This window comes from Salvelinus fontinalis, chromosome 23 (assembly GCF_029448725.1).
Source record: "Salvelinus fontinalis isolate EN_2023a chromosome 23, ASM2944872v1, whole genome shotgun sequence".
Classification (NCBI taxonomy): Eukaryota; Metazoa; Chordata; class Actinopteri; order Salmoniformes; family Salmonidae; genus Salvelinus; species Salvelinus fontinalis.
The window spans coordinates 37,672,362-37,731,905 of NC_074687.1; the positions used below are offsets into that span (position 1 = coordinate 37,672,362).

At 40.2% G+C, this 59,544-nt stretch overlaps 1 protein-coding gene across 7 annotated transcripts; it reads left to right on the top strand.

Moving 5' to 3' along the window:
• The first annotated feature begins 16,307 nt into the window (after positions 1-16,307).
• Positions 16,308-32,256, top strand: LOC129821252 (endoplasmic reticulum junction formation protein lunapark-A-like). 7 transcript variants are annotated; one of them, XM_055878698.1, is made up of 13 exons: positions 16,308-16,395; positions 17,393-17,487; positions 19,847-19,888; positions 20,547-20,734; positions 20,839-20,897; positions 21,133-21,173; positions 23,433-23,513; positions 23,649-23,700; positions 23,793-24,002; positions 26,376-26,481; positions 26,664-26,749; positions 27,081-27,275; positions 31,220-32,256. In XM_055878698.1, exons 2-13 carry the CDS (start codon positions 17,461-17,463, stop codon positions 31,387-31,389), a joined length of 1,257 nt encoding a protein of 418 aa, XP_055734673.1. In that variant the 5' UTR covers positions 16,308-16,395; positions 17,393-17,460; the 3' UTR covers positions 31,390-32,256. The 7 variants fall into 7 exon arrangements, with proteins under 7 accessions (XP_055734673.1, XP_055734672.1, XP_055734668.1 ...); XM_055878697.1 differs by having other exon boundaries at positions 16,311-16,395; positions 17,390-17,487; XM_055878693.1 differs by having other exon boundaries at positions 16,326-16,444; positions 17,390-17,487.
• The last annotated feature ends 27,288 nt before the right edge of the window (positions 32,257-59,544 follow it).

Consider the following 59,544-nt stretch of genomic DNA (forward strand, 5'->3'; position numbering starts at 1 on the left):
TCAGTTTAGTCTACATAATAAATAAAACAATACATCACACAATACATTTTTCACCCTACAAATGTACATTACTCCACAATTACACATTTACAATATACAATTTACAATATTACAACAATACAATATTACAATGTGTGGGTGTGTGTAGAGAGTGTGTTGTAGAGTGTTTGTGCGTGTGTGTGTGTGTGTGTCTGTGTGTGTGACTGTGTGTCTATTTGTAGTCTGTGTTGTGTCGTGAGGTGTTGTTTCATCTGGTTTTGAAATGTGATTTTACTGCTTGCTTGAGTTACCTGATGTGGAATAGAGTTCCATGTAGTCATGGCTCTATGTAGTACTGTGCGTTTCCCAGCCTCTGTTCTCGACTTAGGGACTGTGAAGAGACCCTTGGTGGCATGTCTTGAGGGGGATGTATGGGCATCTGAGCTGTGTGTTAGCTGTTGGAACAGACAGTTCGGTGCTTTCAACACGTCAACACCTCTCACAAAGACAAGTAGTGATGCATTCAATCTCTCCTCTACTTTGAGCCAGGACATGCATGTTCTTGATATTATCCCTCCATGTACATTTAAGGGCCAGCCGCGCTGCTCTGTTCTGGGCCAACTTTAATTTTCCTATGTCCTTCTTTGCAGCACTTGACCTTATAACTGGGCAGAAGTCCAGGTGTGATAAACCTAGCATCTGTATAACTTGTTTGGTTGATTGTGATGTCAAAAAAGCAGAGCAGTGCTTTATCACAGACAGACCTCTCCCCATCTTAGCTACCGTTGCATCAATATGTTTTGACCATGTCAGTTTACAATCTAGGGTTACACCAAGTCTCCTCAACTTGTTCAATTGCCACATTATTCATTAATAGATTAAGATGAGGTTTAAGGTTTAGAAAATCTCAAAACACAATGCTTTTAGTTTTTTTACATTTATATTTAGGAGAAGCTTATTGCTAACCACCCATTCTAAAACTGACTGCAGCTGTTGAGGGTTGCATGGATTTCACTCGCTGTGGTAGCTGACGTGTATATGTTGAGTCATCAGCGTACATAGACACACAGGCTTTACATAAGGCCAATACTAGATCATTAGTAAAAATAGAAAACAGTAAAGGACCAAGACAGCTGTCTTGAGGTATACCACACTCTCCCTGGTATCTGTTAGAGAGGTAGCTCTCAATTCACAATATGGCAGAGGATGTAAAGCCCTAAAGCGTGAAACACACCAAGAATCTGACTGCCGATAGACTGCCAATAGGTACTTATCACAGTAGGAGGCCGATCCTTCTCTTGCTAGAACAAATACGTTCCTGCTGTGTACCGACCTGGCACTGACGTTATTACTTGTAGTAGCCTACAAGTTGACTTTGAGCCAATCAGAGAGCACCAACCTCCATGCGGGGGAGCCGACAGGAGGGACAAGAAAAATAAAAAATAGGGCACTTTTTCCAGTCTAATCCACCCTTACCATCAGAATTGTTCTAACTAAAACAATAAAGCTGCATAATACATGTTTTTTTCTACAACAAGTCTTTACATCTTTTACGTCTAGCTAAGCAGTTTTGTGCTTGAAGAAGGATTTGTTGTTAGGTTTGATAATGTGCACTAGCTTATTTAGTTTGGTAGCTAGCTACCTAATGTTAGCTTGCTAACTGAGCAAGACAGTCACACACACTTCATATGAAATGAATGGGGTGGTAGCTAAGTGCTGTACAATGCACACAACACTAAATGCTTTACCAAACTATCTATCTGGCCACTGTAGCTTGTAACATTATCATTAAATTACAATGGATTAATTTCCATGAAGCAGCTGCCTGTTGCTGACTGCCGAGAGTCAATGCACTGTCTTTACTTTACCTAGCAAGCACAACAGATAGCTAGCTAGCGACTGATGCTAACCATTTAGCTAACATTAACCAGCTAGCTAAATATTTATCTATGGGCTGTATGCTATTACGGAGAGTGGATTAAATAGTTTCTTTGTTATCTTGCTAGCTAGCTATCTAGCTATTCCATCTGGCTAGTATCAACAAGGGCTTTCTACGACAATAGCAACAATAGCGCAGTTAGCTAACATTGACTAGACCCCTGAAACTCAACTCTGGACCTCGAAGCCAGTTCCACTACGATTTTTACATTGTTCCCCTCTAATCAGGGACTGATTTAGACCTGGGACACCAGTTGGGTGCAATTAGTTATCAGGTAGAACAGAAAACCAGCAGGCTCTGGACCTCGTAGGGCAAGAGTTGAATACCCCTGGACTAGATCATAAAGCAACACCCACGGACATGCATTGCCAAACAACGCTACTGCCACCTTCTGGTTTGGAGTATTTTAACAAGGCTGAGTGGCTGATGACCTCAAGGTATTTGCTGTGTGAACACAAAAGAGATTGACTGCCAGCACTCTGTTCAGAGGTGCTAAGTACTGTTGGCAGGCAAACACTTGACAATCCTACCGGTGTGTCTGAGCTATAACACACAAGCTTTTTCAGCAGCAGATTATGATCGGTAATGTCTAACAAAACACCTCCCACAATCTTCTTCTTATCAATTTCTTTCAGCCAATCATCAGTAAGTATTGCTAGTGCCTTACATGTTGAGTGCCTTTCCCTATAAGCATGCCAACTCTTGTCTTTGGGGGCCCTACGCGAGATTTGGTTGGGGGGCCTCCCCACCAAGCGGACAATATTTTTTTGTGGACCCCTTTTTGCCTTGGAGAGAAAAATGTATGTTTTAAAATAAATAACCTACCATTCTACACATTGCCATGTGGCGTAGTCGAGAAAATGTTGCAGTTTTTAAGTAAGTTTTCTGTAGTTCTACACATTTTGCCATTGAGTGGAGAGAAACATTTGCAATTTTATAACAAATGTCATGCAATTTTACAAATTTTACCATGGGGCGGAGAGAAAAATTAGCCATTTTATAAAACTTTTTTTTGCTCATTTTGCCATTGGACAGAGATACATTTTGAGAGCTTCAAAGCTAATTTCCTGCAATTCAACACATTTTGCCATGGGGTGGAGAGAAATGTTTGCCGTTTTAAAGCTAATTTCCTGCAGTTTTACACATTTTGCCATAACTTATGTCATGTTTAATTATATCTGAGTGAGAGTGACAAACAAAATCAATGGAGGACCTCTGGAGTTCAGGGCCCATGGGCACCTGTCCTGCGTGCCCAGTCGGTATTCGGACATGATTACTACAAGTTTAGATAACTTAGACTTACCAATCAAATGATTTTTTGCTGACATGGCTAATTGAGTGACTGTCAGTGACTGACAAAACAAGAGAGAAACTGCTGATGCACAACCAAATATCGAGCCCCCCAAAAAATATATACAGTATACTGTATATATTCAGTGAGCATCAAAAGTATTGAGACAGTGACACATGTTTGGATGTTTTGGCTCTGCACTCCAGCACTTTGGATTTTAAATGATACAATGACCAAAAAGTTAGACTGTCAGCTTTAATTTGTGCGTATTTTCATCCATATTGGTTGAAACGTTTAGAAATTACAGCACTTTTTGTACATAAGCCCCCCCCCCCCCATTTTAGTATTTTGACAAATTCACTTATATATGTATTAAAGTGTCTAAAGTTTAGTATTTGGTCCCATATTCTTAGCACACAATGATTTCATCAGGCTAGTGATTCTATAAACTTCTTGGATGCATTTACTTTTTTACCATTCACAGAAATGAATGGTAAATAATGTATTGTGTCATTTTGGAGTAACTTTTATTGTAAATAAGAACAGAATAGGTTTCTAAACACTTCTACATTCATGTGGATACTACCATGATTACTGCTAATCCTGAACGAATCGTGAATAATGATGAGTGAGAAAGTTACAGACGCACAAGTATCATACCCCGCAAATAATGCTAACCTCCCCTGGTATTGTAATGGTGAGAGATTAGCATGTCTGAGGGTATGATATTTGTGCATCTGTAACTTTCTTAACCATTATTATTCATAATTCATTCAGGATTATCCGTAATCATGGTAGCATCCACATTAATATAGAAGTGTTTAGAAACATATTCTATTCTTATCTACAATAAAAGTGACTCCAAAATGACTCAATACATTATTTACCACTGCTTATGTCGCTTATGCCTGGAGCCAACCCTGACCGTAAGCATGTTGAAAGTCTGTTGTTAACTTGTTTACTGTGAAATGGCATTGTATCGGGGCGAATACCATTTTTTTTCAAAAGTTTAAGGTTAAAACAGTTGAGGGTTATCAGTTAAAGGTTGGTAGCATGCTGATTTGAACCAGCTAAAGGTGCTTTGCTATTCTTGGGTAGCGGAATGCCATACTCAGTGATTTTCCATCCAAGTTGTTGTCAGTACAGGTGGTTTGTCATTATTGATACAGTATACAGCAATACTTTTTTCACCTCTTCCACGCTCACTTTACAGAATTCCAAATTACATTGCTTGTCTTTCATTATTTGGTCAGTTATGCATGGATTTGAAGGTTCAGAGTTTGTTGTTGGCATGTCATGCCTAAACTTGCTAATCTTGCCAATGAAAAAAGCATTAAAGTAGTTGGCAATATCAGTGGGTTTTGTGATGAATGCGCCATCTGATTCAATGAAAGATGGAGCTGAGTTCGCCCTTTTGCTTGGGCCGGGCCAATACCAGTATTGCGATACTTGTTAGTATGTTGGCAAGGAAACAAGACAGAAAGCGGATCTCACTTCTTTAGGAAAACAGCTGTAATGTTGGAAAAAAACATCATTATGTTGTCATCCAGAGTCACATGTATTTATTTTCCAAGCTATAGCATACAATATTTTACATACAGCAGGTTTTTAAGGACCAAAGAGATTGCATTGTGTTTTTGGTTTTGCCATGGAAAAAAATATTGTGAGACTGGTATTGTCCCGGCCCTACTTTTGACCCATAATTTTATTTAAGCTACTTTAGTGTACATTTGACCATGTGTTTTAGGTTATTGTCCTGCTGAAAGATGAATTCATCTCCCAGTGTCTGGTGGAAAGCCGACTGAAACAGATTTTCCTCTAGGATTTTGCCTGTGCTTAGCCTCATTCCGTTTATTTCTATCCTGAAAAACTCCCCATTCCTTAACGATTACAAGCATACCCATAACTTGATGCAGCCACCCCATGCTTGAAAATGTGGAGAGTGGTACTCAGTAATGTGTTGTATTGTATTGACCCCAAACATAACACTTTGTATTCAGGACACAGTTAATTGCTTTGCCACATTTTTTTGCAGTATTACTTTAGTGTCTTTTTGCAAACAGGAATAATGTTCTGGAATATTTTTACTCTGTACAGGCTTCCTTATATTCAATCTGTCAATTAGGTTAGTATTGTGGAGTAACTACAATGTTTTTGATCCATCTTCAGTTTTCTCCTATCACAGCCATTAAGCTTTGTAACTGTTTTAAAATCACCATTGGCCTCAAGGTGAAATCCCTGAGCGGTTTCCTTACTCTCCGGCAACTGAGTTAGGAAGGATGCATGTATCTTTGTAGTGACTGGATGTATTGATACACCATCCAAAGTGGTGTAGCAATATATCCAATACATCCAACTACAAATACCTAGGTGTCTGACTAGACTGTAAACTCTCCTTCAAGACTCATATTAAACATCTCCAATCCAAAATTAAATCTAGAATCAGCTTCCTATTTCGCAACAAAGCCTCCTTCACTCACGTAGCCAAACATACCCTCATAAAACTGACTATCCTACCGATCCTCATCTTCGGCGATGTCATTTACAAAATAGCCTCCAACACTTTACTCAGCAAACTGGATGCAGTCTATCACAGTGCCATCCGTTTTGTCACCAAAGCCCCATATACCACCCACCACTGCGACCTTTATGCTCTCGTCACCTGGGCCTCGCTACATATTCGTCGCCAGACCCGCTGGCTCCAGGTCATCTATAAGTCTTTGCTAGGTAAAGCTCCGCCTTATCTCAGCTCACTGTTCACCATAACAACACCCACCCGTAGCACGCGCTCCAGCAGGTATATTTCGCTGGTCATCCCAAAGCCAACACCTCCTTTGGCCGCTTTTTCTTAACGAATTGCAAAAATCGCTGAAGTTGTAGACATATCTCCCTCATTAACTTTAAGCATCAGCTATCTGAGCAGCTTACCTATTTCTACAGCTGTACACAACCCATCTGTAAATAGCCCATCTAATCTACCTACCTCATCCCCATATTGTTTTTATTAACTTTTTTGCTCTTTTGCACACCAGTATTTCTACTTGCACATCATCATCTGCACATCTATCACTCCGGTGTTCATTTGCTAAATTGTAATTACTTTACTATGGCCTATTTATTGCCTTACCTTCTCACGCCATTTGCACACACTGTATATATACTTTTTCAATTGTGTTATTGACTGTACTTTTGTTTATTCCATGTGTAACTCTGTGTTGTTGTTGTGTCGCACTGCTTTGCTTTATCTTGGCCAGGTCGCAGTTGTAAATGAGAACTTGTTCTCAACTGGCCTACCTGGTTAAATAAAGGTGAAATTAAAAATTAAAAAATTAAAAGTGTAATTAATAACTTCTCCATGTTCAAAGGGATATTCAATGTCTGTTTTTTTTACCCATCTACCAATAGTTTCCATTCTTTGCGAGGTATTGGAAAATCTCCCTGGTCTTTGTGGTTGAATCTGTGTCCTTACAGATGATTATATGTGTGGAGTATAAAGATGAGGTAGTCATTAAAAAATCATGTTAAACACCATTATTTTACACAGAGTGAGTCCATGCAACTTATCATGGGATTTGTTAACTAAATCTTTGTTCCTGAACTTATTTATGTTTTTCATTACAAAAGGATTGAATATTTATTGACTCAAGACATTTCATCTTTTAATTTGTAATTAAATTGTAAAAAAAATGTAAAACATAATTCCACTTTTACATTATGGGGTATAGTGTGTAGGCCAGTGTGATTTTTTTTTATTTTTTATGAATTTAAAATTCAGGCTGTAACACAACAAAATTTGGAAAAAGTCAAAGGGTGTGAATACTTTCTGAAGGCACTGTATATCAGTGCATGCGTAACAACCTAACCATCACAAAACTTCTATTTGATCAAATAAGCCTCACATAGCGAATTAGCAATTACATTTCTTGTTGACCAAATTCTACACACTCACATTGACCTACATATAAAGATTCCTCACTTCGTGGGCTTGTTTTCGTGGACATATATTGGGCGGAGTTAAACCTCTCACTTTGCCTCTTCCGTTCTGGTCAAGAGATTTGGGCCAGTAACCGAAAGGTCGCTGGTTCGAATCCCCAATCCGACTAGGTGAAAAATCTGTCATTGTGTCCTTGGGCAAGGCACTTAACCCTAATTGCTCCTGTAAGTCCCTCTGGATGAGAGCGTCTACTCGTTAACGGTAATCAGGCCTACCACTGTTGTGTCATCAGCAAACTTAATGATGGTGTTGGAGTCATGCTTGGCCACGTAGTCATGGGTGAACAGGGAGTACAGGAGGGGACTAAGCATGCACCCCTGAGGGGCCCCAGTGCTGAGGATCAGCATGGTAGATGTGTTGTTGCCTATCCAGGGCGGACCATCTGGAGGTCAAGGATCCAATTGCAGAGGGAGGTGTTTAGTCCCAGGGTCCTTAGCTTCGGCATGAGCTTTGTGGGCAGTATGGTGTTGAACGCTGAGCTGTAGTCAATGAACAGCATTCTCACATAGGTGTTAATTTTGTCCAGGTGGGAAAGGGCAGTGTTGAGTGTGATTGAGATTGCGTAATCTGTGGATCTGTTGGGGGGGTATGCGAATTGGAGTGGGTCTAGGGTTTTCGGGATAATGGTGTCGATGTGAGCCATGACCAGCCTTTCAAAGCACTTCATGGCTACTGGCGTGAGTGCTACGGGGCGGTAGTCATTTAGGCAGGTTGCCTTCACTTTCTTGGGCACAAGGGACTATGGTGGTCTGCTTGAAACGTGTAGGTATTACAGACTCGGTCAGGGAGATGTTTAAAATGTCAGTGAAGACACTTGCCAGTTGGTCAGCGCATGCTCTGAGTACACGTCCTGGTAATCTGTCTGGTTCTACAGCCTTGTGAATGTTGACATGTTTAAACGTCTTGCTCATATCAGCTAGGGACTACGTGATCACACAGTCGTCCGGAATAGCTGGTGCTCTCATGCATGTTTCAGTGTTGCTTGCCTCAAAGCGAGCATAAAAGGCATTTAGCTCCTCTGGTATGCTTGTGTCACTGGACAGCTCACAGCTGGATTTCCCTTTGTACAAGTTATTGGTGGTTGAAAATTCCTTGTGCCAAACAGTAGGCTACCCATCTTATAATGCCTATCAGCCAGCTGGAAAAGAGAAATGGTCAGTTGTTATTAGCTTCTATAGCCACAAAGTCATAAACCCCGCCCATTTCTACAATTTCTGTTCTTAAAATGTGGTTTCAAACCTAACCTTAAACACACTACTAACCTTATGTCTAACACTATGCTAACATAGTGTTAGACATAAGGTTAGTAGTGTGTTTAATAGAAACACTATGCCGTTTCTCCTCAAAAACATAAGTGGGAACTCTGCTGAGGCGTCTTTCTACGTCTGCTGTGTTCGATTAGCCTAACCCTAACCCTAACCTTAAATTATGACCAAAAAGTACATTTTGGTAGCCAATTTTGACTTTGTGGCTGTGGAATCTGACTTTGTGGCTATTAATGCAAGTGGAACCCGTAACGGTCTGTCAAGGCGATATTTTTAATAGCTAGCCTAATGCATTTCACATTGTGTTGAGCTGCTGAGAATACCTCCTGAAGGCCAGAAGAAGCATCAGTCATTTCCCAGGAAAGACAGTAGACGATAAAGGGGAACTGCACCCGTTGATTTGGCCTTTTTTTTCTTCTTGTTCCTCAAGAAATGTGGCCATGACAGAAGCCAAACGGGAGTTGGCTTAGGGGTGTGGTTTGATGTGGGTGTTTCTTGGGTGTGTCCTTGCCACCACCAAGACACACCCATCTGTCAGAACCTTGCCCACAGCTGTTCTCCCCCACTCAATCACAACAAACAAACATACTGCAGGTTGAGTTCAATAACTACACCATATGTTGAGATGACGGAGGAAGCTTTGAATAGGTCTGTATCCTACAGAGTAATATGAGAAGAATGCGATTGCTGAATTTATGTAGATATTCTAAACTAAGTGTTTTGATAACTTTCTAAATGTAGTGTGAGTGTTGCAACTGAGGGCAGACAATTTTTACACGCTAAGCGCTTCAGCACTCGGCAGTCCTGTTCTGTGTGCTTGTGTGGCCTACCACTTTGCAGCTGAGACATTATTCTTCCTAGACCTTTCCACTTCACAATAACAGCACTTAGTTGACCGGGGCAGCTGTAGCAGGATAGAAATTTGACTAACTGACTTGTTGGAAAGGTGGCATCCTATGACGGTGCCACGTTGAAAGTCACTGAGCTCTTCAGTATGGGCCATTCTACTGCCAATGTTTTTCTATGGAAATTTCATAGGTGTGTGCTCGATTTTCTACACCTGTCAGCAACATTGTAGCTGAAATAGCCATTTGAAGTATCCACATACTTTTCGATAACTTTCAAAATGTAGTGCCAGGTCCACGTAGAATAAACAACTCTTTACATAATACCATACTGTAGAAGCAGTGTTCTGCTACTATAACAATGTGCATCTTTCATTGTCATTCCCAGCCGATACAGATACTGTGCCTGTCGACATTTTGTCTGGTGGTAATGGGGCTACCTTGTCAAACATGTCAGAGTGGTCATATACCTTCCTGTGTGGTGTCACATATACAACAGGAGTTCCCTGGTTCTGATGTAGAATACACAGGGTTTCTCCCTCCCAATATTGACAGATACCATTCAATTAAATAATAAAAGACAACACAAGTAAAAGTTGTGTCTAGTAACATTTTAAAGCCGAGTGCCAGGTCTCTCTGCATTCAGAGACATCAATATCAAGCCCATCTGTTAGTCTGGACTTCATCACATCCTCTTGCAAGTCTCCAAGTGCTGGCTCAATAGATGCATCTGTAAAAACATACGCAGTCACTGTTCTATTACCAATGCCAGTTAGGGATAGGTGATATCTGACACACAAACATACAACACTAGTCAAAAGTTTGGACACACGTACTCATTCAAGGGTTTTTCTTTATTTTTACATTGTAGAATAATAGTGAAGACATCAAAACTATAAAATAGCACATATGGAATCATGTAGTAACCAAAAAAGTGTTAAACAAATCAAAATATATTTTAGATTTTCTTAAAGTAGCCACCCTTTGCCTTGATGACAGCTTTGCACACTCTTGGCACTCTCAACCAGCCTCATGACCTGGAATGCATTTAAATTAACAGGAGGGCCTTGTTAAAAGTTAATTTGTGGAATTTCTTTCCTTTTTAATGCGTTTGAGCCAATCAGCTGTGTTGTGACAAGGTAGGGGTGGTATACAGAAGAAAGCCTTATTTGGTGAAAGACCAACTCCATATTATAGCAAGAACAGCTCAATAAGCAAAGAGAAATGACAGTCCATCATTACTTTCAGACATGGTCAGTCAATCCGGAAAATGTCAAGAACTTTTAAAGTTTCTTCAAGTGCAGTTGCAAAACCATCAAGCGCTATGATGAAACTTGCTCTCACGAGGACCGCCACAGGAAAGGAAGACCCAGAGTTACCTTTGCCGCAGAGGATAAGTTCATCAGTGTTAACTGCACCTCAGATTGCAGCCCAAATAAATGCTTCACAGAGTTCAAGTAACAGACACATCTCAACATTAACTGTTCAGAGGAGACTGCGTCAATCAGGCCTTCATGGTCGAATTTCTGCAAAGAAACCACTACTAAAGGACGCAAATAAGAAGAGACTTGCCTGGGCCAAGAAACACCAGCAATGGACATTAGATCGGTGAAAATCTGTCCTTTGGTCTGGAGTCTGAATTTGAGATTTTTGGTTCCAACCGTCGTGTCTTTGTGAGACGCAGATAAGGTGAATGGATGATCTCCGCATGTGTGGTTCCCACCGTGAAGCATGGAGGAGGAGGTATGATGGTGTGGGGGTGCTTTGCTGGTGACACTATCTGTGATTTATTTAGAATTCAAGGCACACTTAACCAGCATGGCTACTTCAGCATTCTGCAGCAATACGCCATCCCATCTGGTTTGGGCTTAGTGGGACTATCATTTGTTTTTCAACAGGGAAATGACCCAGCACACCTCCAGACTGTGTAAGGGCTATGTGACCAAGAAGGAGAGTGATGGAGTGCTGCATCAGATGACCTGGCCTCCACAATCACCCGACCTGAACCCAATTGAGATGGTTTGGGATGAGTTGGACCGCAGAGTGACGGAAAATCAGCCAACAAGTCCTCAGCATATGTAGAAACTCCTTCAAGACTGTTGGGATAGCATTTCAGGTGAAGCTGGTTGAGAGAATGCCAAGAGTGTGTAAAGCTGTCATCAAGGCAAAGAGTGACTAATTTGAAGAATCTAAAATATATTTTGATTTGTTTAACACTTTTCTGGTTACTACATGATTCCATATGTGTTATTACATAGTTTTGATGTCTTCACTATTATTCTACAATGTAGAAAATAGTAAAAATAAAGAAAAACCCTTGAATGAGTAGGTGTGTCCAAACTTTTGAGTAGTACTGTGTACTATGTTGAAGTTAGAACAAGTCAGACTAAACCTACCTAATTCTAGTTTCCCCATCGACAACCGTTGGTGAGCAGGCAACAGGTGAGGCTGGAGGTAAGGTCTTTGCCAGCACCCCATTAATGGGCATGGCAGCATAGATCAGCCCCTGGCCCCTCATCAAAGACACTGGTCGTTCAAACACACACACAGAGCACTGACTACATTATCAATGGGGTTTATGATTTGCATGGTGGAACCAACCTGATCACTGCATTCACCTTTCTATTTCACTTCAGATATCATGATATGAAAATAGAATGGTAAACGCAGCGATAAGGCTGGTTCCACCAGGCTAGGTTATGAAGTCATGAGGTTTATGAATTTAGAAAAAAATCAAAACTGTTTTGTCCTTTGACCAGGTCAAATGTCACCATCCTGATTCAGGTGTCCTCCCTAGGAATGCTCACAGCAAGGGTATGTCTGGGTGATGCTGATGCTGAGGGTCACCTTGCTGGTCTTCTCTATGTTGCATGTTCGGCAGCAAACTGGACATCTCTCGAACAACTGCAGCAGGCGTTCCTCATCTAATGAGGTGGTGTTGACTGGGAGGGCCTGTTACAGAGTGATAAAATAGACATCCAAGTGTCAAATTGCATTTTCTTATTAAGAAAGGACAATGCTTTTTGATAATGCACTTCACAACCAAAATGAATCTATAACTTGTATCTGCTTGGTTGGGTAATTAACCTACTAGTTTACAGTGGCGACGTGTCATTCGGAGCCCCACCTGTTTAGCAAAAAATATGTTTTTTCCCCTTGCTTTGCATGTTATTTTGGCATGAATACATGTCACATATCAGTTTGCAAACATTGTAAAAAAAAAAAAAAAAACAGCGAGTTAATAAAGCTGCATACAAACATGGTCTCTTTTTGCTTTCTTGAGTAAGGCAGCTCAGTGCTTTCTGTGCTAGTGGGGCAGTCAGCGGAAAATACAGAGCGTAGGGGTTGGTAATGTTCTCTAGTTGCGCCGTGATTGGCTCAGTGTTCTGTCACTCATGGGGACACTACGTCACCTCAAAATCTACAGGTAGAGCTCGAAAATTCAAGCCCCTTGAGTGCTGCAATAGACTTACATTAGAAGTGCCCATCCAAGGTGGCTCAAGGCCAATGGCCACAGATACAATTGTTAAATCACATTATATCTACTGTAGCTTTGATTGGACTGATCATGTCAACATAATACTTTCAAAATCTTAGCTAGCAAGCAGTCATCATGCATCAAGTCAGCAATCTACTGGCAAATCCTTTTCAATCCTTGTCATATGAAGAGAAATTATAGATAAAACGTATCGGCGCTCATCGGCCATAAAATGTTCAAGTTGGAAATTGCAAATTCAACAATGAATGCTAAGGCGTCACTGCAGCACCGGGTTCGATCCCAGGCTGTGTCACAGACGGCTGTGACCGGCAGACCCATGAGGCGGCGCACAATTGGCCCAGCGTCGTCCGGGTTAAGGGAGAGTTTGGCCGGCCAGGATGTCCTTGCCTCATCGTGCTCTAATGTCTACTTGTGGCGGGCCGGGTGCCTGCAAGCTGACTTCGGTCATCAGTTTGACAGTGTTTCCTACAACACATTGGTCCGGCTGGCTTCCGGGTTAAGCGAGCAGTGTGTCAAGAAGCAGTATGGCTTGGCTCTCGACCGTCGCCGAGTCCGATGAGACACGATCGTAACTAAAAATTGGATATCACGAAAAAGGGGGTAACGCCATGGGCCAGTAAAGTTTGAATACATTGGCCATGCAGTCAATCCAGCATGTCTTCTGCCGTGTTCAATACAACTGGAAACTTGGAAATTTCAGACAGTGAGTTCAAGAAAACTGGGATAAAACTTGCTTCGACTGGGAAAATAATTTTGAACGGTCATCCAACTTGGAATATCGGGCCTCTTTCTAGAGCCATCAAGAAGGACCGCCGCGCCACCTTCCTGTTCAAGTGAGCACAACCAGGTGAGTCAAATGTCTTGTATACTGCTGCATAAATTATGAAATATGCCAGTGGGATATGCATAAGCCAAGAAAGTAATACTAAGTGTACAGTGGGAAAGTATTCAGACCCCTTGACTTTTATCACATTTTGTTACAGCCTTATTCTAAAATTGATTAAATAGTTTTTTCCCCTTCATCAATCTACTGTACACACGATACCTTACAACGAAAAAGCATAAACTGGTTTTGAATTTTTTGCAAATGTATTTAAAAATAAAAACAGAAATAGCACATTTACTTAAGTATTCAGACCCTTTACTCAGTACTTTGTTGAAGCACCTTTGGCAGCGATTCCAGCCTTGAGTCTTCTCAGGTATGACGCTACAAGCTTGGCACACCTGTATTTTTGGAGTTCCTCTAATTCTTCTCTGCAGATCCTCTCAAGCTCTGTCAGGTTGGATGGGGAGCTTTGCAGCACAGCTATTTTCAGGTCTCTCCAGAGATGTTTGATCGGGTTCAAGCCGGAGCTCTGGCTGGGCCACTCAAAGACATTCAGACACTTTTCTCGAAGCCACTCCTGCGTTGTTTTGGCTGTGTGCTTAGGGTCGTTGTCCTATTGGAAGGGGAACCTTTAACCCAGTCAGAGGTCCTGAGTGCTCTGGAGCAGATTTTCATCAAGGATCTCTGTACTTTGCTCCGTTCAGCTTTCACTCAATCCTGACTAGTCTCCCAGTCCCTGCCACTGAAAAACATCTCCACAGCATGATGCTGCCACCACCATGCTACACCGAAGGGATGGTGCCAGGTTGTCTCCACACGTGAAGCTTGGCATTCAGGCCAAAGTGTTCAATCTTGGTTTCATCAGACCAGAGTATCTATTTTCTTATGGTCTGAGAGTCCTTCAGGTGCCGTTTGGAAAAATCCAAGCTGGCTGCCATGTGTCTTTTACTGAGGAGTGGCATCTGTCTGGCCACACTACCATAAAGGTCTGATTGATGGAGTGCTGCAGAGATGTTTGTCCTTCTGGAAGGTTCTCCCACCTCCACAGAGGAACTCTGGATCTCTGTCAAAGGGACCATTGGGTTCTTGGTCACCTCCCTTACCAAGTCCCTTCTCCCCTGATTGGTCAGTTTAGCCGGGCGGACAGCTGTAGGAAGAGCCTTGGTGGTTCGAAACTTCTTCCATTTAAGAATGAAGGAGGCCACTGTGTTCTTGGGGACCTTCAATGCTGCAGAGATGTTTTTGTACTCTTCCTCAGATCTGTGCCTCGACACAATCCTGTATCTGCGCTGTACGGACAATTCCTTTGACCTCATGGCTTGGTTTTTGCTCTGACATGCACTGTCAACTGTGGGACCTCATATAGACAGATGTGTGCCTTTCCAAAGCATGTCCAATCAATTGAATTTACCACAGGTGGACTCCAATCAAGTTGTAGAAACATCTCAAGGATGATCAGTGGAAACAGGATGCACCTGAGCTCAATTTCGAGTCTCATAGCAAAGGGTCTGAATATTATGTAAATAAGGTATTCCTGTTTATTCTTTTTAATACATTTGCAAAACATTTTAAAAATTGTTTTTGCTTTGTCATTATGGGGAATTGTGTGTAGATTGATGAGGAAATGTTTTTATTTAATCCATTTTAGAATAAGGCTGGAACGTAACAAAATGTGGAAAAGGTCAAGGGGTCTGAATGCTTTCCTTAGGCACTGTATCTCCAGTGCTTGATTTATGGCTTCACATATGACTGCCATACACACCACTCAGTGCTAGAGGCATCACTACAGAAGCCCTGGTTCAAATCCAGGCTGTATTACAACCAGCCGTGATTTGGGAGTCCCACTGGGCAGTACGCAATTGGTCTAGCGTCTTACGGGTTTGGCCGGTGTAGGCCATCATTGTAAATAAGAATTTGTTCTTAACTGACTTGCCAAGTTAAATAAAACCAAAAAAATGCACTATTCTGATTTTCTCTGTTGCCCACATCTTCAATATTTAAATAATAATGTTCCAGTGTCTTAATGATGGAGGATAATTTTATATCCAGTTATTAAGTAAACGTTTTTTTAAGTGATTGAAGAGAAAAGTATTAAAAGAGGGGAAGTGAAGTGGGCGGAGTGCTGATTTGCACGTGGAGCTTGGCAAAAGGGGGCATGATTTGTTGACATAATTGTAATCCAAACCCAACCTTCATTTACTGATTGTGATGCAGTGAGGTTCCAAAAACCGTTTTAGAAGACACTGACTGACTTAGTAACCAAAATGATCCTATTTACACGTTGTAGTAAATTTTGACACTACAATAAGTGTGTATGACTCATATCGATGCCACAAAGACCATTTTCAAAGGGGTACCTTGCTTTTTAGGGTCAGTCGCTCTTTAACTATTCAAATGTGTCTTGCATTTGTATGGGCTGATTGTTTAGAAATGGAGGTATGGGGTAGCCAAATTTGACCACCTCGCGTGAGTAACTTTGTGTCCAATTACTTTGCACTTAGTAAAACAACATGCTCATATGGCAACACGTTACAGTTTGGAGGAGCCATTACGAGTTTGCTAAAAAAAATCACTGACACGAAGTCCCCTGTCACGTGGTGAAGCCAGCATGGCCAACGTTACAGCGTATGCGGTATTATGTGAACTCACATAAACCGACCCTGGATCTGCGGTTAGGGACACGTTTGCGTGGCTTCTGACGTCAGAAGTGGGTCGCTTATGTTCTTCCGCCCCTAATATATAAGCAACAATATAGAGGTAATTTTGTTTCAGTCACAGATGAACTTCGGACATAAATACTGTCCAGGTAAATTGCTTCAGAATTAGTTGTAAACGCCAGTGCTAGCAGAAAAAAGTGTGTTCCTTGATATTGAATCGCGTTTTCGATCAAGTGTCTAGTTGAAATAGCGACTGCTAGTTTAAAGTTGCATGAAGCTAAAGTTGCTAGCTAGAACAACGATGGTTAGAACGCTGCAACTTGACACACTTTTGAGTTAGTCAATTTAGTAACTAACTAGCTAGTTTCCCCCTTCTCTGCAAGAAGGTCGAATTGGCTAGCGAGTTATGTCGCTTGATGTTGAACACTTCTGCCCATGAGCCAAGCCCTAGTTAGCTAACTAAATTAGCTTGTGTATACTAACTAGTACTTAGCTAACTCCAGCGCAGTGTGCCGTCTAGCTATTTCATGCACACATTTGGTTGACTATGTCACAGTGTGCATTTTGTTTTTCTGGGCAATGTGAACGGTACCGTCAACCAATTTTAAGAAATGCATCATAAATTAAACGAGGTAATGTGTTAGCGTCACAGCATCTCGTTGTGGTCGAGCGAAGTTTCCAAATTTAGAGCGGTGCTGTAGTTAGCTTATTCGAGGCTTAGCTAGAGTCTATACATTCCAAACTTGTTCTGTTATTGTGCCTTTGGACACGCATCAAACTGTTGCTTGCTCGCTTCAAAACATACGCTACACTCTTGATGAATCCTGGACAGGTAAACACATGCGTCATGGGACCCACTTTGGGATAAGCTAGCCAATGTATGTAATTTAGCCAATATGTCAATCAAGAATAATGCTTTCAAAAGTTGATAACGTTATGGATCTTGAGTCCCACACAAGTGAATTCACAGTGTCAGTAAATTGGACACACACATGCATTATCATCAGCTACCTTCCTTGCACAATAATTGATTACTTATATTTTGTTTTGATAGCTAATCTCAGTCTACATTCCTAACAGTACATTTTTGTCAGCAGGTGAATACCACTGGGGGACTTCAAAAATCAGAGGGCTCTAAAAAGACTGACTCCATTTGGTCCTCAACATGGGGGTTGTAATATCCCGGTTTAGGGTACGTATTGCATAACCTGTGTTTTCCTCTCAAGGATATGTATCACAGTAGGTTAGTGGCACCTTAATTGGGGAGGCTGGGCTTGTGGTAATGGCTGGAGTGGAAAAGGTGGAATTGTATCAAATACAACAAGTACATGGCTTCAATGTGTTTGATTCCATTCGCTCTGTTCCAGCCATTGTGAGCCGTCCTCTCCTCATCAGCCTTCACTGATGTATAGATTGAATACGCATTCAATTATTATTTTTTTTTTAGGCTCTCGGTTTACTGTTTAGAGTTAGAATAGTAGAATACACAAGGTGAAATTTTGAAATTTGGTTGTGCATCAGCAGTTTTTTGCTTATGTTGGTCATTCAATTACCCATGTCAGCTAAAAAGATGTAGATTGGGAGGTTAGTTTAGCCAGTTATCTAAACTTGTAGTAATCATGGCCTTATACTGACCGTGCATTTGCCCAGGGGCCCTGACCTCCAGGGTACCCCATTGATTTATTTATTTTTGTCTGTCTCTCTGATAACATATTAAAGAAACAATTCCTATAATTTACAGTGTTACATACCACTAATATGTGAGGACAATATCTTTTGTAAACAATTGTTTAATTTTGTCGTTATACGGTTGGTAGCAATGTGAAAATTGTTGTGGAATTCTCTTGCAGCTGAAGTTTACTACAAAATCGGCAATGCTCTCTATGGGCTAGCTAGCTAGGTACGTAGCCACATGCAGTAATATCAAAGTCAATATCCGCACGTGAAGTAGCTAGTTAGCTGTAAATCGTCTAAAACTGCACTGTCAATTTAGGAGTCTATATTCTCACCATGTTCAAACTGCATTATGACATGGGCCAGTATTGAAATCTGACATGTATGATAGACGTTTTTGCGATCTTAAAGTCCTACTCCTGTTTACTTCCAGTGTAGTGAGCACAACCTTATCATAATGCTACGTCTTACCGGCCCAACTGCTGCCTGATTTAAACGGCAATAGCTCAGATACACACATGAAATGACCCAGGGAAGCGGTAGTTCATCGCCCAGAGATGCACAGTCTTTACTTTAGCATGGTATAAGTCATGGCAAAATTTGTGGAATTGAAGGAAATTAGATGTAAAACTGCGCTTTATTATATTTTTTTGCTTTAAAACTTTCTCTACGCCCTATGAAAAAATGTGTGTAATTGCAGGAAATGTACTTGAAATCAAAAAACTATCCTGGGGGGAGAGCAACCAAATTTCACTTAGGGGTTGGTCCTAGGTACTAGTATTATGCATTTAGTTAAGAGTGAAATAGTTTACCTGCACAAATGAGTTAGTTGCACAAATCAGTTGACTGCATGTTTGGGTATGGCTGTGGGGTATGCAGACCCGTGAGCCAAGCAGGCCCTCGTGAGTTCAAAATGTGTGGTCCCCCACCCCCATCAAAGTTGCCCATCCCTGCTATAGAATGTATGGCGTAACTTGTTTGACATTTAAATAGTGCGGCGTTAAAGTGCTCTGCAATGCTCACAAACACACTGAAGATCTTTCATTGGATGTTAAGTCGTGAAAGGGATTAGTTGACTCGGTCTGTCTACATTGCTTGGCAGTGTATATGTCTGAAATAACTTTGTAATTTTCTTCTAGTATAGAGGAGAATGTGTGGGTGATACTCATTGGCCGATATGTAATTCAAGTCCAGTGATCGTTCACTTGTTGGAGCTCTGTTTAGTGCAATATGTTCATGCATGGGACAGGAAAGATATAAAAACCTCTGCTTTCACATGTTATGGTTTTGCTATTTAGCACTTCCTAAAAACAAATGCTGTTTTAAGGGGTAATGGACAATAGCATTGTTATCATATCAAAATGATAATGGTAAATGTAATGATGATACTATAGGCCTATATACGGTTTAGCAGACAATTTTATCCAAAGTGACGTACAGCAGCGAGTGCATTTATTTGTATTAGTGGCCCCAGCTATGTCCTGTAATGAACAGTATATTTTATACCTCAAGTGGAAATGCAAGTGGTTTTGAATGAAAGGTTTGTTCATCACAAGTTTATTTAATAAAAAAAAAATACTACAATGACTCAATAGTTCTCTTGCATTTCTCCAAGAGAAGCAACAATCTGCACATATCTAGATTAATGGACAGTACTATTTTTCAGAAGTTGTGTTCTGAATGGGAACATTTGGTGGGAACATGCAGTACTTTGAACTTACGCAAACTGGAAGACAATGTAGGGACCCTCAAAATTCCAGAAAATAAGCCTATGCTTCAATGGTCATAACCTATGGATGGTACCCTGCTTTTGTAAAACTGAACTCAATGCAAGTCTTCAATCTCTAATTGTATCTTATTTATTTTTCTTTGAACAGACTAAGCCATCAACTGTAGAGGTTTTGGAAGGAATTGATAAGGTATGTGTTTCTGCTTTTTGAAAAAATATTTTTAGCCTCTACACTCCCTCAAGATGGCGTTGATCAAGAGTATTTTGGGAACTTGCTCTAGACTAGAGATTGACCTTGTTACATTATACAGACCCTGTCTCGCTCGAGGTTTAGACCACTGGAACCAATGTCCAGTAGAGTGACAGACACACATGGTTCCTAGCACCAGCGGAGGATAGGTCGCTACGCTGTCCACCAACTGATATTTTTGGGGGTGAGGTTAATCAACACCGAGAACCAAAGGTGTTTCCTTTCCGTCTAAATATAAAGGAAAGATAAGTTGGTAATGCAGTCTGATTTAAGCCTGCGTTGAATACATAGGCTTTTGTCAAGATCACAAGAGGAAGGATGGAAAAGTCCTATGTTTCCAAATGTTACGCCACAGTCCAGGTTCCAACACTTCTATTGTATTGATGTTTGGCTTTATGCTGGTTGTTTATGTATTCATCATACACACGAGGTACAGTATTGACATACTTGTAGCCATAGGGTTATGTTGGATAACTAAAAGTTCTGATATTAGTATTATAATTTGGGAATACTAAGCTTCTTTTGTCAGTTTATAGTGAGAGAGCTGGGCTATATTCAATGTGTTTTTTTTGAGGAGCATGATCATTGTTTTTTACAGGATATCCAGGCTTGTGAGGAATGTCAAGAACTGTATCAAAAACAGTTGAAGTTATGGGTGTGGAGACTGCTTCAGTACTCATCTCTTCTTTACCTGATGGCTAGCATAATTGTGTATCTTTGGTACCTCCCTGAACAGATGATTGGAAAGGTCATATTGGTCCTTCCTTTTGTAGTATTTCCACTATTGTAAGTATAGCCATTTAAAAACATTTCTAAAGAAATTGATTGCTATTACTACTAATAGTTTGTTACTGAACCTGCAATTGAGGTTCTAATTGTTCTTTCAACAGTGTATGGCTCCTTCGAAAGGGGCTGCGCACTCTTTTTAAAAGAAGAACAGAAAAAAACAGTATGTGCTTTGAACTTTATTTACCTCTGCCTCATCATTATGACACCGCTGCTAATCTCTTATCTATACGTGGTCTTTTTTTTTTTTTTTTTTTTTACTGCATTGTTGGTTAGGGGCTCGTAAGTAAGCATTTCACTAAGGTCTGCTACATCTGTATTTGGCGCATGTTTCTAATACAATTTTATTTGACATTCTGCTTTTGGTATAATCACTCAAATGTCATTTTTTGTTTCAGATGAAAAATTGGAGGACCTCAAATCACAAAAACGAAAAATGGTAAATTCACTTTTTCTCAGGGTTGCTTTTTATTGGGTGAACATCGTCTAGACTGCAATTCGATTCCACCATAGCTGATCCCTTATCTTGAAAAGGGTGAAAAACAATGTGGATCCCCTAATAATTTGTGAAGGTGTCATATGAAAGAGCTGAGATGTCTGCACTTCAAAAAAACCTTATCCATTTTTACATCCTGTAACTTATTTTATGTGGGCTTAATCTGGCATTTTCCTCTATATTGAGATGAACACTTACAGGGTGTCGTACCTAAGTTTTGCAGGAGTCTACATGTGGCGCCTTGCTATTATTGAGCTTTTATAGCACTGCTTAAATAATTGCTACACCTAATAAATAATCTAAAATCAATGCAGGTAGCCATTAATTTGCATAAAGACTTTACTTGGTTAAGCACTCTGCTAAAAGGAAAGTGCTAGAAGGAAATAAATCTGAGAAATTGCTTGTCATCTCATGACTAATAACTTTCAATAATTATGGCTGATGGATTTTCACACTCCATTATTGAAGTAGTGCGTGTAATTCTTATTTTTCGTAAACAATTAGCAATATTTGGTATTTCCCTGACATGAAGTTGCTCAAACACCTGGCTGCTCTATTGGTTGCCGAGCTCAGGAGCGTCGTGCAGCATTGCAAAATGTTTATGCAGTACATAAAACGTTGGTTGTTTGCATTAACTTTGGTGTAGTATCGCAAACTGACAGGGCTATTTTACCATTAAAGATTCCAGCTTTAAAGGCCCAAAGCAGTCAAAATTAATTTCTGTGTTTTATATCAGATTGTACAGCTGATGAAACTAAGACTGAAAGTGTTAACATTTTTATCAGTGTTATTTCCTGATTGTATTTTCAACAAGCAACTATCTACACAGGACCTTCTAATTAGCAGTTTTTTGTTGGCGGGAGTTTCTGCTTTCCATGGTGACATCACCATGCAGTAAATTGGTTAATAGAACAATTTTTTATTTTTTTATTTAACTAGGCAAGTCAGTTAAACAAATTCTTATTTGCAATGATGGCCTAGGAAGTGGGTTAACTGTGTTGTTCAGGGGTAGAACGACAGATTTTTATCTTGTCAGACCCCCGAATTTGCTACACTCTTTCATTCCTGGTGTCGCAACCTCGAATGAGCTATATCCTTGGCCCAATGCTCTAACCACTAGGTTACCTGCCGCCCCACTATACCAAGAGTTACAAACCTCTCTGCCTACAGCTAGTTTTTTGTTTTCCCCCTCCCCACTCAAACCAGTCCCAGACAGCCCTAACAAAATTCTTTCTTGAGCAATAGTTTTGCTAAAAAGCTATTTTTCCCCTTAAAAAAAAAAGGAAATATATCCCAATAAGGTACTAAATTTCTACCCAGAAATTATTTGATATTGATGTAAAAAAAAATGTTTTTGCTGCATTGGGCCTTTTTTAAAGGATGTAGGCTTACTACTGCCACTTTCATTTTCAAAACCTTCAACATTGCAGTGATAGATTGTTGGTCTGGCTGCCATTTTGACTTCTGTAGGTAGCTCATTTTGTGGAGTTTCATAAGACTGGAGAAGAAACATCTAGTTGAGAATATCAACATACTTCAAACACCAACGCATCATATTGATATGTTTAACATTTTTCCAGGCATTGTAAAGACTTGGGCCTGCATCCACAAAGCTTCTCAGAGTAGGAGTGCTGATCTAGCATCAGTTTTGTCTTTTAGATCATAATGAATAAGATTTGTATGAACAGATCTTAGATCAGCACGCCTACTCTGAGACGCTTTGTGTTTATGGGCCCTGATCTGTACAGATGCATGACAGGATAGATGTGGGTCGTAGGACCCACCTGTTTTTAAAGCAGTTCATTATTTCAAGAAATCAATTAGTGTGTTCACTTGCTCTTATTAATTTGATTAATGATGATATGGAAGGTATGACATTAGTCATCATTGATGTCTTCATTACTTATTGGATTTGAACAGAATTAAATGTATGGAATGGTGATGTGTCATAACATCATTAGTCAATTAACAGATCAAACATAAGCGTCTTGAATAGAAACCTGCGTAGTCAAAGGAGTTAACTGGAACACCAATCCTTGATTCAATACTCCAATGCTTGCCTGAAGACGAATACTATGATGTTTGACAGATTATTATTATTTTTTTAAATAACCCAAACAGGTGTAACAAATCAACCTGACTTTCAATTTGTGCTGTATTTGCCCTTTTACATTGAAAATATGAACTGTTTCTGTCCAACAGCTTCTAGAGGTGATGGAGACTGAAACGTATAAAAACGCAAAAATTATTTTGGAGAGATTTGATCCTGATTCAAAGACAAAGGTGAGTATTCCATCTTCCTCTGAGCCCACTAATTCTTTGAATACCCCCCCCCCCCCCAATGCTCTTAACCGCTAGTCTACCTGCCGCTATAATTAACCTTGAAAGTATCCTTCAAATCTTGTTTCCAATTTGAAGGTGCCAGAATCTATTCCAAGTGGAACACCTATGACTCCAAAACCTGGCCAAGGTAATATAGTTGGCTAGATATATTAAGGCCTTTCATGTGCTTGCGTTGCAGACCACTGATAAACATAATCCCTGCATTGTTTCCTCCATTAGAACTCCGTCAGCGGCATGTCACTCCTCGGCCCCCGGTGGCGGTGACTCCTGCTGCAGCACGTCCTCTTCTGGCACCAGGGGCCACCCATGCAGGACCGCCCCTCCACTCAGCTCCTGGAGGACCCCCAGAGAGAATACTGTCTGCTGAGGCTGCTCAGCAGAGCTTGATGAAGAGGCCCATGACCCCTGGCACACCTGTTCCAGGAGTGGGTGAGTTAGCTGCACACGGGGACCACATCATAATGTGGTCGATTTTAAGGTGATTTACCCATCCCTGTCTCACCAGTTCTTCAGGGATGGGACTTTTTTTTCTTTAAAACAGTACACGTATGACAGTTTGTTTTACAAATGGTAGTTATGACCAATTAAGTGTAGTATTTGAATCCATTATGGTAGGGTTTGCCGTAAAACAAACTGAAGGTCAAGCTTGCTCCAGAGAAGAGGCGATAATGGTTAACAAAGTCAATAGGTATGAAATTGTACCTAGATTTTAGGGCCATTTTCAACATCAAATTTGTTCCAATTAAATTAGTTTTGAATGTATTTTCATTAAGATTTCTCACAACCAAGGGTGATTCCAAAATAAACTGGACACTAGCCAGGTTTCTATCAAACCTTTTTATGCGAGTGAAGTACATGTAGGATTAAAAGAAGTCATGACAGGCCTGAAGGAAACAGAAGGCTTGTCGTTAAACTTTCCAAATATAGACAAAACAAAATATGCTAGACAAGGTGGTGTCTTTTTGTCTGTAAAATGAATTATGTAGTAAATGGTGGTGGAAACGCCTTAATGCGCATATATTGATCTAATATTATATGGAAGTAAACTTGGAGTCACGCGATGATATGTTGTGTGGTATTGACACTACAACTCTGGAAAGCTTTTTCTTTATTAGGCTACGGATGAAATTATACTGAACAAAAATATAAACGCAACAAGTGAAGTGTTGGTTTCATGAGCTGAAATAAATGATCATAGAAATGTTCTATACACAAAAAGCTAATTTCTCTCAAATTGGGCACAAAATTGTTTACATCCCTATTAGTGAGACTTCCCATTGCCAAGATAATCCAACCACCTGACAGGTGTGTCATATCAAGAAGCTGATAAACTGCATGATCATTACACAGGTGTACCTTGTGCTGAGGACAGAAGGCCACTCTAAAATGTGCAGTTTTGTCACACAACACAATGCCACATTTTTTAAGCTGCGTGCAATTGGCATGCTGACTGCAAGAATGTCCGCCAGAGCTCTTGCCAGAGAATTTAATGTTAGTCTTTTTACCATAAGCTGCATACAATGTCGTTTTAGAGAATTTGGCAGTACGTCCAACCAGCCTCACAACTGCAGACCACGTGTAACCAAGCCAGCCCAGGACATCCACATCCGGCATCTTCACATGCGGGATTGTCTGAGACCAGCCAACCGGACAGCTGATGAAACTGAGGAGTATTTCTGTCTGTAATAAAGCTTTTGTGGGGGGGGAAACTAATTCTGTTTGGCTATGCCCTCCCAGGCCCACCCATGGTTGCGCTCCTGCCCAGTCAAGTGAAATCTGCTGTTGGCTAGAGCACATGCGCGAAAACCAGCATGGGCTCATTCGCTTTCCAACACATTTGTTGTGACAACCAGTAGTAGAGTTGAAAATACGATTTGAAACCATTTAACTTGTATTTTTTTATTAGGTACATAGGAATTTAACCGCAGAAGTAATTTTTATGTGCACTACATCAACACGCACAACCATTTATCCACAACAAGTCAGTTTGATGGGTCATCTCGTGGGAAAACGCCTATGTAGTTTTTATGCAGATTTTACAATCTTTTACAACATTAAAATCTGTCGCCCATTGGATGGAAACCTAGCTACTGTCAGTTTATGTTAAGTGTATATTTACTCTTATGTAAACATGCGGTCTGGCCTTGGACACTTCATAGGAAATGCGAAAGAGGGCAAACCGTTAAAGACTGTTTGCGTTCCCAGAGAAAGCAACATGGTGTAATTGCCATGTGGAATGCCAACTGAGGTATACAAGAGCCAAGATCACTTTAACTATGATTAATTAGGTAGGCCGGCATTTGTTCTCTGGGCATTGGTACTGAAATCTTACTAAATGCCTTTCTAATGCCAGGTAAAATTGCGTTTGGCATGGGCACACCATGCAAATGTTTCATATGGCTCGAAACTCAGGCACTTTTGTGGAAAATTGAAAGTGAAAAGCAATTTGATAGAAAGAGTCACCACAGAGTTTCCATATGTTGGTAAATGAATAAGCAGCAGGAAGCTGAGACTTTGCCAAGTCTCCCAGAAATGACCAGTCATCTTCCTATGATTGCTCTTGATGTTAGATTATATTAATTACTGCTCAGCAACACAGCAGGGATTCTCGTTCAAGTGCTTTGCAAGTGAGATCCATTTCCAAGTCATTATTAAAACCTGTCTGTATCAACCGTTTATCATGGTCCTCTGCCGCTAACTGTAGCTTTGTCTGTTTTCTTCTCCTCTGGCACAGTGTGACGATTTGTGTTTTGAGACCACAGACTTTGTGCAGCTAATGTGCATGTGTGTCTGCCATAACAGGAATGCACCCTCCAGGCCCACCCTTGGCCAGACCTGTTCTCCCCCGGGATAGAGGCACCATGGACAGGGTCATTGAGTACTTTGTTGGCGATGGCCCTCAGAATAGGTAAAATGTAGCTTCCGCTTGAGTGTCACCCAAATATTTGCTTTTGGAAATCAAATATGTATTTGTGACCATGTAGCGCTATAGGAATGTACAGTTAAATGTATTTCTTGTGACAATTGCTACATTTTTTAAACCAGCAAAATTATCTTTATTAATTTCATTGCATGTATGCGTTCTAACAGATTTTCTCCCTCCAGATATGCCCTCATATGCCAGCAGTGTCTCACCCATAACGGCATGGCATTAAAAGAGGAATTTGAATATGTTGGTAAGATTTGGAGAAACACGACTCTGTCAGTCTCCATCAAACACTGCGCCTTCATTTGCCCTCTAGCATTTGGCAGTGCCGTATATCATCAAGCTCTTAAAAGCCTCTGCCACTACCAGCCTCTGTAAGCAAAAAGAGCCCATCTAGATTGACTATGCAAACGAGTGTAACCCATCGATCTGATGAGTTTATGCGTCTTTGACTCAATTCTTCTTGGAATATCATTGGTTTCATTTTCATTATACATGAATCTGTGTCTACTTGGAAATGTATGACTATCATTCAGTTGACAGTGTGCTTTGGGCATGGTGGTTTATGTGTCTCGTTTCAGCCTTCAGATGTGCATATTGTTATGTCCTGAATCCTGCGAGAAAGACCAGACCCCAAGCCCCCCGACTCTCTGAGGTCACTGCTGAGGCAAAGACTCCCTCACACGCACCCATACCAACATCGCCAGCACCCGTAGAACCAGCACCCGTAGAACCAGCACCTGCCCCTGAAGCTGATGAGAGTCCCACTACTGCAGGTATGTCTCTGCGCAACCTCATAATTTTTGTTCCCAAATATAGATGTTCACACGGCTACTTGGTTCAACAAGATACTTCTGCATATATAGTGTGTGGACACCACTTAAAATGAGTGAATTTGGCTATTTCAGCCACACGGGTGTTTAAAGTTTAGCGCACAGCCATGCAATTGCCGTAGACGAACGTTGACCGTAGAATGACCTTAATGAAGAGCTCAGTGACTTTCAACGTGGCACCGTCATAGGATGCACCTTACCAACAAGTAAATTTCTGTCCTGTGGAGCTGCCCCGGTTAACTGGAAGTGCTGTTATTGTGAAGTGGAAACATCCAGGAGCAACCACGGCTCCGCTGCGAAGTGGTAGGCCACACAAGCTCACAGAACGGGACCGGCGAGTGCTGAAGCTCGTAAAAATCGTCTGTCCTCGGTTGCAACACTCAATATCGAGTTTCAAACTGCCTCTTGAAGCAGCGTCAGCTGTTCGTCGGCAGCTTCATGAAATGGCTTTCCATGGGCCGAGCAACTGCACACAAGTCTAAGATCACCATACCCAATGCCAAGCATCGGCTGGAGTGGTGTAAAGCTCGCCTCCATTGGACTCTGGAGCAGTGGAAATGCCTTCTCTGGAGTGATTAATCACGCATTCCCATCTGGCAGTCAGACGGACATATCTGCGTTTGGCGGATGCCTGTTGAACGTTACCTGTCCCAATGCATAGTGCCAACTAAAGTTTGGTGGTGGACTAATGGTCTCGGGTTGTTTTTCATGGTTCGGGTTAGGCCCATTGGTTCCAGTGACGGGAAATCTTAACGCTACAGCATACAATGACATTCTAGGCGATTTTGTGCTTCTAACTTTGTGGCAACAGTTTGGGGTAGGCCCTTGCCTGTTTCAGCATGACAATGCTCCCATGCACAAACAAGGTCCATACATAAATGGTTTGTCGATCGGTGTGGAAGAACTTGACTGTCCGCCAGCCACTGATTTAAATAAATCTACCACCCACTCAGATTTTTTTAGTAGCCCAAAAATAATTATATTCACACAAATTACACCAACAAAACACAAGCGGATGAGCATGCGTTGCAATGTTTCTGAAACGTATAACTAGGCAGGCGTAATGTGGTATATTGTTTAATTACATTTAACCAAAATATCAGATGAGACACAAATGTTCACCTGCCCCTTTAACATCTTCGGTGCCCACCCCACCCCCACGGGACAGTTGAACTAATGTGATTAGCATGAGGTTGTAAGTAACAAGAACATTTCCCAGGACACAGACATATCTGATATGGGCAGAAAGCTTTAACAAGAATTTATCTAACTGCTCTGTTCATTTTACAGTAGCTATTACAATGAAATAATACCATGCTAATGTTTGAAGAGTGCACGGTTTTGTACTTAAATGTATCAATAAACCAATTAGGCACATTTTGGGCAGATTTGATACAATTTGAACAGCAATGTTTCATTGGATCAGTCTAAAACTATGCACATACACTGCTGCCATTTAGTGCCCAAAATCCAAATTGTGCCTAAACTGGAATAATACATTGTGGCTTTTCTCTTGCATTTCAAAGATGATGTAACCAAAAAAAAACATTTCTTTGTATTATCTTTTATCAGATCTAATGTGTTATAGTCTCCTACATTAATTTCACATTTCCATAAACCATTTGAAAGGAAACACTTGAAGTATCAAGAATATGCATATCCTTGCTTCAAGTCCTGAGCTACAGGCAGTTAGATTTGGGTTTGTCATTTTAGGCAAAACATTTTTTAAAAGGTCTGATCCTTAATTAACCTGTTTGGGGTGCAAGCCCGACCTCGGACCGAAAATGACAACAGCTGCAGAGCGCGAAATTCAAAATCTATTTTTTAAAAATATTTAACTTTTACACATTAACAAGTCCAATACAGCATTTGAAAGATAAACATCTTGTCAATCCAGCCAACATGTCCGATTTTTTAAATGTTTTACAGAGAAAACACCACATATATTTATGTTAGCTCACCACCAAATACAAAAGTGGACAGACACGTATGAATTATGATTATGAAGTATGAATTATGATTGAAGTAGCATGCACAACCAACCGAAATAAACTAAAACCAACCTAAAGAGCCCAGAAAAAACGACCTCAGATGACAGTCATATAACATGTTACACAATAAATCTATGTTTTGTTCATAAAAAGTGCATATTTTAGCTATAAATCTGTTTTACATTGATGCTACCCAAAAATGCTAATACATAGCTACAGTCTGAATCCAGCCGGGAGTAGCCAGAGAAAATACATACACCAACGTCGGCTACTAATTACACCTCATAAAACATTTCAGAAAAACATATGGTGGATAACTAATGAAAGACAGATATCTTGTGAATACAGACAACATTTCCGATTTTTGAAGTGTTTTACAGCGAAAACACAATATATCGTTATATTAGCTAACATCATAAGCTAGCATAAGGCAGCATTGATTCTAGTCAAGCGCTAGCCTAGCATAGTTAGCAGCGTTAGCATTCAACAGTTCGACATATATATGAAAAAGCATCCCAAATTGGGTCTTATCTTTCTTGGTACTCCATCAGAATGTTGTAACGGGGTCCAATGTCCAGTAGAGTCTTTAGTTGGGTTCCAGAACGAATTATTTCCCTCTTTGGTTAGCTAGCACGGTAGCATTGCTGCGCCAGAAAGCGTTTCTTCAAAAAATTCTTCCGTCGTTTCACATCTAAAGTCCAGAATAAATTGCAATAATATAATTAAAGTATATTGAAAAAACCTACTTTAGGATGATTTTGTGACATGTAGCAAATAATATCGTAGTCAGGCATCATATTCAACGTTACCTACCTTGTTCCAGAAGCCGAGATCAAATTATCCTTCGCGCCCGGATTTTTATTTTAACTGCGCAGCTCTCACAAGAAGTTCTGTTATTCAGTCCAGGGACGAGATATTCGACTCCTTTCAATTCTCACTTCCGCATTACAGTCTGACGTACGCCTCTGACGTGTCCCTATGGTCCCAAGTCAAATGGCCTTTTATAGAGAAGGTCTTAAAGAGACACATCGCATTTTGGGAAACTCAATTCGGCTGGGAAAATGGCTGTAAAAATATTTCTGTTCGACTTAGAGAAACAATTCAAACCTTTTTAGAAACTACAGACTGTTATCTATCCAACAGTAGTAAATATATGCATATTGGAAAATAAAAAGTTTCTTAGGAGGCCGTTTGAAAATGTGCACACATTTTCCAGTTTTTTCAATATTCAGCGTGCAGCCCAAACAGGTTAAGAGGGCGAGAGGTTACTGTGGAAACGATACTCGTCATGCTTGTGCCTGTGAGCTTGAGTCCAACTAGAAGCCGCTTTGTCTTCTCTTCCCAAACAGTTGATACTCAGACATTGAAAAACAACCTAGCTTATAAATAACCAAGAAACAGAAGGACAAATTCTCACTTCAGTAGACTTTTGTTTAAAGTAAATTAGACCAACTTTTACACCTGTGCGCAGCGCTACTAAAAATGTGTTTCGCTCGTCACGTGCGCACAGCCCCCAGCCAGTTAGTGTTGTAGTGGGATAGGCAATAGTAGGATTTGTAGTAGTTTCACTTTGTGGTTTAACATACCGGCTATGAAACAAAATGGCAGAAATACTTAAACCGCTACAGTGGGAAAAAATGATAATTTTGCTAAAATGTGATCATACTTGACTTTTTTTATTTTTAAATTTCATTCACAAATGCAAGTGAAATGGTGACACGAGCCCTGACCACCCACCAACGTGGCTGGTGAAATAGACATCTTACCCGCCAATGCTAAAGTCCACCCACATTTGGCGGGTGGCCAGTGTTCATTTTAGGCCCTGATTGGCAGAATGTCTTAATTGTCTTCATTGCTTACTTTCTTAAATGCCTGTGAATTGATCCTCAATTTTAGTTGCTGAGAAGCAGCCTACTCCCCCAGCTGAAGAGGAGATCCAGGAGTTGATGACAATGACCACAGATACTGCCCCAGAAACAGAAGTGGCAGGAACTTCACAATCTCTGCAACTCACCCCAGTGAAGTCAGATGGGGAGCTGGATGTATCAGACATGGAGGTTGAATAGAATGTCATTTCAACACATTCATTAATGCTAGAGCTATATTCTTCTTTTTTTGGGGGGGGGGGTGTTCTTTCTGTTTTTAAAGTAAACTTAATAATGGTTAGACTAATGCTGTGAGGTAGAATGGCAGAATAACAGGCAAAGGGTTTGGTATTAACTTAAAGGTATTTTCTTGTCAGTTGTCATGATACCAATATGAATTTAATGATTGGAATAAAAATGAACAGCCAACACTTGAGATTTTACGTCATGTCCACGGTACTTTCATGAACTGTACTTTCACTTCTATACATTAAGCAACAGCACACTTAGTTCAGCTAAGAGTTTAGCGATGACGCACATATATAGTGTGTTCTACATAAGCAATTTCCCACATTACTACTGTATTGTATTTGTGACTCGTCTATATCCATCTTGTCTACAGGCATGCAAGATGATGATGATGATAACGAGCCAAAATCTAGCTAAGCAGTTTGAGTTGCTGCACATGTGTAGAATGAGGGTTTCTTTTTTTTTTAAAGTAATTTGCTACATTGTTTTAGTAGTTTGTCTTTTGACTGAATGTCTTACAATGTCTACAGAAGTGCAAAAAATGTCCTATCTGGTGTGATATTAAATAATTTTAGGAGGCAGATATTTATAGATACTATGGTGTACGTTAGTGCCTTTTTAACAGTATTGACTAGGTTTTGGGTAGTCCTAGTACAATGGGACTAACCACATGTTTACACGGTAATAGTAGTCATAGTAGTACTTATTTATTGCTTATGAGGAGAAATGAAGATGTATTGCTGTCGTCTGCACCCGAGTGCCTTGATGCGTTTTATGTTTCCACTTTGAAATGAATAAAGACTTGAGTCATTGTCTGCATGCGTTTGAAAATGCCAGTTTCATGTGACCATGCTATTGGAGTTCAAGTTTTAATCTCCATTCTCTCAGGCTCCCAGAGTTCATTGTTGAGAAGGATGTACTGCTGATTTCTGAAGCACCCATTCCAAAAGGTACACTATATTTACGAAAGTATGTGGACTCCCCTTCAAATTAGTGGATTCGGCTATTTCAGCTGCACCTGTTGGTGACAGGTGTATAAAATCAAGCACATGGCCATGCAATCTCCATAGTCAAAACATTGGCGGTAGAATGGCCTTACTGAAGCGCTCAGGGACTTTCAACGTGGCACCGTCATTGGATGCCACCGATCCAACAAGTCAGTTAGTCAAATTTCTGGATATCAATCAGAGGTAAGAATATGTTGAAGGCTAGCTGTACTGGGTGCTGATGACTGAACTGCTCACTTTTGTGTCTGTGTCTGCAGGTATACAGACGAGGCATACAAAGGTAGTTCAATTGGTATTTTTTGCAGATCACATTTACCATGCTCCTCCCTTACCTCTTCAATAAATATCCCATAGGCCTCTACATTATGGACAAGGTATGTGTATGAAAACCATTATCATTTTTTTTTTAAATTCACATTTACCACAACCAAGGTATGAATTCTGTCGTGTGCATGTTTTGTTATTCATCTGTATAATAATCCCCCCCCCCCCCTATGCCTCTGATAAATATAACAGGTAACCTGTTCGATCACCATGCACTACAAAATCATTCTGGCTATGGATACGGAGAACATCAACACGCCAGAGAAAATACCCATTGGACTTGGGGCTCTGCCGGTAGTTTACCTCATATTTAGATTTTTTTTAATTCTGCTTTGCCACTAAAATCACAAGCACTGACAACTAAAGTATTGTGTTATTCATATTAATAATAATAACGGGAGGGGGTTAGTTAAAAAGTGAACCCCAAAAGGTTCTGCAAGGATCTGTTAAAAGGGGTTCTTTGAATAACTTTTAAAGGGTTCTTCAAAGCACTTAGAGGGGTTCCCCCACAGTTTCAATTTGAAGAACCCCTAAAGGATACTCTAGGAATCTTTTTTTATAGTGTACATATACAATGCATTTGGAAAGTTTTCAGACCCCTTCACTTTTTCCACATTTTGTTAGCGTTACAGCATTATTCTAAACTGGATTTAATTATTTTTTTCATCAATGTACACACAGTACCCCATAATGGCAAAGCAAAAACAGGTTTTTATAAATGTTTGCAAATGTAGTACAAATAAAAACTGAAATACCTTATTTATGTAAGTATTCAGACCCTTTGCTATGAGACTCGAAATTTAGATCAGGTGCATCCTGTTCCTTGATATCTATAACTTGATTGGAGTCCACCTTTTGGTAAATTCAATTGATTGGACATGATATGGAAAGGCACACAACTGTCTATATAAGGTCCCACAGTTGACAGTGCATGTCAGAGCAAAAACCAAGCCTCGAGGTGGAAGGAATTGTCCGTAGAGCTCCGAGACAGGTTTGTTTCGAGGCACAAATCTGGGGAAGGGTACCAAAACATTTCTGCAGCTTTTAAGGTCCAAGAACACAGTGCCCTCCATCATTCTTAATTGGAAGAAGTTTGGAACCACCAAGATTCTTAGAGCTGGCCGCCTGGCCAAACTGAGCAATCGGGGGAGAAGCGCCTTGATCAGGGAGGTGACCAAGAACCCGATGGTCACTCTGACAGAGCTCCAGAGTTCCTCTGTGGAGATGAGAGAACCTTCCAGAAGGACAACCATTTAGGCCTTTATGGTAGAGTGGCCAGACAGATGCCACTTCTCGGTAAAAGGCACATGACAGCCTGCTCAGTTTAAAAAAAATCTCAATGTTAGTTCAGTTCTGGGTAACAATTAAGTACCTTACTGTGATTTTTTTCAATTAAAAAGGTCAAAAATAAAGAAAAATATCTTAGCCAAGAGCAAATTTCTCAAGCATGAATTTTCCTAGGACTCTGAGTAGTCTGAGTGGGGAGGGGGAAAACTGAAAACTAGCTGTTATTGGCAGAAAGGGTTCGAACTCTTATTGGTCAATGAACTTATTTATCGTCTGGTGATTTCACCATGCAAGACAAAACTCCATCCCACCTAAACAGGCTGACATCTTTGGCAGTCTTTTCAAACAGCCCTTACATTAAAAGGGCATCATAATTTTCACAATTTCACAGTATTATTCCAACCTCATAGTGTGGAAATGTATATAAAACACAGAAAAATCATATTTTTGGCTGCACTGGACCTTTAAAGTAAAATAACTTTTTTTGTGATGCAGTTCATGAAACAGTAGACCTAAACCTACATAAGGAACAAACAATTGCCAGGACAAAAGGAAATGGTGTGGCTACTCAACCCGCAGAAGAAAAATAAATGGTTGAAAAAATGCCGCTTTAACATACACTACCAAAACACAAAAGTAATCAGATCAGAGGGGTATTTCAGAAAGTGGGGTCAATTAGTTAACTAGATAAATTTACTGTTAAACGACACTGTAAGCTTATGGGGCATTCACAAGCTCGTCGGAAGTGGGAAACTTTCCAGTAAGGGAGTTGTAAGTCCGACATCATTGTGTTCAATTGCTTTTGAAGTTGGAACAATTCTTAAACAAGATTTTAGCTAGATGAGCTAGCTAACGTTGCTAATTACCTAACTTGCTTATCATTGACAATATGTTCAAACTAGATACATTTCTCTCATTGATAAGTTTGTAATTATCAAAAAATTATTTGTTTGCCACTTCAAGTGAAACATTAAAGTCTTCGTTACACGTGAACGCCCCATTAGCACAAGAGTTCCGTGTGTTTTGATTTTGGCATACTACACCGGAAGCAGCAAAGCCGGGAAGAAATCAAAAGCCACCATAATCAGTTGAGAATGCTTCAGAAGTGCGAGAAATACTTGAAATAGACTTGAAAAGTGAAGCAACAGCTCTTGCAGGGACAGACTTTTGGGGGTCCATTTCAAAATGCTTTTGAGGGGTCCAGCAAAATTGAAATTTTCCTTCATACATTAGCTGCTATAATTATTATTATCCCACCTAACAAATAACTATTTTGTATAAGTATTTCATTTTAAGCACTTTTGGCAATAGAAAGATGTTGAATCATTGGTTAACATACTTAAAAGGTCAGTGAGTCATCGAACCCACAAATGTTGATGCTCCAGATACTCAACTAGTCTAAGGAAGGCTAGTTTTATTACTTCCTTAATCAGCACAACAATTTTCAGCTATGCTAACATAATTGCAAAATGGTTTTCTAATGCTCAATTCGCCTTTTAAAATGATAAACTTTGATTAGCTAACACAACGTGCCATTGGAACACAGGAGTGATGGTTGCTGATAATGGGCCTCTGTACGCCTATGTAGATATTCCATTAAAAATCAGCCGTTTCCAGCTACAATAGTTATTTACAACATTAACAATGTCTACACTGTATTTCTGATCAATTTTATGTTATTTCAATGGACAAAACATGTGCTTTTCATTCAAAAACAAGGACATTTCTAAGTGACCCCAATTTTTTGAACGGTAGTGCATATTGTATGTATGCTGTATATTTAAAACTTACTTGATATCTTTGAAAAAAAGGTTTTCGATCAAGAATTGACTAGTACTTTCCTCTGGATAATGGTGGTCCAAAGAGCAATGGAAGAATCACCCAAATAACCTCATTGCTGAATGCCTGTACTGTAAATATATATATTACCTGCTAATATTGATTTCTGGCCACTAAGAGTGCCCTCGAAAGTGTCACTAAGCCAGGAACCTCAGAATGGAAGGAGCCAGCTTCCCCAGAATCACAGGAAGTCATCCGAGAGAAGTCAGATGTTGAGCAGAATGTGTCAGCATTGGAGGTTGTGTTGGGGGTTGAATAGAATGTCATTTTGGCACATTAATTCATACTGGAGCTTTATTCTGTTTCTTTTGAAACATTATTTGGTTTTGTTTATCTTTTCTCATGTAAACATTATACTTGTTAGACAAAAACATCATTGCTGTTGAGGAAGAGTAACAGAATAACAGCCAATGGTCATGTGTACTGTGTCATTTCTTGCCAGTTATAGTTACATCAATTTATTGAGTATTTCAATAGTAATGAACAGCCAAAATAATTGTAAAAAATGTAAATGTCTAGCACATTCATGAACTATAAAGCACTTCTTTATATAGCCAGCTATGCAGTTTGAGTTGATGCACATCCATAGAAACCTGTTCTCTTCATTGACTATGTTTTACAGTAAAACCAGAAGTTATTTGACACATTTTTGCTGAATTGTTTTTGTCTTTTGACTGAATATCTAAATCCATGTTCTCTACATAAATGCTAAATATCCTGTCTGGTGTGATATGATATATGTACTGTTTATGTATAGGTAATGATATTTAATGATACTGCAGTACTGTGATAACAGGGTTTTTATACTAGTATTGAATAGGCTTTGGGCTCCAAGCATAATGTGGATAACCATATGTTTACACTGTCATAGAAGTGCTTACCTATACACTGCGTGTACAAAACATTAGGAACAACTTCCTAATATTGAGTTGCACCCCTCTTTTGCCCTCAGAACAGCCTCAATTTGCCAGGGCATGGACTCTACAAGGTGCTGAAAGTATTCCACATGGAGGCTGGCCCATGTTGACTCCAATGCTTCCAACAGCTGTGTTAAGTTGGCTGGATGTTCTTTGGGTGGTGGAGCATTCTTGATACACACAGGAAACTGTTGAGTGTGAAAAACACAGCAGCGTTGCAGTTCTTGACACTCAAAACAGTGCACCTGGCACCTACTACCATACCCTGTTCAAAGGCACTTCAATCTTTTGTCTTTCCCATTCACCCTCTGAATGTCACCCTCTGAATGTCACCTACACAATCCATGTCTCAATTGTCTCAAGGCTTAAAACTCCCCCCCCTTCATCTGATTGAAGTGGATTTAACAGCTGACATCAACAAGGGATCATAGCTTTCACCTGGATTCACCTGGTCAGTCTATGTCATGGAAAGAGCAGGTGTTTTTAATGTTTTGTACACTCAGTGTATTTGTATTGCTTAAAAGGAGAAAGATGTACTGCTGATGCTGAGGAAAGCCTCACCGCTGCAGGTATGTCTCACCTCAAGATTAAACAATATATCATTTTTGTGATCTATTGTGTTGACCCATTAACCCAATTACCCTTTTTGTTTAAATTAGGGCTCTTTTGTCCTACATTTTGATAACCCAGGAGTTTTATCGTGACAACCAAAGAGAGTGCAGCCCCTGGTGGCCAAGAAATAAAAGTCAGAAGCCACCCCAGAGAGGTCAGACAGAGAGCAGGATGTCTCAGCCATGGAGGTCAAATAGAAGGTCATTTCAACACACGCAGAGCTTAGTTCAGCTAGCTAAGCATTTTTACTTGAATAATGATTCTTTCTCAGTATAATTTGTTTGCTCGATCTGAAATGCCAATTCTCCCAGGCCCCCCAACTCCCTGAGTTCAGTCTTGGCCAAGATGTACTGCTGATTTCTGAAGCACCTATTCCAACACCACCTGCCCCTGGTACTGCTGATGCGGTTACAGGTAAGCCTCTGCTCACCCTATTCACACAATTTTCCCAAATGTATTTGTTTGTATTTAATCTTTGGGAAAAACTTTTAGAGGAAGTGCTGACTAAAACTTTTATTTGGATAATGGTGAGCCCCCCGAAAAAAATGCAATGGAAGAATCACATCAATGTCCTCGTTGCTTAGTTTTTCTTGAAAGCCTGCTCCCCCAGCTAAAGAGGAGTTCCAGGAGACAGTGATTCTGGCCACAGATAGCATTCCTGAAATTAAAGTGCCAGTAGCCTCAGAAGCGAAAGGAGTCAGAAACACCACAAGCCAAGGAAGTCACCCAGAGAAGTCAAACGGCATGCTGGAAGTTACCCTGGAGAAGACCAATGGCGCGAAGGATGTCCCAGAGAAAACAGAAAGATCTTGTAACATCCTGTAGTGTCTTTAAAGACCTTGCAAGGTTCCTAATATTTTTTTATTTTACTTAACCTTTATTTGACTATTTAATTAGAGCCTAAGCAAGATCCTTGCCACAAATAGTGTCCTCTGTCAGATATCCTATTCATATTCAGGATCCTAATCAAATCTTGCAAAGATACGAGATCTTTAGATCCTACTCAGGAATTAAATCCTGTACAGGATCCTAACTAAGATTCAGTTTGTGTCCCGGATATTTACCAGGATTCTACCTATACATCGGATTTTGAAAGGTTGAATAGAATGTTAAACAAATGAATATTTTCTTAGCAGTGTGCTTTTAAACAGATTATTTTATTGTCAGAATAATGGTAGCAATGTGAATGTAATGATGATAGTAAAACAAAAACCTTATACCCAAATAACCCTATTTTCCAAATGTACATGTCCAATACATGTATGTTCTTTGCTAGCAGTTTTATACACAATACATGTGAACAGCTAAGCACTTTCAGTTGATGAACATCCATATAATGTGATTGTTGGTACTCCAAGCATGTTTATATAGCAATGGTACAATCATAGAAGTACTTACTTATACATGTATTGCTTAAAAGGAGAAAACGGATGTACTGCTGTACTCTGCACCCAGGTGCCTTGATGTGCTTTTGAAAATACCAATTTCATAATTTGACCATGTTATTGAATATAGGTTTGAAAAAAAGGCGAGGTTTCCATGAGCCATACTGGTTTATGCTTGTATTGATAATTTCTTATGATTCATAAAGGTTGAGGGATTGTCCTTACTTTCACTCACACATGTAAGATCTTGAAGTGAGGAGATATAAATGTTCATTTTCATTAATGTCCCCATAGTCATCTGGATCATTTATCTCGCATGTCACTCAATCAATCTTACACAAAAATAGGTGAAACCATGGTCCCCACTTTGTTGAAATGAGATATTAAGCGTGTTAGTTTGCTGGTTTATTGTCCACCTTGCCTCTGTTCCACTTCACTTATCACCATGGGACATTTAAAAGAACACGTTAAAACAGTCCGTTTTCATTAGCAAGCCTATTTTAGCTTGTGATCATTTGATTTTAGCTCATTGATCATTTCAGACAGCGTAAGATAATGGTGTTGACACACAACCCCAGCCAATCTTGATTGCTTGACCCTCTTCATTTGCAAGGAGAGAGTCATCGCTGCTACAAAGTTGCCCTCTGCCTTTTCACGACCCTTTCCCCCGAAGATACAGCGTAAACTGTTGGTGGGGTCAACGTCACACGTTTTTCTCTGGGTTTTGATAATGTATGTTTACGGAGACATGACCTTCTGTGTTTAGTAATGCATCAATGTGACATGAACAGTAACACCTGATTCCACTGCATGCTGCTTGAGGTTGACCTCTGACAAGAGCCAAACAGAAAAAAAATAAGACAGTGTTTGAATCTTTTTTTCACCACAGAGATGCTTTTTAAATACTGTATGTGTATTACCACTAAGGTCCCAGTGAGCATGTTAAATACCACAACGCTAATGTACTGAACATTCATTTTGTTTACAGTTTTTATGAATCTACCTGCTGTATTTCATTATTTTGTCAAATAACATTTATTTTATCTGTCATTTTGACTGCACAGTCACTAAAATGATTGTTTGTGCAGAGCGTTTTGAATTCACATCAATTTAAGAGCATTCAATCTTTCAGTGATAGTTTTTCTTCTCTTTTATGGAAGATTTCACCCAAGGAACAGATGGAGATATTAAAAACACCGTCAAGGTTATATATCTTTCAGAGAACAGATAGAGATTTGAACAAATCCACTCCTGCAACTGTTTCAAAGCACAATCATTTAAAATAAAAAAAACACAACCTTGCATATGAGAATAATGCAACCTAAAAATAGTGACAAAAGACATATTACTTTCTCTTACCACTAACATTTGAATTGCTGGATGCTCCTGATGGGCATTCTCTTTGAGTATAATGAATGACTGAGACCACCTTACAAGTCACATGGCCTATCAGCAGGTTGAAAATAACAATTGTCTGCAACTGACCTCAAGGGCAACTTATTTCACAAGTTATGTAAGCAACTCCAACCAATAGATAGACATGATTTGAAAATGAAGAGATGCAGCTTTGTGTCTCCATTTGTCCACAGTAGGAAGATTGCATCTGCTCTATGTTATCAGTGAGCCACTAATTGATTTTCAAGGATGACAAATGACATACAAGGCCTCGGTGCCAAGGTAATTCTGTGCTGCGAATCAAAATGTACAGCCGGGCTGTCCCAAGGTCCATGGTTCTTTTCATACTCATCTCTCACACGGGCATTCCGGGCCACTTGACTCAAATTTATACTGATCTTTTATTTATACCCCGAAAAAATGGCAGATAAGAAACATAAGTGTTCTTGATATTGTGTTTTGTCATATCTAGCAGCCAAAGATTGAAATCCTGCGAAACAATTTTCTGAAGAAATGAAAGAGCGTGGCCTCCTGAACCCTGGAGGAAAATAACCTCGCTAGTTGAGGCAGAATATGAAACAGAGGCACAGAATAAGTAAAATAGACAAGTGCACCATGGCTTGTCACTTTTCCATTTGCTGCCCCTGAATGTGAGCACTTCAAAATTCTCCTCAGCTCAAAAAAGACCTTTATCATTATCCATCTACCCACTGTACTGAATACAAAAGAAATACCATACCGTTCCACAAAATGATAATACAACATTTACTTTTAAAGATACACTATGTTTATGTCCATAGTAAAGTAGATCATTAAACTATAGAAATATAGCTATGAAGGATTGTTTGGGGTTTCATCCAAGAGTGTGTATGAGACAATGTGAAAATACTTAAGCCTAGAAGACTTGTCACAAACGCAATTAACATGCCCGGAATATTAGAGATCACCATGGGTTCTTGACAACAGCATCATTACATTGTAATATGAGCAGCAGCTCCTTCAGAGAAGCATTAAAATCAAATTAGACGATTATACAAGAGCTTGCCTTGATGGCTTATAATAGGAGATTGTTTCTGAACAGTTGATTTCTGGCCATTAGTTCTTGGCTACTTGGACTTTAAATGCCACTTGACAAAGTTGAGTGGCATGAATACATTTGACAAAAGGTCATGAGCCTCTAAGAAATTAGTTTTTAAAAATCAAATTATCATTCCAAACCACAAAATACAATTAGGAAGCCACGCTTCAATTTTTTCCCCACATTTCATTTATTCATGAACACATGGCATAGAGTGCATCACGTAAGCAATAAACTACTGCCAAGTCATTTATACAATGACATTCAAGGATCAGGCTTTTTAGAAATGGAGCCTCTCTCTTCTAAATTCTACACCCAACAACTGATATGGAACCTTAAACTCTGCCTATTCAGTACCATTACAAAGGTTAAAAGCAATATTCAGGGGCTTCCGTTGAAATGCATGACAAAGGTTTTCCTAACAGAAGTTTTCCTGCATGTTCAACACACATGGGAGTATGGGGCCAGAAGGATGGTCTTATTAAAGCCTCTATTACTGGTGGAAAGTGATCAGATATCAAGCATTAGTTGATGGGTGATGATTGTGGTTGGGTGATGCCAAGGAATTTCCCACATTATATGGATATAGAATTACATTCTAGACCCCAGATACATTGATTCAACTTAAAATGACTCTAAAATAACATTGTATTGGAAATCGATGAGAAGCCAAAGTGATTTACCAAATGTTCAAGTGCCTTTATGTGTGCTATAATTGTAATAGTTCTAGCACACGCACAAAATAATGTAAAACAAATTCTAGTTTCCAGACTTTTCTACCCAAGGGACTTTTCTGAGAGGGATACATCTCCTGTTGTGCTCCAGAATCCAACAGCAAAGCTCTCCTGGTTCTGGAAGGGGAAATGGAGAATGGTTGGCCTGGACTCATACACACCCCTGGCACTACCTTATGTGGAAATCATACAAAGCATCCTGCGGGCAGCAGGTTCATTTTATGGCTTCATCTATTACCACACTGTCATTGTTAATTGTCTTCTTTTTACCTCTGCAGGATTCTCCAAATTGGCCCTATCGAATGTGACAGGAGGAAGAGCATTAAGCATCTGACAAGATGATATCTAAGTTCAATTTCCTACTCCACACCTGATTTATACCTGCAGCAGATCATTTTCCTTTCTGTCATAAAGACCTCTATAAATCAGTGGTGCTTATGGAAGCGCTGCAGAACAGGTCCCTGGATTTGTATCCCCTGTGTTGGCTATTAGGAAGCCATTACTGCCACATTTTCCTCCTTCAAACAAAAATGATCAAATCTAATACCAGCAAGATTAGGGAGATTAAGAGAAAAAGTGCTGGCAAAGCCATTCAACACGAGCCCCTATCTAAACAATATACGCTAAACTCAATAAAAACAGGGCTTTTTCCTGTTGACACCATTATCCATCTGTTTGGACAAAATTGCTGTATCATGGTATAAATCTGTGATACAAGTGACATATCCTCTAAAATAAAAGGGAACATTAACTGCTCTATCTTCTAGAGGCCCTGGGACTAGCTGGCTATAAGCTCACTCAAGTGTGATGGCAGTTATACTGTGTTTTACTAGACTGCAGACAATTATCCTTTGCTCCTCTCCCCTTAGAAGACAAACTGCCATGACTTGAGCTGAAATGATTTCAAATAGATTTTCCAAAATGTCTGTCGCTAGATTGCTTCCATACATTATTTCGCTTAAATGGATAGAAAAAAAGAGGGTGTAAATCCACAAATCAATCACAACAGCCGCTTTACCAGATGGAAACAAAAAATAAGCTTTCCTTCAGTGTGTGTGCGTGTGTGTGTGTGTGTTATAGCTTTAAAAACCGTCAGAGACAGTTATGGGGTTTGGAGTGTCCTGTCTATTCTATTCTACACGTCTCACTCACCTTGGGGACACTGTTGTCCTCCGGATGAGCTAGGATAGCTTCTTGCCATGGGTAAGTGCTCCTTTGCAATGCTGTACTTAACAGTGGCATAATGTGCACTGCACTGTACTGCTGTCATTAGATGCCAACAACATGTACAATCCATTAATTAGGGAAAGAAAAATCCAATCGGATGTGCCATTATTTCACATTTAGGATGGAGACAATGAATTCTATTTTTCAAAAATGTACAATTAGATTTTTGGGTCAAAGTGCTATATGCAAATCTCTTGACAATATTTTTTCAGGAACTCCCATTTTGAATCAGGACAGGTGAAACATTTTACATTTCAAGAAACAGCTTTGTGATTTCAGTCATGGGTACGAAGTCTTAATGTGGTGTTCTATTAAACAGAGCAGCCATACAGATTAAGACACTATGCTGCAATTCAGCATTATAGTCATCCACATTTATTACATTTAGCTCGGGATGGCTCAAACAGCCATGCATGACTCAATCCATCTCTGTTTGTTGCAGATAGATTTTATGAGATGAAGATATGCAAAAAAAGTGCCTCAAATGTGCAGAAATTGTGCTGAATTGTAACAACGGATAAATTAAAGAGCTGCTTCACTGATTTTCATTTCCTAAATGAAAGAATTACAGCTTTTCATGGTTCTTTATCATAAGTTTGACTCCCTTTTGTCCTCTCCATAATCTTTCTGTTTTGACAATGTGTCTAGATGAAAATCAAACAATAATCTTTATTCATATTCAAACAACCCATGCTGTGACCCAAGGTTGAAATCAACATAATTGAAATCCATCATCAAAATGATCAGTTAAACACTAGCCTGAATAAAATGAGGCATGTGTGGAAGCCAGTGCAAGTATCCCCTCCCAATCAAGCCTCCCATCTAGATTCTGAACATTTAGGCCTATGCAACAACACTAACGTTTAGCTCTCCCCTTACCAGCATGTCTATGTTGTTTTAGGGTTATTTTGCACTGAGAAGCTGGGTATGCATCCCTGACAAGTAATCCGTTTACCTTCATATTATTGGTAAAGCTGCAGATGGTAGAAGCCATTTTAATTGACTACAAAGACAGGACCACACCAGTTTGTCTCTTCATTGGCACCAACCTAAACTCAATTAGCATACAACACTGGTTGGTTACACCTAATGGTGTATTGTCAGTCAAAATAATACATTTTCTATACATTTCCCCCGAAACCAATATCTATACTCAACTGGAGCCACTGTTTCAGAACGGAGCTGGATTGATGGTGTGAAAGCACAGTACAACTGCACATGCTGCAACCATTTCACTCTTTATAATATATGGTCTGTTACCTACAAGGACACATTTCTGGTAATCAGGAACCAGTAAAATGTCTACTGGAGTTTATTGCTTGTGTCCTTGACCTCTGGTCAAACTGCTTCAGGAGCAATGTCCACTGTAAAAATAGCCACAAGCCATTGAAACCACTAACTCCAGGATTCTAAAGCCAATACCTTGTTGAGTATCTTGTGTTCAAGACGACCCATGGCTAATGTCATCTTGACATTTGAAAAGGGGTTGGGAAAATGCATTCATAAGAGGGGAGAGCAGGCACAGTGGAAAAGAGGGTACAGAAAGTTACACTCCAGCACTATGTGTAGCCCGCTGTATCCGCAACAGTATTGATTGAACTTGTTCAACATTTAAACGGTGGTCTCTAATGCGACTTTGCTCCTACCTGCACATACTGTAGAGTACTGCTCTGAACTGTTGCATTTATTGCTATTGTATGATGGACCCAAGACAACATTCATGAATGTAATTATCACATTAAAGCTTCAATGGGAAAACAGTTTAATGCTGTTGTCTTTTTGGACATTAACTATGCGCTGCCCGTGATACTAATTGCCCTGAATACTTGCCAGGTAGTCCTTTACAGACATACTCTAGTCCCTATTGCCAACCACAATTAATAGCTTTACAGTCTTCGAGGCCATAATGCTCATCAGTTATTAATTAGAAATTACTTTTACTGAATAAATAATGCTGATGATTGATGATGGAACTTGTAATTGGGCTGTGAGAGTAATTCTCTGGGGAGAGCTTTCACTTGAAAGTATATTAAATACTTCACTGAAACAGGAACTATTGGAAGTCTTGTGATAGGCTATTCAGTGACTATCTACTGTGAGGCTTACAGTACAGTATAGCCACAACAATATCCTCTGGACTGATAATTAAATGAATGTAGGCTACCAAATGATGAAAAAAGCGTATAATGGATTGTAGGCCTATGTCACATGATCAGTGCATATAATTGCCAGTCAAATTAAAGAGGGCTTTCGGGTAAATAGAAAATAGCACAAACACTGAACCATGTTGCCCAATGACCATATCCTTCAACCTGACCTGAACATGTAGCATTAAAACAAGTAAGTACATGCCAGGTGACAGGGACACAATTACATGTGCTAGTTTTGGAATGGTAAATCAGACTTGTTATAGAGTAAAAGATTTGGCGCGCAAGTTGTGTCAAATGTTTATCAGTGTGCGTCTTAACCTACCCGAAAATCACTCGCGTGCTCAAGTTTCCTATTCCATCCATACATGCACGTAAGTAATCTAGGCATAACATGTTTTATTGTCCACTACATTTATTCCACAACAACAGTTCCTGCTCCACCAAATAGGTTACCTATCCCAGAGTGTGTGTTAGTGTAGCCCGCGAATTGATGGGGAAGTTCTGGAACATTGGACATTTCTGGAACACGGCTAACGCGACGGCGCCCGTGTGTTTGCATGAACTTCATCGTGTGATATCATGGTATCAATATTTGCAACAAAAGGCAAAACTGCAAACCTTAGCTAATCGGTGGTAACCGCATGGTTGCTAAGTTACACAATTCTCTTGGGGCCTGCTCTGCACCGTGCAGTCTTTTTAAATGACGGGGGAGAACTGTGAAAACTCTAGCCATCTATGCCTCACTATTGATTTTACACAGAACATCCAAGCACTGACGATAGTCTTTTTGATATATTTTCCTGCTACAGCAAGACAAGTCCCTTGGAGTCTTGAGAGGAAAAAAACTCTTGTCAATATACACCTATTAGGGTCTCTTGATCTGTGGCCATAAACGTTATTTAGTTTAAACCCTTATTAGAACCGAATGGTGGAGACTTGTTTGTCAAGTGTTGTGATATTTAAAGAACTGGGCTCATCAAATAACGATTGCCTGCTGTACATTTCGTGGCCTAATTAATGATTGACTCACAGAGGTACAGCTGTGACATCATGAGCCTGAGCAATAAAGAACAACTGATGAGGTAACCTCATCAAGCTTAGAAGCCGTCACTGGTCTCTTTCACCTGTCAGTCAGAGAGTGAGCAATAGAACCCCCCCCCCTCCACAGACTCCCTGCTTAGCAGTTTCTGCCCTATTAGCAATTTACAATGGTGATCAAAAAGTAGTCAGTGGAGAATCAAGACAACTGTCTTGCCCACTGCCTATAATTGGCTTTGTGTTCTCTTTCTGATAAATGGCTCGTGACTACTAAGGTCCCTTGGATTTCAGCGCCTTAATAGGCCACAGTAACTAGATTTACCAACAGATACCAGGTCAGAAAAGGAGATGGGGTTGCAAAAATGTTAATTAATATCAATAATGGCCAATTATTAGTTTGACAGAGGGATCCAAGCTAGCTGTGTGCTCTAATGACTCAGAGCTAACTTGAAGGGAAACACTGGCAAATTAGCATAACTGTGTATGCACACTCCATGGAGGTGCCCAGCAAACATCTGTTATGTTAGAAATTCAAATAGAATTCCTATTAGTAACACTGGCTGTGGTTGCATAATCAGCCATTCTTCTCTGGTCATTTTGAAGCCACTAACAATGCCCCAGTGACTGGTGGAACTCCTCCCTCTGGGCTTTCCAATCAGATTTGGGCCCCATGTGGACCTGGTCCTAACAACAGACAAGTTAAAGTGGACTCTTTGAGGGGGGCTTGGCTTTGTGCTGCCCAGGCTCATTCTCCTTAGCCATGGCATTCTGCTTAAGATGGGCAAAACATTTTTTTTAAATATACAGTAGGTAAAAGTGAGATGAATTAATTATAAAACACAAGCAAGTGTGTTTTTGACCTGCTGGCAGACAGCCACTTATTCTGCTGCTCACCATGTGTTTTTCTTATTTCCCATGCTAACCAGAGGTTCCTTTCAGGGTGGGTTGGATTTTGTAGGAAGAAGTGATTTATGCCATAAATTCTATGTCAATACTGAATATATGCATGAAATCAGATAGGACAGGGGAGAGGGATTTCCTACTGCTTTGAAAAGTCTCCTGTTTAATAACCATCTCAGCTAACCACAGTGGACCCAATAGCTGCTTTAACATTAAGTACTACCTACTATGCAGATTTTTTTTCTCCCCTCACGGAGCACCAATATCGAGCTTTATAAATTAACTTAGCATTTCTTTTGGAAAAACGTACTTAAAACTTCTTTCTCTGTCATGACCTCTTGATTTAGCATAAAACAAGTACCGTTAACATGTTTTTATAATCCACTGCCCAAAACAACCGTACATTACTAACTCCATGTAAAGCCCTGTAGACATTTTCTGTGGTCTTAGAACAGCAAAGATTTTGGAGGTAAAGATCCTATTCTGTCTGGCCTCTGATTTCAAGGGTCATTATGTGCGGAGTACATACTGGTTGGAGGCATGTACACTAGACAGGCCTAGTGTTCTCAAAAAATTCACTGAAGAGGATCTGTTTGGCTATGTCAGGCTGAAGAGGATCTGTTTGGCTATGTCAGGCTGAAGAGAATCTGTTTGGCAATGTCAGGCTGAAGAGGATATATTTGACCCCGTCTGGAGACCTGACATTTTAATGCAAGCTTGCTTATCTGAACATGGAGGTTGCTTTTAAATGGGATGTCTGGACACGTAAAATACACATTTTGTTATTGACATGGTTTGGATCCGGCTGGCCTATCTATTCAGTGTTGCAAATTAACTCTTGATTTGGTTTAGTTACATTTTATTGTTGGTTTCAATTGTCAAAGGACTCTTGTAATAAGTGCAATTTTTGTGTCTCTAACATTTTCCAAATCTATGTTAATGTTCAGTAAGGTTGATATTGAGTGTCCTATTGGATCATCATGGCCATGGAGAAGTCCATATCCTATATGATGGACAATGAGCCTGTGTTTGTTATTGAAATGAAGAACTTCAGGGACCATTTCTAATATAATATTTGTTCTGGTAACCCAAGGAAACCAAAGCAAAAGCATTTGGTCCATCAATAAGAACTACATCAACAGCAAGTGTATACAACAGTTTAGTTTCGAATTTGGCAGGATAATCTAATTTTAAATTGTAATTCACAGCATGTCTGAGGGCAGGTTAAAGAAAGACTATTGTATTCAGTTGGGTGTCAATGGACTAATTCTTTAAGCTATATTACCCTTGCTAACCGCACCATTCTGCGAGACTGCCTTTATGACTTACAACAGCGTTGTGACCTTCTCTATTATAATTTAAGCATGTTATTCCCTCTAGTGGAATGTCATGTTTGATCAGGGCAGGGGAGGTACCTCTGGTTGTAGTGTCCTGATCTCAGCAATGCACAGCAGGAGGCGTGGCGAGTCAAAAGAACAACTACAAGTTCCCCTTGAGGGCAACATTGACATTGTCTGCATATACTGTACCTGTGCAATGTTTTGACTTGTAGTAGCCTTGGGGGCCTCGTACTGGGATAAGGTGGAGTTGGCTACTATCTGAAAGGGGACGAGCGTGCACCGAGTTATGGATTGCAGCAAATGGATGGGCAATTAATGTAGTGTAATTAATGAGAGAGTTGATGGATAATCCTGCAAAGTGATGAAAGAAGTAGATCCCTTGCTATAACTCATCAAAATCTAAATTGGTATTAAGACGCTGCAAAAATCGATGCTTGTCAGGGGAAAATGTTTGTTTTTTATCGCACTCTAAATGAGGTTAAGTATTTATTTTGGCAAAAGGCAAGCTTTACTCTTAAGATTGAATTTATTCCTGTCTTCTGCACCAATTTCATAGCCATTAAAAAACGACATATGTTTGGTGCACGTTGCTGCATCCAACAGATTTTGGGTGCAGTATACATGAGCGGTGAATCCATGGCTGTATATATGAAATGGCTTGTGCTTTCTGCTCTTCCCCATTCCGGAGGCCTCCGGTGTATAAATTTACTTGATTGTTTTTCGTTTCTCTTTCTTAATTCATTACAGTCGGGTTCCTCTTTGATGCAGTTCTCTTGTCCCCCCCAAACAATTGAAGTGTAGACAATGGAGGCACGATGATAGATCCGTGTACCCACCATCTGTAAGAGCAGCTGCTCCCCTGCATCTGTACAATATGCTGGAGCGGGGAGCCTCAGTAATCTGCATAATAAGGAGAGGGCTTATCTCAGTCTAGTTAATAATCACAAGCAATCGATGCACTTCATTCCCTCACTCTTGCCGGTTAGAAAAAAAACAATGTTTCAGTATGCCTGCCATATCCTCCAGACGTGTGGGGGTCACGGAGTAATGTCGAGCTGTTGATTTAGCCTGGAGCTACAGATTTACACTGCGCTCAATTTCATCTTTTCATGAATACCATAATTAGGACACTGGGTTATCACGTCGCTGCCCTCTCCGCTTCTTTCAGGAGGACTTTGCTCATCTGATGTTGGATCCAATATCAGAATGGAACATAGGAGGACGCAACCCACTGGGCACCACACTGGTTGAATTAATGGTGTTTCCACGTCATTTCAACTGAGTTACGTTGAGCCAACGTGGAATAGACGTTGAATTGACATCTGTGCCCAGTGGGAAGGCAAAATCAGTGTTACGACCTGACATGTGGTGGACACACTTTGGCAGGGGTGGTGGTGGAGTTCTCACCTCATAATCAATAGTGTACCATCAGAAAGACTAGAGGATTGGCCTCATAAAATGGCATGACTCAAATGGTAATGTCACTTCCTGTCCAAATCACTCAGGCCCTGGCATCCTAGTCCATGTGGCTATAATAGCCCTATAATGAGTAGACTGTAAGGCAATGAGACATCAGGTACAGTTAGCCAGGGTTTTTTAGTGTACAAACACACAAATGGATGTGGAAATGTGTTTATTACCACTTTTATGGTTCATCATTTTTGTTGAGATTGCATTCCATTTCAGAAGGCTAGCTTGTATGCCTCATCATTGGAATCATGATTTGTTCCAGTATGAAACACCTGCTTTGGTCCAAAGTCAGTGTTATAGTTGTTTGGAGCTCAGTCACACTCGATGAAAGATTTGAATAACTACAGATCACGGAAATGACTTGTGTAGGCCTGTACGATAATCAATGTATTATATTTATTTAGCCATTTTGATAAAGTAACAGTTCATTCTGTTTGTGAATTGTATTTGTAATTTGTTGATTATATCACAGTGTGATATGCATGGAACTACTTTAATGTGTTTGGAATTTGTCTGGCATTGAACACTTCTCTGCTGTTTAATAAATGCCTTTGGGTGTTGGGAATTAGTATATTCCACTTTTCTGATATAACACAATTTATTAAACTAGGTAATGGACCATAAGCAGACACTAAATTGATTGAATAGGAAGTATGCGATAATATTGATCAACAAAGTCTCCCCTTGGTATTCCCTTGTTAAATAGCATATGCTCATTAAATGGAAACTATTTATCGTACTTTGCACTCTGAATATAGTAGCATACGGGGTGACACTAAGATCGAAAGAAATTGCTTTCATTTTTAATGGTATTTCTCACAGGACTAACTCTAATCATTTTCTTGACCATTTCCTTAATTTTGTTGTCCTTTAGAAATGAGGACTGTGGAGCGATGAGGACTGTGGAGCGATGAGGACTGTGGAGCGATGAGGACCGTGGAGCGGTGAGGACCGTGGAGCGGTGAGGACCGTGGAGCGGTGAGGACCGTGGAGCGGTGAGGACCGTGGAGCGGTGAGGACCGTGGAGCGGTGAGGACCGTGGAGCGGTGAGGACCGTGGAGCGGTGAGGGCCGTGGAGCGGTGAGGGCCGTGGAGCGGTGAGGGCCGTGGAAAGAGACAAAGCTTTTGATGACACACAACAGGTAGGCCACATTTCCACTCTGAAAATAACTTAATCAGATGTAACAAAAGTGTATATGTACCGAGGTGCACATAGCCCATTATTTTGTCACTGTCCTGTATATAATATTAGTAGGTATGTCAGTGTTGAGACCTGAAAGATGTCAGTATGAAAGGTATGGATTAAAAATCGCAACAGCGTTCCCAAGATCCACAATCCTCCTAATTAAACATGCATGATGTTTAGCTTCCAGATGCTGAGATGTTAAAAGGCATGAAGCAGGTGTATTGAGCTCCCAGTGAGGCCAGGCGGGGAATGCTATAGAAGTGCAGGTGTGACATGTTAAGAGCTATCCAGGTGCTTATTGAGTTATCAGAATCAGTCACTGTGAGTTTTGATGCATCGTCTGGGGTTTAGCAGTGTCACTCTGAGCAGTATATCAGACAACTAACTAGACTGTTTGTTTATTGAGCAGGCAGCTTGTCAACTCGCAAAACACAAGCGTAGCCTGGGATGCTAATTTAGCTAGCTCTGCTAGGCTACATTTAAAAGCACATGAATGCGCAAAAAATACTCAAACTTTTTCAGTAAGTGCGTTTGTGTTTTGTTATGACAGTGTTATAGCAGGACACCAAATTCTCTCATGCCTCCCTGTCAGTGCCATGCTCTTCTATTCAGAATGCATTAAGACCAATTACACCATGTTTGGATGTCTCCATAAAGCACATCCATTAAGCTTGCGGAGAGCTCATCATATAACGCCCACTGCTTGACATGAAAGGCCTCCTTTCCTTTTTAATTCTGGAGAGCCCTGCACAACTTTGGATCAGCCAGTGTGTCTCCATGAGCACATAAAAGGTACCCAGATTTACGGGAAGGTTTTCATCCTATACTCTTATCCCAGGCACCATCTGATAAACAAGCAGTCTTTGCTTGTGGCTAAATTATACTCTTTGAGGTACTGATTTACAATGCTGTGAAGGATCCATTTGTGGTTCCAGTTCTGAAGCGCCTTTGTGATTAGTCATCCGTAAGTTCCAAATTTGGCTCAGATCTTCAGCTTAGGAGCTTGAGGATTTCTAAATGAACAAATGCATAAATGATGGTGGCTTTATTCAGAGTTAATAGGTGAAGAGAAATGAACTTTTCACAGATGCGAATGGCTCTTAGATTGAAGTAAATTCCCCAGATTCCTCTTGATTTGAGGGTAAAGCTTAGCCAGCGTGCAGCAGCCAATCTTATTTTCCTGCCTTTTTAAAGGGAACTCATTGGGGCATTGGTCCACTACATGGATTCCTAAGAGATCTGATTAAAGGGAAATCCTTCAATGTTTTACCCTCACTTTTTCAATAATAAATTAGTTGCCCATTGCAAATGACTAAACTCGCCTCACATCCCCATCACTTGTCACAGGAGTTAGAAAGCTGTCTTTGAAGGCAGTGAAAGATGCTCAAAAGACAAACAAATTGTATTTTTTGGTGAATCCCTTTGTGTGATACTCATATTAACAATGTTTTTTAATTCCTTAAGGCACAGCGTTTCTACTTGGACATCCCGACCCAATCAGCTCCTTAAGGTAGATTGTTTTATTTTGATTCAGTCGTAGCCAGACAGACTTCTCTAGAATGGTCTAATTTACCGACCATGTCTTGTAGAAGGGTCTAATGTGTGTCTACTAGCTAACCCAACTGTACTAAAATATCTTGCAATAAAACATTTTTGGGTTAGTACGTTGGTCGGTGCGACTGTCATTTCAGTCAGTCTTCACCAGTGCATTATTTTCCCTGGTTGTTCAAAATGTCATCATGAAAGTATTTACAAAAAGGTCGAAATGAACTGAAAAGAAATTACGCAAGCATTTTCCTTTTTTATTGCTCAGAATTAGCTATCTTTGTAAATCAGTCCTTGAGTTTTTGCACTAGATATTACTTATGGATTGTGTAAAATCAACAGTCAGTGTTTAATCAATGGTGACCTAGCTCAGTCATAATCAGAGGGGAAACGTATCATAATTTATGCAGATTTTAAGGAATACATTTACTCTCAAGCAGGCCTATTTGATGAAGTAGTTTGGGCCCATGGCAATGCATATGACATGTAAATAGCTTGAGTAATTCTGTTTGCATTCGAATAAACATGGACTCAAGGTCAGAACACGAGCTGTAAGCTCTGCTGGTCCAAGCTCATAAATTCGACTTCATTCGGCAGTATTTCTGGAGAAGAGCGAGCTAATTTTCAATTTATGACACGCACAGACTTGTTGTGTGTTTACATGTTCTTGGTGCATGACAGGAACTTCTGCAGCTTGTATATTAACCAGTGAATTAAGCTCTAATGATAGCATTAAGTTCCATTAATGAAAAAAAAATCATGGATCATTTGCAGTATCAGGCTTGCTTAAAAAGTACCATTCATTTAATAATTTCCTGAGAGTAGGCGACAATTACATTTCATTTAGAGTTTTGTACGGTTAGTTTTCTTTTAATGGCAATAAACACAGCATCTTCGGAGTTGAGTGCACTACAGTAGCCTATAAGAAAATGACAAAGGTTTGTCTGGATATTAACACCAATTTGTGCTTTCTTGCTGGAACATGACACAGTTTACACAAGCCTGTTGTGGACCGTGAAGGTCTGAGGGTTGCCCCTGAGTTGCCTTGAGGATTTCACTATGGCTTTGCTTAGCATGGCCATAGCTATATTTAACTGTATCCTCTCTTGTTTCAGTATACATTAACCTAGGTCTCTATAGAGAGCGCATACCCTTAGAACGTCAACCCACCATGATATATTTATCCCATATCAAGTGTCAACTTCTTGGATGTGTTTGCTTTAGTCGTAGTTGAGGATCTAGGTCAAAGTTCTGCGCCAACATAATTGGATGACCGATGCTCGAAAGCTTTTGGCAAGCAAATCAAATGCTATATTTCAACTCTAATACACATCATGGTTAGCTTTCATTTCGTTTAGCATGTAGTCGGTGGGTCCTGAGGAGGCCTTGACATTGCCTGTTCAGAATGTTGAGGCATTAATTGTGCTGAGAGCTCTCCATCACAGCTGCTGAGAAATTACTAGGAGATTGAATGCCCCTGATGTCTGGTAATTACTGCTTCAGGTTGTTACATGGTAATTTATGACCCGTAGAGCTCTGCACTAAATGGACAATAAAAAGAATAATGGAGTAGCCAACAGACAAGGAATTAAGTGGGAATTAAATGTCTGTTAGAAGATGTAGGTTAAAGGTTAGAGGGCAGGCTTAGGAACAAGTAAGTCAATTTCCTATCAGACCGTAATTGGAAAAGAAGATGCTCTGAGTTAAAAGGTCATAGTACATTTGGCTCTGATATGTTAAAGGATATCTTCACTTCTTTTTGACATCTCTTTAGACTTGTCACTTACCCTGAAAGTAATTTATGGGGCTTGGAGAGACAGTCGTCCATGCTTTGGATTTATGTTTCAAAAGCCACCGCTCCTTTAAAAGAGAGTATAATTGTAACATAATTGAATGGTAGACTGTGCAGCGGCTCGAAAATGGCATTACAAACACTAAGCACACTATTTTGGTCCATTAGAAACATGCGAAACAAAAGAAAGGTTCTGCTTGTATAGTCAGTCCACATTGTGTTTTGGGCCTTGTTCCAATGAGGGGAGGTGGTTTGCTAAACACACCGCTCTCTGTGATATCAGCTGGTTAATCCTGTTCCTTTAGTGTTTTTATTGGTTCATTCAAGAGGGTCTGTTGACATTCCCCCTGCCCTGTTAAAAGGCGACTGCATCTCAAGTGAAATCTGGAGTGTTCTTTACACAGGCGGGGAGCCCCATGTGGCCGCTGGCTCCCAGAGGGCCTGTGATTTTCCTGCTTTAAGCGTCTACTGTCAACGCTAATTTGTCCCACTCCTCCTCCACCCCCTCCAGAGGGGGATGCTCTCCTAAAGTTTTAATAAAAGATCAGCCATAACTCCCTGTTTGTTTTCTGGGGAGGACACTGAAGTTTTAAAGCCATAAAGGCCATAAGATGCCAGGTAATGATTACAAGACCAGAACAAAAGCACTGCCCAATACCACTTACTGTGTTACACAGCACTGGGACATGTACAGCTCCACTAGCAGCAGACTAAATTATGTAAATTATGTGGTCACACTGGTCAGCTTTCAAACCAGACCTTTAAAAAGGGGTTCCTGTTTGGAAATGAAACATGTCCCTGAAATAGAATAGAACTAGTACTGCATAATGTTTAAATGAATGTGGTCAGCTTTGGCATTTTATTAGTTTAGCAGACACTGTTACCCAGAGCAACTTCCAGTAGTGAGTGGATACATATTCATACGTTTTTTTATTGTTGTACTGTTTCCCCTTGGGAATCAAACCCACAACCCTGGTGTTTATAAGTGCCATGCTCTCCCAGCTAAGCCACACAGAACCCAAACAGGACCTTTAGAGTGGGGTTACTGCTTGGGATGGAAATATATCCCTGAAATGGGATAGAGGATGTCCTTACTGATGTCATTTGTGTGTATTGTACATTGTGTTAATTTCTATTATATTTTTTACTCCTGTACTGAAGCATGTTGGGTCTTTATACCCACAAAAAGGTGTGGGCAGCTTAATACAAACTCAAAATGCATTGTTTCTCAGTGAATTCCTTTGTTTGTGAACTCTCATTTATTCATTTTCGCTCTGGATTTATAAGAGGTGCATGATTGCAAATAATAGTTTCTGATATGTTGTTCAGCCTACATGAATGGCTTTACTGGGCCAGCCAAAGCAAATTGCCCTATCTGATTTATCTACCTTTGATTTATAAAGGAAAATCAATGAAAGAAGGTAATTATTTTCTGCCACTCAGCCAAATTCCCATCCACCTCAATGATAAGTCTCCAGGAAAGCGGTCAGTCAGGAGACCTTTCTTTTCAATTATCCCCCCCTTGTTTACATTACATTCTGTAGAAGTGCTGGATGGGAACATACAGACCTTATATGGACTGCTGTGTTCTTATTGAACAAGCGAAATAAAATTTCACATCTGAGGTGGGCAAGAACCATGTAGAAAATTGTTCAATATCTCGGTTGCAGGCCAATTTCCACTGCATTGTTTTGTCATACATGGTATTGCAGGGGTATGGTAATATAATATGCATAATTCATACACCTTGGGCCCCTCTTCGTTTGATTCTGCTGTCCTGCCTGTTCATCTGAAGCTGAATTAATGCTACATTGTCCATTAGGCGGCCATAACACAGGGCAATATTGTCACACACTTTATGAGAACTGATATCTCGGGAGGCAAAAAGCTTTTTTTTCCTATTATACTTACGCAAGTATTGGTTTGCAAAACATAAAAAAATTGGTTTTTGATTCTCACTCTGGACCAAGGTCTTATATATATTTTTTTACCCTCTTGGCTGTAGTTCATTTTGTTTCGCTGAATAATTCCACTAAAATGTATAAAAACTTAATAGAATGATATTCAGTTATACAATAAATGTAGAAATTGCGCTGTCTATATTCAAAAACGAAAAATACACTTTTTCATTTGGAGTGCTGAGGTTGGTCAGAGCTGAGGCCACGGTGAGAGCACAGAGACAGTGTTGGACATAGCTTATTATCCTCTCCTGGGTTCACTTAGAGAGCCCCTGGACTACTGTAATGGTGACCTTCATAAGGCCCTGTCTCCCTGCTGGGAACACGCATACCAGACACATCCACTCCACAACCGACACTCATTGGGTCATGATGGGGCTAAGCAGGCCCATTAAGGCATGCTCATCTAGGCTGGGATCACGTGCACAAAAGCATAAGGATGAACCTCAGCCAGGAACATGAAGGCTAGGTCTCCTTAGCCTAGCACCGTGGCTCTTTATAGTCTAGTGCTTATAGATGTAGTGGAAAGCGGTATATACGCACAGTCAATTATTATTACTATTATAAAAGTCCATTATTGAATTTTTGGTGTGCCAGGCTATTGCTTTATTCCTACCCTTAAGATGCTCTTCTCAGGATCTCTGGTGATGCTATCAGTGGATTACGAATCCATTTTTCAGACATGCCGTGGTCAGTTTAATGATCATTAAATGGCTCAGATGGAAAAACATGGGAATAAGGTGAATCAATGATTGATTCTGCAACATTGCTTGATTCATGGATGGTCTTTTGATAAATGACCAGCTTATTGAGCCTCAGAACAACCCCTTTGAAATAAAAACTGTTAGTAGTGAGGAGAAACTAGAAATGAGACCATGAAAATATATACGTTTGGGGTTTTCAGTGACTTCACAGCGCCTGAATGAACTTCTATTAGACATGGTAGAGCTGTTAAATTGAATGTGAATCCAGTTTTGATATAACTATGCTTTTATTTGAGTCTATGGATCCCTATGTAGCTTCATACTGCAGGTGGAAGTCTCCTTCACGGATCTTGATGGAATCCCAACAGCGACTCAAGTATTGTAGCATTTTATCATTTAAATCAAACGCTGAGTAATCTTTGCAGATGTAGGCTAGTATGTATGTGTGAAATGGCCGTTTTGTGTCAACTCTCTCCGTTAGAACACAAGCATGTATAATAGCAGGCGGAGGATCTGTCTTTTGATTCTGAGAGACGGGGGGGCAAGCTTCACCTAAGTGTAGTGAAGCAGAGAAATAATGGTATCCTACTCTGCTTGTGCAAAAGCAATAGGAGAACGAATGGGGGGTTTCACATTAAAAGTGCCTCTCTAGGTAGCTGACATGACGCGTCTAGTCAGACGTAAATAATGACAGACGGAAACTATCATGAGGTCTGTGAAGCATCCACACGCTGCCATCATTTTGTGTCTAACCTTGCATTGCCAGCAGCTCACAGCCCTTACCAGCCCTGGAGATCATTTAAAAAGCAGAGACTAATGGCGCTGCCAGGCCTAACACCAGTCTGGTGGATTTGCATGAGTTTAGATCTGTTAAAGAGATCGCTGTCATTGCAGCGTCTTGATGTCTGACTTCTGCATCCATTTCAATACCATCCATTTTTAGCACTTATTATTTACTGTTTGTGCGAAAGGTCGGAGTTCGTGCGCTTCCTTTTGTTGCTTGCTCACCAAGAGTCACTGTTGATGACACTGTTATTGATCTCCTTAATATGAATGGATGACTTTTTGAATGAGGGTGAAATTAAGATACAAGAGGAGTAAAAAGTAAACGTCAATTCACGTAACGATTCGGTGTTTAGATGGGTTGGTTCTTGATCAGCTCCAATTCAAGACGTGGAGGTAACGTTTTAAATCAAACGGCCGTATATTTACGGAGCAGGGCATAATTAAGAAGGATGGCTTTTGTTTTTTGTTAATTCATGTGTTGCAGTATGATCGAAAAGCAAGGTCACGCACTTTGTCAGGGGATCTGATTTAATAACCGTTTCGTAAGACCAAGATGCTCTCTGTTTGAAACAAGCAATAAACCTACTGTGTCAGTGACTTCTCTCATTGTCGCATTTGCATAATGCAACAATGAGTCGCACTCAACCGACGTATTCATCTACATTATAAAATAGCCACGGCAAAGCAACTTGCGTACTGTAATTGGGCATCTTGTGGTTTGCTTTCCTGAGGAGAAAGTTAATTTTACATGGTTTTATAATAAATAGCATATTTAAGCAGCCAGGAAATCACTGCAAGACATCCATCCTACAACATTTCATTTATTCTTGTGTGTTTAATTAAAGCCAGGAAACTGTTTGCAATTTGTGTCTGATACATTGTCTAATGCCTGAGACTGGTTATTAGATATTAAATTGATGCATAATTCAGGCAATTAAGAAAGTAATCACACAAAGTAATGTAATGGAAGTTAATTATTACTGCATAAGCAAACAGTTCATCAATGCTAGTTAACGCTGTGACTGCATGCCTAATATGCACACCAAGCAAGCGAATTCCTCTCTCTCTCCGAGTGTTTTGATCAGCTGATTAAACATAATACAGGCTGATTAGTGGGGAAGGGAAGCCGGGCCTCCTCACCTCCCCTGTGTCTGAGCGACAGGGTTCACTGTGCTGCTTGGAGCAGGAGAGGGTCTGTTCTCTTTTTAAAGCAGCACACATGACGAGGGGAAGGTTGCTCTGCTGCAGCCTTCTCCAGTCAGCACTCATGTCACAGACAGGGTGACTGCCAGTTCCACTCTCCTCTTCCCACTCACTTTCTGGCCCCATCTCTCTCTCTCTCTCTCTCTCTCTCTCTCTCTCTCTCTCTCTCTCTCTCTCTCTCTCTCTCTCTCTCTCTCTCTCTCTCTCTCTCTCTCTCTTCTCACTCTCTC

Excerpts from the sequence above, each read along its gene's own strand:
- LOC129821252 (XM_055878698.1), top strand. The coding sequence starts at position 17,461 with ATGGGGGTTGTAATATCCCGGTTTAGG. Across the intron at positions 20,735-20,838 it reads TTTGTAGTATTTCCACTATT|TGTATGGCTCCTTCGAAAGG; the intron begins GTAAGTATAGCC and ends TTCTTTCAACAG. Across the intron at positions 26,482-26,663 it reads GGCGATGGCCCTCAGAATAG|ATTTTCTCCCTCCAGATATG; the intron begins GTAAAATGTAGC and ends GCGTTCTAACAG.